The 60,948-nt window shown below is 40.3% G+C and overlaps 1 protein-coding gene across 3 annotated transcripts; it reads right to left on the bottom strand.

Moving 5' to 3' along the window:
• Positions 1-848: 848 nt before the first annotated feature.
• On the bottom strand, positions 849-27,922 carry Ccdc112 (coiled-coil domain containing 112). 3 transcript variants are annotated; one of them, XM_027400856.2, is made up of 10 exons: positions 27,823-27,922; positions 18,135-18,256; positions 16,243-16,364; positions 12,403-12,492; positions 10,470-10,545; positions 7,904-8,294; positions 5,324-5,737; positions 3,029-3,124; positions 1,966-2,084; positions 849-1,520 (listed from the first exon to the last, which is right to left on the bottom strand). In XM_027400856.2, the coding sequence occupies exons 2-10, from the start codon at positions 18,179-18,181 to the stop codon at positions 1,490-1,492; spliced, it is 1,386 nt and encodes a 461-aa protein (XP_027256657.1). In that variant the 5' UTR covers positions 18,182-18,256; positions 27,823-27,922; the 3' UTR covers positions 849-1,489. The 3 variants fall into 3 exon arrangements, with proteins under 3 accessions (XP_027256657.1, XP_027256659.1, XP_027256658.1); XM_027400858.2 differs by lacking the exon at positions 3,029-3,124; XM_027400857.2 differs by lacking the exon at positions 12,403-12,492.
• Between the last annotated feature and the right edge of the window lie 33,026 nt (positions 27,923-60,948).

Below are 60,948 nucleotides of genomic sequence, written 5' to 3'. Positions count from 1 at the left end.
AGCCTGTCACAACTATTCAGGCCTTCAGTTGCAATTTCACTATAACTTATAATTAGCCACAGACAATGTATAACCAATGGGCAAGGCTGTTTAAATAAAATCTTAGTCATATAAAAATAGAATTAAGGGGCTGGAGGGATGGCTCAGAGGTTAAGAGCACTGACTGCTCTTCCAGAGGTCCCGAGTTCAATTCCCAGCAACGACATGGGTGGCTCACAGCCATCTGTAAAGAGATCTGGTGCCCTCTTCTGGTGTGCAGACATACATGGAAGCAGAATGTTGAATACATAATAAATAAAATCTAAAAAAAAGAAAAAGAAAAGAAAAAAAAAAGAATTTAAGTTGCCTTGGCCATGTATTCATGAAGAGGTCCACAAAAGATGAGGCCTAAACGAGGTTCTTTACAAATCAAGCAAGTTAGTAGAAATATGGGTGTACTTTTAATTGCAGAAAATTAATTTCCTACAAAATGTACTAATGTTATACATACTTGCTTAACGCTCAACTCCCAAGCACCCTGGGTAATATCTGCTTCTCAGCAGTTGCACAAGCTTGGAAACCTGAACTCAATCCTAGGGATCAACATAAAGAGAGAAGGAGAGAACCAGTTCCACCAAGTTGTCCTCTGATGTCCCCAGCATATCGTGGCACATATGTACCTGCACCCAAACACATGATTCACTCGTGAGCTCATGCACACACTCTCTCTCTCTCTCTCTCTCTCTCTCTCTCTCTCTCTCTCTCTCTCTCTCTCTCAATTAAAAACAAGGCTGGAAGTAAAACTAGCTTATTTCAGAAGAAATAATGTTCCTACTTTGGGGCAATCGGAAGAAAACTGTGCCACACAGTAAGATACAAAAACACAAAGATTTTATAAATCTGTGGGTCCAGAAAGCCTGAAAGGAAATTTGATACAGTTGCAGGAAACCTGAAGGATGACATCATAATAAATAATAAATGAGGTACATGTAGCAAGGGAGGTTATTTAAAATAGTCTCCATATAAAACAAAGCATGCTTTAATCAAATACAAAATATTCATTACACAAAAATGAAACAACCAACAAACTACCATTTTGTTAAACTTAGAAAAAGTACTAAGTTATTGAACAATTCTTTTTAAAAAGACACTTTACGTTTTGTTACTCAAGCTTAGTTACTTCCAAGTTATAAAAGTTACAAAATTTTGGCTTAAAAAGACTGATTCTCCCAAATTATTTCACTAAGATATGATAAAAACAAAATATCTTTGAAATATTTTGAGTATTTAAATGGAATAATGTTTGTATAGGCCAACATACACCATCTCTGTAGAAACAAAATACTGACAATGCCATGTGACACTTAAAACCTCTCAATTCATATACAGCACAATAACCAACCTCACTAAGCTAGTAACATTTAAATAGCAAAGTTAATCACCTACTCCTGAAATAGCAATACTAACATTCTCACCAAGTGACTAGCAATTACATTATCTCATAGTCCCTCTAAATTCCTTGTCGCCAACTTGGAATGGCCCTAAAGAGAAAAAGAGAAAAGTGATTTTAAATATGCAGGAATATCAAAACAACAACAAAAAGCAACTGATTAAATGGCAACTTAAAATATATACAGGGTGGGTGAGATGTCTCTACAGTAAAGGGGGAAAAGGCACTTCCAACCAAGTCTGACAACCCAAGTTGGATTCCTGAGAGCCCCATGATGGAAGAAGGGGCACAAAACCAAGTTGTCCTCTGACAGTCACATGTACATCACAGCACCCATAGCACTCACATGACCATACACACACACGACACATAACACATATAAATAAAAAGTTAAAATATAGATATGCTTTATCAATCTGTTAATGAGAAATTATATTCACAAACTGCATAAAATACAAACATGCATACAAAAATACAAACATAAGATAAAAACATTATAAATCTTTATAAATGAACACCTTCTACTACCTTCTCACCTGTGTGGAATATGGAGAAGTGGCCCAGAGCCTGATGGGCCTATCTTTTTTGTTCGCTCTTCCCAGCCTTTGGTAGGTTTATAAAGCCTAGAAGGATCTCTACTGACATTATTTTCAACCTGTGATCAGAAGTAAAATAGTATCAATTAACTTATATGAACTAAATTTGTACTAAGTAAAATCCTTAGTAACACAAAGCAGTTTTAAAAATTATGCTTGGGTATTATTCAAGCATGAACTAACTCATGTATCCAAAATAAGCTTACAATCCAAAAATTGTGCTTATACCACTAACATCAATTAATAAACCACTCATTTATCCTTTCCTAGTTCTAGTATTTCATTTCTATTTTAATTATGAGAAATAGACTACAGCTTAGTATAACAGCAATATAACCAGACAATAAATGTAGGATAAATAACACCAATAAAGTCTTCTACTTGATCCATGGTCCTGAGCTGTTACTAGTGAGACTAAGCAATGTCCACAACTAAACAGATGCAGAATGGAGGTTCAGAAAGGATGATGATCAAGACAACACAGAAAATTCAGGGTGAAAGAAAAGAGTGCTTCACAAGTAAATGGCAGAGCTCAAACAATAATTGCTAAAAATGTATTAAGTTGTGTTCTGTGGTATCTAAGAACAATGAGATCTAAAGGGAGAAGATCTGCCAGTCTCCTTACAGTCAAGGAATCAGGACTGTAAGGAGGAGGGAGCCAGGAAAAGGTAAAATGCTCTGGTGTGCTACTGTAGATTTCAGAGAGCTATTATTATAATATTATTATTATTTATTTTGACTTGGTTTGCCATAAAGAAATGATAAATATCTGAAAAGATGACTATGCTTAGTCTGATTTAAATATCACATAAATAAATATCACACGTTATATAAGTGAGGAAATATATACTTCATTAGTGTGAAAAATTATGGTTACATACTGGTTAAGAAATTGAGTTTAAAAAGTAAACTTAATTAAACCAGGGCATGATGGCACACACCTGTGCATTCAAACATAGCCTGGGCTACATAGCAAGATCTATCTCAAAACAAAACAGAATACCTTTTCTTTTAATTTGGCCAGTCGTCTTTGTTTTTCTGCCTTTTCCTCTTCTTTTGACTGTCTATCTAGAATTTTTAATTCGAGTTTATGTAAATCCTAAAAAATACCAACACAAAGATGTCATTAAAAACAAAATTAATTAAAATTTGCTTTCTTAAGCATTTTCAAATTAAATTATCTCAGCTGCCAACACTCCTTCAAAGGTTATGTTTTCAAATGAAGACAAAGAATTGTATTTCTCTGACTGCCACCATGCAGACCTTTTCTGTATTACTTTTATTTTAGATTTCACTCATTCTACTTAAAGGTTCCGTCTAAACCTTTTAATAAGCAAACTAAATCCATTTTTGTTCATCAATAAAGGTATGCCTAGTCTGGGCTCTCATACAATTTCATATTTTCAATTTTCCTTTATCCTGCTTACTTTGTGGGGGGAATGAATAAGCATTAAATGTTTTGTTACTCTGTAGTGATATTGTGTTTGTAATCTAACAAATGAAGCTTGCCTGAAAATCATAGCACAGAGCTAAGCCACTAGTTAGTCACACACACACTAAACCACTAGTTAGCCATAGAGGACAGGCAGTGGTGGCCAAACCTTTAATCCCAGAACTTGGGAGACAGAGGCAAATGGATCTGTGAGTTCAAGCCCACCCTGGGCTACATGAGAGTAAATCAGTCTAAAAGAGAAACAGAGCTCACACCTTTGATCTGGCGCTTGGGATGACACGCCTTTAATCCCAGCACTAGAGAGGAATATAAGGCAGGAGCTCAGTGCAGTCTCAGGACAGTGTAAGATCTGGGAGAACTTTGCAGACTGCAGTCACTCTGAGGACAGGATAGCTACCCTTTGGTCTGAGCCTTGGTAAATGTAAGAACTCTCTAGTGGCTTGGCTGCTTTGCTTTTCTGATCTTCAGCTTGAACCCCAATATCTGTCTCCTGGTTTTTATTATTAATACTAATTAGAATTCGTGCTACATTACTCAGTTAACATTTTTAAATATAAACTAAAGAAATTAACTAAAGTTCACACCACTCATGTATTTTCATCTTTTCCTTTGTATATCCCTTTATGAATGTCGATGCTAGGCATTACGATGCACATTAGCAATTCATAACATTTTTACTCACTAACAGCTTTGTTTATGCTTTGTGTATCTTAGAATAACCTTCCCTGTCCTGCTTAGACAACACATTCAGCCTCGCTCATAGCTTCCTCGCCTGTTGGTTCTCATCTGTTCCTTGATATTCCAAAGATAATGAATTATAACTTTCTCTCCCTCTCCCCTCTCTCTCTGACTCTGACTCTGACTCTGACTCTGACTCTCTCTCTCTCTCTCTCTCTCTCTCTCTCTCTCTCTCTCTCTCTCTCTCTCTCTCTTCTCTCTCTCTTCTCCCTCCCCCTCCCCCTCCCCCCCCCTCTGTGTGTGTGTGTGTGTCTAGGAATTGAGCACAGTGCCTCCTCCAAGATGCTAGGCAAGTGATGTTCCAATGAACTACATCCCTGGCAGTATACTGCAGTGTTTACAGCTTCCCACAAGCAACACTGTTGATGCTCCTCCAAGCCCCTAGTCATGCTCTCCTTTCTGTTAGCGAAGAACTCTTCTTCCCTTCTCCTTCAGGACTCAGTTCAAGCATCACCTTCTGTCGCAGTTCCAGTAAGCACCTCTGTATTATCTATCTCCTGAAGTACTCTGTCTATACCTTAATTATCTCACCATTTTGTCCTAATTAGGTTTCTAGTGGTGTGATAAATTTGAGGCAGGAAAATGTTTATTTCAGCTTACAGCTGTAGTTCATCACTGGCTGAGGTAAATTAGGGCAGGAACCTGGAGGCAGGAACTGAAGCAGAGGCCATATAAGAGTTTTGCTTTACTGGGTGGTTCCCCATGGCTTGCTAAGCCAGCTTTCTTATACAACCCAGGACCATCTGTGCAGTGGTGGCACAGCTTACCATGGGCTCCACCCTCCCGTATCAGTCAGGAATAAAGAAGATGCCCACAGATACGCCTATAGGCCAATCTAATGGAGGTACTTTCTCTTCCCAGACAGCCCTTGCTTGTGTCAGTTTGACAAAAAATCTAACCAGGACACTATCACTTTGCTTCCACATATTTTTTCCACTAAATTACAACTTACTAGAAGCTAGGAAGTGACGTGTACTAAGCTATAGGGATGCCAGCGCAGGTGTGCTGTATCAAATGATGGGAAGAACTCAATGTCTGTGTAACCTAACCTGGAAATAGGCTTTCATGACTCAAACCCCATAAATTACTTAGGAAGATGTTACTCACTCTTTCTTGAAACCTGGAAATCTCATCAGCAGCAGTTTTCCTTTTTTCTGCCTTTTCTGTCTTTTCCTTTATCTCCTTCTCAAGCCTCAGGAACTCCTCCTGCTCTTTCTTCTGCTGGGTGTAGCTTTCTAAGAGCAGCTTTAACTTACACTGCCGCTGACGCTCTTTCTGCTGCTTCCTCTCTCTCTCTTCTTCTTCTTTGAGCTGGGAAGCATGCTTCATTGACATCTCTATACTTTTCTGTTTTTTCCAAGCTTCAACTGCCAGTTTCTGCTTCTTTCTCTGTTCCTCTTTCTGCTTTTGATTGTCTTCTGGTTTGCTATGAGAAGGCATAGGTGCAGTGTCTGCCTTTTCTTTTAACTTCAGTATTTCCTCCTTCTTTTGCTGCTTTTTCGTTTTCCAATTTTGAATAGACTAAAATGATCAAAGTGAAACAAACACGCTTTTGATCAGTCTGTGGCACTTAATAAAACCCCAGTTCTAGCTTCCTGTGGGGGAAAAAAAGGTGGTTTGCGGATGCTGGATGTTTACAAGTTTCGTTTTAAACCAATGCAATTTTTCTACTCATATTTTTAAGTTACCATACTCTGTAAATCTCTGGACCTTGGGTTATTCTTTGGCCTCCCCCTGCATTCAGGAACCCTCCCCCATCTCTTCCATCACTCTTGGGTACTGCCACTTTCCTCTAATCACCCTACTTTTGTTTTCAAATTCTCTTTCTAGGCACAGAATGTTTTTTAAGAGACCTTTCTTTTACCAAGTATCAGACGAGGAATTAAAACTGGGATAGTGAAGGCCATGAGCCTTGAAGCCATATTATTTGGGAAGATTCTGGCTTTGTCATTTATTAGGTGTGAGTCTGGATGAGTTACTAGTCTATGTTCTGCTTATCTACAGTGGTGGTTTAAATGATAATGGCCCCCTTAGGCTCATATGTTTGAATGCTTAGTTCCCAGTTGATGAAACTGTTTGGGAAGGATTGGAAGGTGTAGTCTTGTTGGATGACATGTGTTACTGGTCATGGGCTGAGGTTTCAAATGGACACACCATTCCTAGTTACCTCTCTCTGTGTGTCTCATGCTTGTGAATCAAGATGTAAGCTCTCAGCTACTGTTTCCGCATGGTGACCATCTGTCTCCTGCCATGCTCCCTGCCATGATGGACATGAACTTTAACCCCCTGGAACCATAAGCCCCAAATCAAATGCTTTCTTTTATAAGTTGCCTTGGTCATGGTATTTTGTTGTGGCAATAGAAAAGTAACTAAGACACCCATAAAATGGTAGGAAGTAATTCTTACACAGGGTCATTGCAACAATTAAATGAGTTGGTGCCTGATACATGATGCTTCATAACTGTAGGGGAAAAATTTAAGTTTCATCTATTATATGAATATGTAAATATAACGAGATGGAAGTCGAGCTGTAGTCCGTAAGGTTAAGATACCATTATTCAGATAAACACCAGCCAAACGCAAGCCAGAGTGTGCCCAGAGGCAGCAGGCTAGGGAGGCCATAGAGAGAGGCTCCCCCGTGTCTGTCACCCCCTTAAGAACTCCCCACATGTCATCCTGAACCTCCCCTGACTATGCCCTGGCAGGCGTAGTCATGCTCCTAGGAGGTGGGGCTACAGTGTCTCCCTACATGTAAAGATGACTTAAAATTCTAGCAACCTTTATGCCATATAGTATGCTACCTACTGTATTTCTCAGCCCCCTTCCTAGTCAGGAAACTGTTTCCTCATCTTTCCTTACAGTTTATTATTCATTCATTCATTCATTCATTCATTCATTCAATAAATCCTACATAGTGAAATAATATGAAAAGCAAAGCTATAGGATTAAGAGATGATTAGCAATACCAAATACTCTCTATCCAGTCCCACTCAATATGCCAGTCCTCAAACATATGAGTAATTTGTGACAGGATATATCTCTTCCTTACTGGGGAACCTGCTGTCACACAACCATCTTATCAGGGTCTATGGACTGGAGTGGCACAGTTCTGGGTAAGGCTCAGCATAGGCAATCCATAGGGCATGGTAGAAAAAGTTGTTAGTGAATGCTCCAAGAGACCACTTATTTGGGGACTGACAAGAAGACAGTCGCCGTTACGGATCTAGGAATATTCTGTCAGTCAGGGAATGGATGGGGAAAGGAGATGAATATAAAAAGAGAAGGTATTCAAGGGTACTCCAGAGCCATGTCTGAAAATGGTAAGTATCATGGGATAAATTAAAGGTGTTTTCCCCCTAGAAACTAATGTAGTCTCTGCTAAGATGACCTCTTCCAGCCATCTGTATGACTTTGAATCAACCCCTTCCTAGGAAAGAAGAGACAGGGTTTTACAGCACATTGTGTATTTCCTTGTGGTAGAAATGTTTGGTCTTCAGAAGCTCAGCTGAAGTTGTACCATTGAGTAAACATTCCCTAACTATTCAATGTCTTGGTTTCATGTGCTCTAAGAGATCATGGGCTGACTTTATGCTGTCTGCAGAATGTTTATGATGCAGGTAAGAGTGTTGCACAATGCCTGGCACACAGACACATACAATGCACAATGGCTGTTTTAAGTACTATTACCTCTTTTTTTCTTTCTTCTAGAGCCAGGAACTTTTGATACCACTTCTCATGTTGCTGAACCTCATCCAGTGTTCTTCCAGGAAGGTGCTCAACAACCTCCTTCAGAAATGCTGGCTTGCCCTTATGTTTGTTCCTCAGTTTCATAAAGTTCTGGTGGTCAAAGTCATCCCAGCCCCCCTGTCGCCCTCCTGTTTGCTGAAGAAACCTTTCAAATTCTATCACTTCTTCTGGAAGAGTACTTGGTATCACTCTGGCTACAGGAACTTTGCTTGAGATGGCTCTGAAAGCTTTCTCTGTTTCTGAATTACCCAAAGCCCAAGAGTCAATTTTCCTGGAGATGGCACTCAACTCATTATTAGTTGCTTTCTCTTCTTGAATAAGCTCTTCATATCTAAAATTAAGAAAAATGAAGTTTGAATAACATACCAACCAATCCATATTAACCCTTCACTTTCCTGCAAGTTTAATTACCCCTAACTATTCCATCTCCCCTTGTTGACATTTCTAATATTAATAATGTTCATATCTGGGCCTTAAAAGAAGTTAGTTTCCTCAAACATTAACAATCTTTCAAACTTTTATATGTGATCTTCTGGTGTCCAAAAAATATGAAAATTGACTTTAAGCATGAAAGGTTGTCTAAACTCTAGGACAGAAGATAGATTAAAAGACTTATAGTACATTCACAGAGGACAACCTAAAAGTGAGTTATTGGAAAATCAAGGTCAAAACTTTCGGTTAAGTGAGTTTAAAACATACATCATTGAGGTCTGCAATTAATAAATGGGACCTCCTGAAATTGAGAAGCTTCTGCAAGGCAAAAGAAACAATCAGTAGGACAAAACGACCACCCACAGAATGGGAAAAGATCTTCACCGATCCCACATCTGACAGAGGACTGATTTCCAAAATATATGAGCTCAAGAAGCTAGCCACCAAAACACCAAACAATGAAATTAAAAAGTGGGGTGCAGAACTAAATAGAGAATTCTCAACAGAGGAATCTGAAATAGCTGAAAGACACTTAAGAAAGTGCTCAAAATCACTGGCCATCAGAGAAATGCAACTCAAAACAACTCTGAGATACCACCTCACACCTGTCAGAATGGCTAAAATCAAAAATACCAATGACAATCTATGCTGGAGAGGATGTGGAGAAAAAGGAACACTCCTCCATTGCTGGTGGGAGTGTGAACTTGTAAGACCACTCTGGAAATCAGTATGGCAGTTGCTCAGAAAAATGGGAATCACTCTACCTCAAGATCCAATCATTCCTCTCTTGGGTATATACCCAAATAGTGCATGTTCATACAACAAGGACATATGTTCAACCATGTTCATAGCAGCATTGTTTGTAATAGCCAGAACCTGGAAGCAACCTAGATGCCCCTCAACTGAAGAATGGATTGAGAAAATGTGGTACATTTATACAATGGAGTACTACTCAGCAGAAAAAAGCAATGGAATCTTGAAATTCGCAGGCAAATGGATGGAACTAGAAGAAACCATCCTGAGTGAGGTAACCCAGTCACAAAAAGACAAACATGGTATTACTCACTCATATATGAATTTCAGACATAGACAAAAGGATTACCAGCCTATAATCCTCTTCACCTAAGAAACTAGGAAACATGAAGGACTCTAAGGGATAAATGGTCCCCAGGAATGGAAGTGGCATGAACTCCTGAACTAATTGGAAGCATGAGGGTAGGGGGGAGGGAGCTGCTACAATAAGAGCAAGAGAAGAGGAGTAGAGGAGAGGAAATGGAGGGGCAGAAATATTGAGTTGGGGGAAGAATAGAGGAGAGAGCGCAGGATGAGAGATACCATATCAGAGGGAGCCACTATAGGTTGGAGAAGAGATCTGGAACCAGGGAGATCTCCAGAGACCTACAAAGATGACACGATCTGACAATCCAGGCAATGGTGGAGAGGATAACCTAAAAGCCCTTCCCCTAAAATGAGATTGATGACTTCTCTTTATGCCATCCTAGAGCCCTCATCCAGTGGCTGATGGAAGCAGAGACAGACATCCACAGATATACACTGAGCTGAAATCGGGAATTTACTTGAAGAGAGGGAGGAATGAAGAGCAAAGGGGTCTGTACCAGATTGGAAAAACCCACAGGAACAGTTGGCCTGAACAAGGGAGAGCACATCAACCCCAGATGCTGTCAGGGAGACCAGTACAAGACTGATCCAGACCCCTGAACATGGATGTCAATAAGGAGGCCTCTGCACTCCAGGGAGCCTCTGATGGTGGATTAGTGTTTTTCCCTAGTGCAAGAAGGGACTTTGAGAGCCCATCCCACCTGAATGGTTACACTCTGGCCCTGGACACATGGGGAAGGGCCCAGGACCAGCACAGGAAGATTTGGTGGACTTTGCAGAGTCCCCATTGAGGGCCCTACCCTGCCTGGGGAGTGGTGGGTGGATGGGGTGGGGGTAGGCTGGGGGTGGGGGAGGAGGGATGGGGGTGAGGGGAGGGAGAGGGAGAAGGGACTTACATGTGAAACAAGCTTGTTCCCTAACTAGAACTAATAAATAAATTTAAAAAAAAACATACATCAGTCTCTGTTCTTCTTTAAAAGTATTGATTGCATTTTCAATTTCTTCCATCATTTCTCTGAGCTTTTCAACAACTGTAAAAAAAAAACCACACCATGTCATATTTCAATATAGCTGAGTAATTAGGAGAAAATATGGACTGTCCTTAATTTAAACACATTTCTTAGCTTAAGAAATTAAAGAAACTGCTCACAAGTAAATTTTTGTGATTACAATCTCTTTCTTACTAAAGGTATTTTCCCGCACACCCATATTATTAAATCCTATAATCAGTATTTCTTTTATAAAATGTATTTCATACCACACATACTATAGTTTGACTTGCAAATTTTTATTTAAGAAAATGTTTTGGCTAGAAAGTGTGGCCAGGCACAGTGGTGCACACCTTTAATCCCAGCACTTGTGAAATAGAAGTAGCTGAATCTGTGAGTTGAAGGGTAGCCAGAGCTACATGTTGAGAACTCAAAAAACCAAAACAAAAAACAACAGTTATGCTTAATTTTGCATATAAGTATATAAACAACTGCCTATCTTTTTTCTATGACTACATAATGTATTCCATTGTATAAAACCATCTGACTCATTTAATTCTTCTGTGGATGAACCTTTAAATATACTCAATGACACAGTGAAAATCCTTGATAGATTTATCATGTCCAAGAAAGTATTTTTTAAATGACTAGTAAAACTTGAAATGCAGGGTAAGGAAAGCCCATCTACACATTAGACTTACCCCTCCATAATGTAGAGGTTCTACTGAATCATTCTCACTGCCTTCCTCCTGAGTACTTTAAATCACTTCCAAAATAAGACAAGAACCTGGCATCAATCTAGCTGACAGTTTTGGGATTATTAATAAGCATGGGCATTTGTTTCACCTGAGCTTTATATTTTTTGATACACTGTGTGCCTTATAATCTCTGTCCATTTTCCTATCACTTTATCTTGGTTGCCCTAATTTGTGGACATTCTATATATCTTATGAATATTCAATTATTAATTACATAAGTAAATATACTTTTCTAATTTGTCTTTCAACAATATTTATGGGCTTAAATGTTTCTTAAACTAATCAACTATGATCATTTTTTTCTTTAGATTTCTGTTCTTTTCTTACATAACAGAGTGTTATCAAAAAAGTTGTTGCTACCTTCCCTCTAGCACATTATGGCCTCAGTTAATTTAATGAATACTACCCATTCTTTTCCCATTTGCCAGTTTTAGTGCTTGCCATACTCCAAGCACTGCACCTGTCCTCTAGACCATTGTTCCATCCCATCCTGCCCCAAACCCTATGAGAAGGTCTATGATCTCCACTGCACAGCTTAAGAAATGAAATCTCAGAGAGAGGCTGTCATTTGCCTGAAATGTTCTAACTAATAAGTGACAGACCAAGGCTCTGGTCCAGTGTATTCTGAGTCCACACATCTTGAGTACCATGCTTTGAGCCTTCAGGAATGAATTTTGAAACAGGTGGGGGTGTGAATTTTTTTTCTTTCCTATAAACTAGCGTTTGTCCCAGTAGAACCAAACCATTCTTTACATACGTGAAATACTTCTGAAAGGTAATTTTTTTCAAAATCCAATTACAGGATGAGCAGGATAAGGGCTAGGAGTTGGGAAACCTGTCTTTTTCCACTTGGTTGGCTAAATCTGAACCTTCCTGTGCCAGTGTTTCCACCTTACAGTGTCTCTTCTGCCTGTTTTACAATGTTAAGGACTAAATGGCAGTTCAAAGGCTGAAAATCCTACATAAACTCTGATAGTATGCTTCTCCACTCTACCCTTATTAATTCCTAACTAATAAAATAGGGCTGGCTCCACTAATGCCAAATGGAAAAGAAGAGACACTTCTAGAAAAGTATACATTTTCTAATGCACCAACAGGAAAGGGCAATATATAAGACAATCTTATATTGAACTCTTCTTACAGTCAGGTGTAGGCTTCACATCTTTCAGCTGGTGCTGAAGTTTCTTTACATTGTTATGTATTTTGGCCAACTGTTGCTGGATTTTTGCTCCTGTAAGGAAAAGTCCATACTATAATTCTGTGACAAGTGTGGCTACAATTAGGCTTCTGCACATAAACTCCTTGCAGTCCTTTAGTGAAAGATGGCCCAGAACAACCAAACAGCAGCCATTATTGTCAGAACCATCTGAACATCAGGGATCATTGCTCTAAGTAAAACATCTATCTCAGTTTCCCCCAATATCTGAAAGGACCACTGGTTCCATTTACTACAGACCTGTGACATGGGAATGTATTTCCTACTGTGGAGACCAACTTACAGACTATTATTCTAAAAGTATGCCAAGTAACTTAAGCTTTAATGTTTTGTTCTCTTTTTGTTGTTGTTTTGTTTTGCTTTTTTGTTTTTTGTTTGGTGGTTGGTTTTTTGTTTTCTTTTGTTTTTTTTTGTTTTTTTTTTTTTTTGTTTTTTTTTTTTTTTGAGACAGGGTTTCTTTGTATAACTCTGGCTGTCCTGGCACTAGCTCTGTAGACCAGGCTGGTCTCAAACTCACAGAGATCCTCCTGCTTCTGCCTCCCAAGCACTAGGATTTCAGGCGTGTGCCACCACTGCCTGGCTCATGTGTTGTTCTTTAAAAAGTATCTTTCCTTTTAACTATTTAGAATTTCTAGAAAGAGAATTCGATTTTAACTTTATTTTCAAAATATTAAAACTGTCTAACCAACATTAATGTGTGTGTGTGTGTGTGTGTGTGTGTGTGTGTGTGTGTGTGTGTTGTACCTAATTTTACCTGTGCATACGTGCATGCACGTGAGTGAGCATGTATGCGGAGGCCAGGGGTCAATGTCAGCTGTCCTACTCTATTGTTCTCTAACTTACTTTTTAGTAATGAGTGTAGACCTACATCCTCATTTCAAAAATGTATTAGATTTATTTATATGTGTATTACATGTTACAGTGCATGTGGAAGTCACAGGACAACTTCTGGGAGTTGGTTCTCTCCTTCCACCATCTGGGTCCCAGATAGCAAACTTCTGTCATAAGGCAATCACTTCTACCTGCCAAGCCGTCTTGCTGGGCCCTTCACCGTTCATTTTTGAGACAAGGTTTCTCACTGACCCTGGAGCTCATCAATCCAGCCAGGTTGGCTGAGCAGCAAATTCTGGGTATCTGCCTGATTGCACTCCCACAGCAGGAAGAGGAGGAGCTACACCATTATACTTTTTACACAGCAATTAAGGAACTTAACTTGGGGCCTTAGGCTTTCTCTTCAACCCATGACTAATATTAATTCTATGAGACTAACAAATTTCTCATTGTGTTTTAATTTCTCCTACACACATGCTCTTAAAAGGTATGTGTTGTACCTACTGATTTCTATGCCACAAATTGCCAAGAATAACCAAAGAACCACCCAGATGTAAATGGCAGGTGAATAATAAAAAGCAGAAGAATAAAATAATGACCTGGACATTTTCAGATGCTCAGCACCAGAAAGGCTGTCTGACCCCTTCCTCGTTTTCTAAAGTAATCATGCTGATAAGTGTATTTAGATTAGTAGCCCCATGATAATGAACACTTGCACTCATTCATATCTATGCAAATGACAAGATCATTTTGTCATAATCAAGTAATCTGTGCAGCCTCCTTTTTTGTTTGCTTTTTTGTTTTGTTTTTGCAACTTGTCACAAGCATAAAACACCAACGGCTTCATTACAAAATTCCTTAAAAGCAACTTTTTCAGGGCTGGGAATCAAACCCAGGTTTTCTTGTACACACAGATAGCAGTTTTTGTCTTTTATTTATCAATAAGTTTGGAGCCAGGGCCAATATCCAGATTAAGCCTCCAAATATGAGGATTTGACTTTGGCATGGTTCCACTTTAAAACATACAAAATCTTAAGCAAACTCTTTATATAAAGCTCGTTTTATCTTGATTCACATGTATCTCTCTCTCTCTCTCTCTCTCTCTCTCTCTCTCTCTCTCTCTCTCTCTCTGTGTGTGTGTGTGTGTGTGTGTGTGTGTGTGGTGTGTGATGCTCACATGTGTATAGATCCCAGTGGAGGTCAGACAAGGGCACTGAATTCCTTGGAGCTATCTTACAGGTGGTTGGGAGCCTCCTAGTATGGGTTCTGGGAACTAACACCAGTCTTCTTTACAAGCAGCGAGTGCCCAGCCATCTCTCCAGCCCCTGAGTTCCACTTTTAAAGTTCCACTCTATAAAATTACAAAGATCAACAAGACACAGAAACATCATGCCTTTATTAGAAAGCTTGGTCCTCTATTGGGAAGTCAAGAAACCCCTGAGGCAGAATGTGGTGGTGCTGGCAGGTAAACTGTAGCACTCAGGGGGCTACAAAGACAGGGGATGATGGACAGGTGGAAACAGATGAAGGAAGGAAAGGAAGGAACTTTGTGAGCAAAAGTTAAATAATTAGCAAGTGACTTATTTTTGCCATAGCTCATCATTTATGCAATTGTCTTATGCAATCTTATTGTATTTGTCATTTAGAAATGAAACACTGTACAGCCATGCACAAGCAATAAAAATGCAGGCATTTACCAAAAACCAAGGTCTTATTCCTGAGGTAAGGAATGGTTATTTACTTCTTCAGAGCTATGATCCATAAGGAAAGGTGTGTCTCTTCGCATAGAGACCAGTTGTTCCCTCCTTTCTTAGACAGGCACACAATAATGAATGGCAAAACTGAAGAACAGAAAACAGTAAAGAAAACTAAAGCTGCATTAAAAAAGGAGAAAAATGAGCTGGACATGGTGGCATGCATCCATAAAACCAGCATTTGGGAAGTGGGCAGGAGACTCAAGAGTTCAAGGTCAGCACTGGTTACATAGGGAGCTCAAAGTCAGTCTGGACCACAGGAGACTTTATTTCCAAGGAACAAAAGAAAGTACAAAACAAGTCACCTAAAAATATACAAGTTTAGATACTCTTTAAGGACATAAGCAAGAAATGAAGATCAGCCTGCCAGTGTGCAGAAATGACAGTAGCAGTCATTAAGACATCACCATCTAGATTTCTTTATGAATTCAAGGATGAAGACTTGATAGGTGGTATTTCTATTCTATTCCTATTCTTATTCCAGTAGAAGAGGGAGAGTCAGTCTTGCTACTACATGACAAAAGATGACTTTAAAAATGTTATGATCTTATATTTAGAAAGGAAAATCACTAGAAAAATTTTTAATTGTGGTAAGACAGTATGAGGAGCAATTTAACCTCTATCTAGCAAATTAATGTTACAACATAACATACAGTGTAACAAACAGAAACATATTCATTGTATAATCTGTAAGGTATTCTCTTGTATTTCATGTTGGTATCATATGCTGTGCTGAGGTAGAAACCGTTGTCTTTAGACCATAGACAAGGAAATTCGGGCTTGGGCAAGAACCTGTGTTATCACTTTGTTCAACTAGTGGTGTGGGCTCTGAGTCTGCTGACACTTACTGGGTCTAGTGCTCAGTCAACAATGCCAGGATGATGAGCTAGGACAAGATAGCACAGGAAACAAAGTGTTTTTATTTTTTAAATATTAATGGGCATTTCCTGAGTTATCAACTCAAGTCTTTCCTATTAATATGGAAGAAACAGACTTAGAAAGCAAGTCAATTGGAATGACTAAACAGTGACTTAAAAAACAAAATAAATACATGTCCTTAACAGACAGACATCACCAGCTATATATCTCCATGGAGCCACAATAGTCTATGCACAAGAACAGGACAACACTATACTTTAGATCACCCAACAGTCTATAATTCATCATGAACCCAACTTACTTTCTGTCTTCCTGCTGTTTATCAGTTTATTTTCCAACTCTTCCAGCATGCAATGCTCAGTTCTGAAGTCACCTCTTTGGTTGTAGAAATGACTGTGTTTATCTTTTTCTATGACAATAACTCTTTAGGAAAAGAAACAAATGGTACAAACACAATTTAAATATATTTTAGTTGTTTAATATATAAAGACACTCAAAATAATTAGTACTTTACATTCAATTCATTAAAAAAGAAGAGGGTGATTACTTAGACTACTAAGATTAAGGGGTCAAAATATCAGCTAATATTTGCTAAAATTGGACTTACTAGTTAAGTTCAATTTTAACCAACTATAATTTGAACTGTTACATACTTCCTTTGAAAATACAGAAGCCTTTGGCTATGAGGTTCTAGTTGTCAGTTACTGTCCTCAAGTAAAACAAACAAAATGAAATATACTACACCAAGGAGGCTTTATTTTTTTAAGTTGTCAAAGAAATAAATTTTCTAATGTTTGCTTCCTTCTCCCACAAGGTAAATAAGAATATTTACCCTCTAATCTTGAATCTAATATGCAGCAGGATTTCTCTAGCCAGTGGGGTCATTGCACATAATCTGAGAGGCAATGCTTTTTTTTTTCTTTTGCAGTAGGCAGAGATTTATAGAGACCCACAAGTGAACAACATGAAGAGATTAAGAAACTGTAGAGTGCGCAGATGCAAATGGAACATCAGATTAACAACACATTTCCCAAGGCTCAAGGATCACTGAGGAAGATGTAGAGGGGCAAGATTATAAGCACTATCCCCTAAAATGAGATTGATGACTTCTCTTTATGTCATCCTAGAGCCCTCACCCAGTGGCTGAAGGAAGCAGAGGCAGACATCCACAGATATACACTGAGCCGAAATCGGGAATTTAGCTGAAGAGAGGGAGGAATGAAGAACGAAGGGGTCTGTACCAGGTTGGAGAAACCCACAGGAGAGCACATGGACCCCAGATGCTGTCGGGGAAACCAGTACAAGACTGATCCAGACCCCTGAACATGGATGTCAATAAGGAGGCCTCTGCACTCCAGGGAGCCTCTGATGGTGGATTAGTATTTTTCCCTGGTGCAAAAAGGGACTTTGAGAGCCCATCCCACCTGAATGGTTACACTCTGGCCCTGGACACATGGGGAAGGGCCCAGGACCAGCACAGGAAGATTTGGTGGACTTTGCAGAGAAAAAAAAAAAAAAAAAAAAAAAAAAAAAAAAAAAAAAGATTATAAGCACTAGACATAGAAGACATCTGCTGTGAAACACTGTTTGCTGGGCATGACATGGACATTGCACACATGAACTCCCAGCAGCTCTAACTGCTTATACAATACCTGTCTAAGATCAAGCCAGTCATAATCCCAGTTTGTCAATGTCCCACCTCTAGCTGAAAAGCCATTGTCAACTAGTGGCTTCTGGAGGAGGGAGATGAAGTTCTCTCCCAGGATGTAGGTCCTGAAAAGTTACCCATGCTTCAATACATGATCCTATACCCATGCATATAGAGGCAGCACTACATGAACTCAGTGGGATGAAAAAGAGAGTTAAAAAGTCACAGGTTGTAAGGAGGGGAAAATGGTGCGAAGGCAGGAGTTAAAGAGAAGGGACTGGGCCTACATCAGTCATTTACCAACTTCATAACCTATGAGAACTTAGATACATATTCTCTCTAATCCTCATTCAAAAACGAGACAATTTCACTTATAATTAATTTATACTAAATTGACTATTTGTGTATTTCATACATCCCTCCTTCCTCTTGTTATGTTTGTCAGGCTAGTGATTATAAGTTTCCTAACAATATTATATTGATTTTATATTGTTCACTATAAAATACCTAGTGATCTTATTTGAAGACAATACTCTTATACTCACTGATTCTTTAATTTTTCTGCTGTGCGTATGAATTCTGCTTTCTTCATCCGACTAACTTTCTGCTTCCAATTCTGCAGCTGAGAAGGACGAGTTCCAGCAGAAGTACCACAGGCACCCTCATTCTGCATAAAGAACAAGAGTATCACCAGTATAAAAGTGGTAAGAGATGTCAGAGAAATAAGTGCAATACTTTTCTGGGGATGATCGGATGGCCAATCTAGATTTTTAAAAAACATATTTTGGGGGCTGGAAAGATGGATCAGTGGTTAAGAGCACTTTAGTCCCAGAATTCCCCCTGAGGAATGTTTTCAACATGTCTCCAAAACAAAGGAGAAATTCAGCTTTTGACGGCCTCATTAGTATGAAAATTTGCTTTCATCATTAATAAATGGTAAAATTATATATATACCAAATAATGGTTTTAAAGCAAATTTCTTAATGATTTATTATCAGTAAATGATTTGGGGACCCATTTTATATACCTTCACACCCAGGGTGACATAAAAATTTCTCACTCATCAACCCACACACTTATGAACACCTAGTTTTTGACAAAGAAGATAAAAATATAAAATGGAAAAAAGAAAATATATTCAACAAATGGTGCTGTTATAACTGGCTGTCCACATGTAGAAGAACGCAAATAGATCCATATCTATCACCATGCACAAAACTCAAGTCAAAATGGATCAAAGACCTCAATATAAATCAATCCACACTGAAACTCATAGAAGAGAAAGTGGGAAATACAGTTGAACACATAGATGCAAGAGACCACTTCCTAAATAGAACATCAGAAGCACAGACACTGAGAGCAGCAATTAATAAATGGGACCTTCTGAAACTGAGAAGCTTCTGTAAAGCAAAGAACACGGTCAACAAGACAAAATGGCTCCCTACAGAATGAGAAAAGATTTTCACCAACCCCACATCTGACAGAGGGCTGATCTCCAAAATATACAAAGAATTCAAGAAACTAGACATCAAACTACCAAATCGTCCAATTAGAAAATGGGGTACAAATCTAAACAGAGAATTCTCAACACAACAATCTCAAATGATGGAAAGGCACTTAAGGAAACACTCAACATCCTTAGTCACCAGTGAAATGCAAATCAAAACCGCTCTGAGATTCCATCTTACACTGATCAGAATGGCTAAGATCAAAAACACCAATGACAGCTTATGCTGGAGAGGATGTGGAGAAAGGGGAACACTCCTCCACTGCTGGTGGGAATGCAAACTTGTACAACTGCTGTGGAAATCAGAACGGTGATTTCTCAGAAAAGTAGGGATCAACCTACCTCAAGACCCTGCAATTCCACTTAGGGGCATATACCCAAAAAAGACACATTCAACCACAAGGACATGTGCTCAGCTATATTCATAGCAACATCATTCGTAATAGTCAGATCTTGGAAACAACCTAGATGCCCCTCAACTGAAGAATGGGTAAAGAAAATGTGGTGTATTTACACAATGGAGTACTATTCAATGGTAAGAAACAATGGCATCCTAAAATTTGCAGGCAAATGGACAGAACTAGAAAAAAAAAAAAAAAACCATCCTGAGTGAGGTAATCCAAAATCTGAAAGACAAATATAGTATGTACACACTCATAAGTGGATATCAGACATAAAGCAAAAGATACCCAGCCTACAATCCACAACCCCAGAGAAGCTTGAACCCTCTCTTCCAGAAACAGATGGAAGCTAAGCACATTCTTAAGCACTGAGCTATCCCTCAGCTCCTTCACTTTCTTGACAATGTGGAACAACAGTTAACTCTGACAGAATCCACCTGATCTTCCTTGAGCTCCAGCTGCTTGTGCTTTGTGTGTCACACAGAAGCAACATTCACCCACTGAAGGTCATAAAGACCTGTGCCTAGTCTAACTTCTAACACCAAGGTCTCTGATCTAGTCTTTGTTAATTAGTGTACAACGCATGTGTGATTATCCAACTGGCCCAACATCAACTGTTGAAAGACCTCTTTCCTTATTGTCTTAGTGCACTTACTGAACCTCACAAATGGAGATCTGGTTTTCAACTCTACCCTTAAGCCAGTATCACATTTGGTTATGGCTATGGTTACAGAAGATTTGAAGCAATTTGAAAGTAAAAATTATGAATGTTTCAATAGCATTCTCTAAATTTTTTTTAGGTACCTTGCATTCTCCACATGTATTTGCAGTGTTGTTGACTTTTAAGTAATTAGTTTTGTTTGGGGTGTGTGTATAGTGTGATGTGTGCCCCAGCGTGTATACAGAGACCAGATTAGATCAGATGTCCTGCTCTACCATTCACCACCTTATTTCTTTGATGCAGTATCTCTAACCGAGTCTGGATCTAGACTGGTGGCTAGCAAACTCCAACAATTTTGTCTCTGCCCTCCAGAGTGCTGGGGTTAAAAGTACAAAAAGCTACACCCAGCTTTTTATATGAGTGCTGGAGATTTGAACTCAGATCCTCCTGCTTGTGCAGCAAAATTCTTCCCTACTGAGCCATCTCCCCAGCCATTGTAGAGCTTTTCAGCTGTAACTGTTGCACTTATCATTCATTATTATATATTTATCAAACATGTGACTGGGTGCTCTCCTTCTCCCACATATGCTACCATTAATCAAGCTGTTATAACGCTGTGGGCCTTCAATGAAATGTTCAACAGATAGAGCCATCTCTTCTCAGCCTCAAGGACCTTGTTACAGTGGTAACAACAAAAAGACTGAAACAGTGTTCAGGGGTTCTCAAGTATTTATGGTGGAACAATGTCAAGTTAGAAAGGGAAGTAGAGACCATGGGGGAAAGCTGCCTATTGGCTTACTTCAGACCAAGGTTCAGCTACCTTTCTTATGTGACTAGGGATGGCACTGCTCACAGTGGTCTGGACTGTCCTTTATCGATTAGCTATCAAGAAAATGCCCCCACAGACATGCCCACATGCCAATCTGGTGAAAGCAATTCTTCGACTGAGGTTCCCTCTTCCTGGGTATGTCTAGGTTTGTGTCAAGCTGACAAAAACTACGACACCATTGTGGTCACTGGCAAATGGGATCTGGCAAACGCTTGAACTAGTGGAAGTACTTGATATCATCCACATGATGCTGTCTGCAGGCATAGAGTTCTAGGGTCAACAGGATTCCAGAGAAAAGCCTAGGAGGACAGGCAATATGTAGCAGTCAGATTCCCTTCCCAGAATCCATGGAGAGTAATGTGTGAAGCTTTGAGTTTGAAGCCTAAGCTATAAGAGAGACTCAAGGATGTCACAGACAATAGGAATGTAGAATATCTACTAAAGAAAGCTAAATGCCAAGACGGAGACCAGAGTGGAAAAGTGGTCCTACCCAAACCCATTGGAGCTCAAATCTTGAAACCCTGTGCCCAGATATTGGCCATGGAGTCAAAGGATTTAACATTTGGCCCCCTAGCTTTCAGTCTAGCTTTTGTCCTATCTCTCACTTCATTCACCCATTTTTCCCGTTAGGAATGGTAATGGCTACTCTGTGCCACTATGTGTTTAAAGTAACTTTATTATTATTATTTTTTTTACTTAGTATGCTCACAGCTAACAGACTGTAGAGTCTCAATAGACTATGGAGTTCAACTTTTGAACAATATTGGAACTCTTGAAGTTGGACTTCAATGTATTTTGCATTTTGATATGGACATGAGTTTTGAGGGCCGGGAGTGTAATGCTGCAGTTTGAATATGAAACAGCTCCAACAGGCTCATGCTTTGAATGCTTGTTCACTAGCTGGTGATACTATTTTGAGAAGCTGTGGAGACTTTGGGAGGTGGGAAATAACTGGTGGAAGTGGGTCACTAGGGCAGATATTTGAAGATCATAGCCTGGCCTCTAGTTGCTACTTCACACAGTGCTTCTTGGTCTTCCACAGTGGGAATGGTTTCTGTCACGTTTTCATCATCAAGAACTGAGCCACTCAACAGTGTTGTATTTATTGTCATCATTATTATCTTCTGTTTTCCAGACAGCGTAATCTGCGTTGACCTATATTCATGTTTGCTGACTTTTTTCCTTCCAGCTAAACCTGAGGTGGGGTGTGTCTGTCTGGTGAAATTTTGAGTTCTTGTACTTTTTAACCTCCCAAATTTGATTTGATTTTTTAACCTAACTCTCTGTCACCCCATCTCTGTCTCCTCTGTGTGTGTGTGTGTGTGTGTGTGTGTGTGTGTGTGTGTGTGTGTGTGTTCTATTTAGTGAGGTATCATTCTCACAATTTTTTTTTACTTCTTTAGGTATGATTTCCTTTTGTTCTTTGAATATAGATGATTAAGGCTGTGCATAGCAATACATCTGTAGTCCCAGCTGCTCTAGAGGCCAGAGCAGGAGGATACTTGAACTCACAAGCTTTAAATCAGCTTGGGCAACATAATATGTATCCATATGTCAAAGTAAATAAAGAAACAACAACAAAAAAAACAGCATAATTAAACACCCAATAGCTGGACTTCTCTTTACTGCTTTATTCCTTCCTAGATGTGAATTGTACAATATCTTTACATTTTATGTTTTCTTTCCCTTAAGACTGAACACTGTGGCAAAGCCAAAAGCAAGGCTTCTGGAGTTTGTTTTGTTGCTGTATGTTTAGTCAATTTATAAACTAATTTTGTGAAGTCTTTGTCTCATGTGGCACTACAACCACTACTTGGCTAGCTTAGCTGTCAGCCAACAGGTGGCCAGAGACTGTCCTGGATACTTTGAGCCAAGAAGTTCTTTTGTCCTACTGGGGAAAGAAAGATAGCAGTATCCTGCAGCAGCACACATTTAACATGCAGGCCAGCGGCTTACACTCCATCTCAGCTTTTTCCTCTGCCAGCATGAAAGTCCAGTCAGACACTGAAGACTCAAGACCTTCTCAGGGCTTTTTTTCCTGCTTCTTGGTACTACTATAACAAACTAACCAGATATTACACACACTAGTGACTGAAACACAACCAATTTAATCTCTTACAGTTATGCAAATCAGGTCTAAGACAAGGTGTGAACCTAGAGAACATCATCCCAAGTATAACACACCAAACACAGAGTGACAAATACCACATGGTCTTATTACAAAGCTTATTTCTTAGAGAAAGACAGTAGAACAATGGTGACCAGAGACTGGAGGGACAAGAGGAAGGGAATGAGTAGTTTCTGGTCAATTGTACTACTCTGAATGTAGGTAGCAGCATCATTCCATGGGCTGGTGTCTGGGAGTGAAGAAAACGGCAAGGAGCCAAGTCCCAGCATCCCTTTTTGTCTGCTTCCTGGCCATGGACACAATGTGACCAGCTGTCTCACACCCCGGTTGCCATGGTTTCCCCTCCCCAGTAGACTGTCTCTCCCCAATCATGAACCCCAAATAAACATCTCCTCAACTGTTGTTGGTTGTTCTTTCACAACAAGGAGAGGTACCTAGTACATGGAGCAAGTTTTCAGTTTTGTATAGTAAATTGACTCAAACTGAAATATAAATTTCCAAATGTCTGACTACAAAAAAAAATGATGCAGTGGGTACATTAATTAGCTTGATTTAATAATTCTATACTATATACATTTATCAATTGAGGTACATTAGTATATAATTTGTTCACTAAAATACTAAAGTATTTGCTGTGTGTGTGTGTGTGTGTGTGTGTGTGTGTGTGTGTGTGTGTGTGTGTGTGTGTGATTTGTATGCAGGTGCCCTCAAAAGTCAGAAGAGGGCATCAGATTTCCTGGAGCTGGAGTTCAGACAGTTATGCACCATCAACAAAGGTGCTAGGAGCCAACCTCTGGTCCCCTAGAAAAGTAGCTCTGCACCACTGAGCCATCTCTTAGATTCTATGAAACGTAGTTATTATTGAGGGGTTATTCCAGTCAGCCAGGAGACAAAAAATTCAGGTCATTAGAGGGAAGTCCACAAGAAACAAAACAAAAGACACAGATCCCTGTCTCTGGTGTTAACACCTGGTTCAAAACCACTAGTGTGATACTGTTAATTCTTCAAAAAGGGGGGCTGCCAGGTGGCTCAGCAGGTCAAGTACTTGCTATGCCACATGCTCTCCTTGTGATACACACACACACACACACACACACACACAATAATAAAGTTTTATAATGTTTTAAAGTCATAATTCAACAACTAAAATGGCCAAAAGAATAGCTGCTAGGAACAAGTAGAAAATCTGAGAAGAGTAGTCAGCCTTGAAAGGTGCTGAGTGACACTATTCCTGAAGAAGTGTGAGCAAAAGTCTGTTTAGTCCAATAGACCAAAGTAAGGACAACCGCCAAAGTCCAACTTGGTGAACCAATGAGCTTTATTGGGGTAACTTACAGGAGCATGGGTGAGGGTGACATACAGAAGAAATGGTTCAAAGACAGCTGTATTGCCGGGCGTTGGTGGCACATGTCTTTAATCACAGCACTAGGGAGGCAGAGGCAAGCGGATCTCTGTGAGTTCGAGGCCAGCCTGGTCTCCAGAGCGAGTGCCAGGATAGGCTCCAAAGCTACACAGAGAAACCCTGTCTCAAAAAACCAAAAAAAAAAAAAAAAAAAAAAAAAGGACAGCTGCATCACCAAAGCCCACCCCAGCATAGGTGACAGTCCATGAAAGCTGGAAACCAGGAGCTCACTGCACAGCCTGCAGGCAGCTCAACTGGACAATCGGACAATACAGGCAGCACAGCTGGTCTCTGCTTCTTTCAGGATATTTCTCTTATCTACCTCTTCTAGGAACCTGGGCTAGTCTGAGAGCATCCCTCAGCAGATCTTCCTGCTTATATAAGCTTAGGGGTGGAGGGCCTTGGTGCCTTTGGTCAATTTCAGGAACTTCTTAAAGCTTCTAGGTTGTCTACTTCTTGCTTCTTAAAGAGCCTTTCTTTAGAACATCTGGAGTCTTTTTTTAAGATTTATTTTTATTTTATATATATGGGTATTTTGATTGTATGTATGTCTGTGCACCATGTATAAAGCTGGTGTCTGCAGATGCCAGAAGATGACTTTGCATCTTCTGGAACTGGAAGTCCAGATGGTTGTGAGTCACCATATGGGTGCTGGAAATCAAACCCAGGTCCACTTGAAGAACAAGTGCTCTTAACCTTCAAGCCATCTTTCCAGCCCATATCTGGAATCTTAAAAATCTTCCATGCAGGATGCAATGTTTTACCTTTCTTTAGAACATTCTGGGGCTTCATGAGTTTCCCTCCAGGTGGGAGTGTTTTATTTTAGAGCCTTTACAACTAAGGGCTCTAAGGGAATAGGAACATATAATACAGAAGTACTAGAATGCACAGCTAATTCTACTTTTCATAACAGCTGAGAAATGGACAACATTTCATACCCTAAGAACTGTACAGAAAGTATTCTATGAGACACCAGAGATCTTTGTCCCCTGAATGAACACACAGCAAAGACTACACAAAGCAGCAAGAAGACAGTAAGAGAAACTTCACAGGAAACTAACCTCACAGCACCTGGAAGAGTGAGGAAATTCATTTCTGTCATTTAAGTCACCCCATCTGTGGTATTTTGTTAAGGGAACTCTGCTGACAGGAACTTTAGATCTTTTGGTAGAGACTTCTAATATCATGAGACTACTATGATAAAAAAATTATCTCTTCTCAAGAAAACATGTATGGTTTTAGAGTTAGTACAGATATTCATTAATCCTCTGACACATACTGAAATTCAGTGTGAGGGGGCAGGTGTTGTATGTGTCAGTGTGTGTGTGGTGGAGATATTTGGAGGAGTATGAAAGGCAGACAACACATAAACTTGTCCAAAATATCACAACATAGAACATCAATGATTCTAACTTTTTCACATTTGTATGCTGTATGTGTTGGTACACATACATGAGGAGGTCAGTGGTTGACATCAGGTGTCTTCCTTAATTGCTCTCCACCTTATTTATTTATTTGTTTGGTTGTTTGTTTGGACAGATTCTCTCACTGAATAGAGCTAGGTTGACTGGCCAGCAAGTGCCAGGATCTGCCTCCAACTGGACAGCATTGGGATTTTAAGTGCATGCTGTAGCACCCAGCCACAAAATTAGGTCTTCATAGTTATATAGCAAGCACTTCACCAATGCAGCCATCTTCCTGGCCCCTATTTTAATTTAGGGGGAAAAAACCCTTAATATCCTCTAGAAACTCTATTTCATCACTATTGTAATTTTCAGCTATAAGGTATATACTTTATAGCTTTTGAATCTCAGTATAGTGACATTATCGAACAGATAATTTGTAATTTTTCAGTGGGAAACTGTCTTCTGGTCTCTACTAGGTGTTAGCAGCATCTTCTAGTAGTATTAGTAGTTAGCAGTTAGTAGCACATCCTGCCCATTGTGACAACCAAAGATGTCTCCAGGGATTGTTAAATGTCAGACAGTGAAATAAAACCACATGACATTCTGATCCAAGCCCTGTAAAGGCAAATACAGCTTTAGCGAATCACCAAAACAGACTCATGATAGTGCATGCCAAGAAGAGCATTAGAACGCAGGTAGGAAGGGTACATGAGCATGTAAAACATGGCTATGTAGATCTAGGTGGGGAAATCATATTAAACTACAATATGGAATAAAGTGTTCATAGAAAAGACATTCAACATGATTAAACTGCTGGAATCAGCCCACTTTTTCATTTGGGGTATTTTGTTTGTTTTGAAGAAAAGTTCTCATTGAGCAGCTGGTACAGGCCTCTAACTCTTGACATTCCCACCTCTGCCTCCTGAAAATTGGGATTACAGGCATGTACCACAACCAAATAGTCATGCATTTTTAAAGTATATACTTAAAAACACTTCACATAATCTATTTAAAATTTTTATTTTATATTTTCTCTTAAAATGTAAGTTATTTGGGGAGTTGTATAGATATAGAGAGAATGAGGAGAAAAACAAAGAACGTGTAAGAAAATCTTCCCTAAATGGAATTTTCTTAACTTCATACTAGAAAGAACACAGAATTCCTTTAGAAAAGGAAGATGGAGCCTGTCCTTGGCTCATGGTAGCTTCCTTCACGTCTGGACAGAACCACAAATATTTAGTAAGTGCCTACTATCTTGAAGGCACCGTCTTGGGCACACAACAAGCACAGTCCTTGGTGCTAGGAATACAACAGTGACTAAAGCTTCCGAAAATGTCTACCCTCCTGGTATTCACATTTTCATGGAGGCAGAAATGTAATTTAAAAACAGGAATAAAATATGGAACATAGCGCTGTGGAGAAAAACTGAAACAGAAAAGGGGATCTGATCATCTAAGGGGAAGATTCCCATTCCACCCTGCAGAGATGGATGGGATTCTTAGGACCCCCATCTTGACAAACACCTATCCGGTCCCTCCTTGCACCGATGCAATCAACAGAGCCAATTTCTTGGTACTCAGACTCTCTCCAAGCCGGCTTGAAGCTCTGGGTCACTGCCCAGAGCTCCCATCACCAGCTCCCATATTTGAAGAAAGGGATTCTATCACACCGCTCGAGGAAGCGGCGGCCCGAGCTTCCAAGGAGGCCATACTGTTCTCCAGTTCCACTTATGTTGGTGCAAATAATAGGATTTCATTCTTTTATCAGGGCCGCCATGTTTGCTCGCCGAGGCGCCCGCGTGTGCGCGGGAGCCGCTCCAGTGGGCGCTCACCCACGCTCCGCCGACGGCTCCGAACCGCGGGACCACTAGGGCGGAGTGCAAAACCCACCCTGCCTAACCTGGGGGCGTGGCTTAGCGGGGCGTGGCTGTGCAAGGACGAGCAGCTAGAGGGCGGAGCTATCCTGGAGCGTGGCTGCTGAGGACCCCGGTGGAAGCTCAGGGCAGGACCGAGTTAAAGGCGGAGCTCGGGAGGGGCGGGGCCAACGCCAGCTTGTGGGTTGGAGATGAGGGTACTGGACCCGGCTGGGGGACAAGGTGGACTTGGGGTGGGGTGGAGCAGCGCGGCTCTATTCAATTTTGTATTTGTATGAGCTTTGTTAGTTCCCGGCGTCTGTTCTGTTCGCCCACGCTCATAATTGCTGAGAAACGCATTGTCTTCCTTTAAATTGTATTCGTCTTGTACGAACATATGTGTTTTTCATCCGATAGAACTGTTTTCTATTTCTGTATGTGCCAGTGAAACTTAGTAAACGATAAAGCATGTGGTCGAATTCTAGGGATACAGATTATTCTATATTTTCAATGAAAAATTCTTTCCAACAGACGCAGGTATCAGAGCCAGGAACGCCATTGTTGCTTCCTAGGACATACTGGTAAGATGAAAGATTCCTAAGACTCTGTGAGAAGTTGAGAAAACTGAATCTTCCTCCCAGAAGCAACCAGTAGCAATGGAGCTAGCTTCTATACATACTTTCACTCCTCTTTTAAGTGAATGCATTCGCCATTCAGGCTCCTGCTGTGTGCCAGGAGCGGTTCTAGATCTGGGGAATTCTTGAATTCTATATGCAAGATTCTTCTCATGACTTCTAGGAGGGAATCTATCTAATCAAGTAAACAAGCCCTGCATTTAAGAGCAAGTACTTTGGCAGCCCCGTTGTGTGTACATTGCCTATTCATTTCTATTTCATCCCCACAAATAGGTAGGTTTAGCTATGCAGTATAAGTTTCATCTCCATTTCAGGAATAAAGTTAAGGAAGGCTAGTCTGCATAGGAAGATACTAGGATACAAACCCAGGCCCCTGACTCCGGAGAATATAGGAGGAACCATTAAACAAACTGTGGGTGAGACGCCAGTGCATCTCCAAAGGTGTGGATTTAACCTTCATCTACATTACACTGAAATTTATTACATGCAAAGAAGGTTATTTTGAGTAAGATTTGATAAAATTTCTGGGAAGGATATAAAATGAAGTCTGATGGCAAGGTCTAGAACCTTCTAAGTCAGCTGCTGCAGACAGAAAACTGAGCCTAGGGACAGAGGAAACTGGATTGTGGAGTATACAGAAGAAGATGTGTATCAGCACTGAGAGCTGCTGCCTGGCAGTCTAGTGACAAGACAGAGAAATGACAGATGGATTTGTCAAAAAGGAAGCTGTGGGCCATCATGACAAAAGCAGAGCCAGTGGGTGGTGGAGAACAAAGCCTGCTTGAGTGAGTTGAAGGTTAGGAGTACAGGTGATCCAGGTGTTGAGGTGGTAGCTGTGGGAGAGACTTTGCTGGGGTTTTTGTAAGGACTAGCAGAGAGAATTTGTATACTGCTGTGAATGACTCAATAAAGAGCAGAAGTTTGATGCTGCAGAAAAGAACAGCAACCAATACCATTGGAAAGCAAAAGGGATGGAGCCCAGGGCACAGGAAGGTTTGCTCACAGACCCATGGTTGGTTAGTTTCAAGTATAACTCAGGAGATAGTGCTGTCCCCAGTGAAATGGGGTCTCGTACATTAGTTAAAAGTCAACAATCCCCCTCAGACATGCCCACAGACCAATCTGATCTTGACACTTTCTCAGATGGCCCTAGACTGTGTCAACTTGACAGTCAAAGCTAACTAAGATACATCTTTGGTGTGGATTGTAATTTTGTGATCACACCACTTAGTAATTCCATCCTAGATTATAAATTTAAATCCATATCTCCAAAAGGAGTATCAGATGGTAATATGAGATTTCTTGCTTTTACAGTTGGGTAGAACAATAAGCCCAAATGCCATCTACATATTCTATTAGACATAAAGAAAATTGCTCTGAAACATTAGCTCCTAGGTAAAACAAAACCTCTTTCCACTAAAATATTCTTGTCCAAGAACTCTAAATCAAAGCCACATCCTTTATGTAAATTCACAAGTTAAGAACTTGTACATTGAGGAAATGATATCCATGTTTGATGGTGCAAGCCAGTAACCACTCTAGTTGACATACTGAGGCAGAAGCATTATGAATTCCAAGACAATTTGGGCTAATATACCAAGACTTGTTTAAAGAGAAAACAGAAACAGAAGGAGAATGGTGTCTGGGGAGACCAGAAATGTTGGAAATTTTTCAGCTGTTATATATTAATATGAAAAATTGGACTGGTTACCCTCTGAGAAGCTATTGCTTGTCTCTTTTTCCTCTTCTTTCTCCTTCTCTTCCTCTTTCTGAAAGTCATCTCCACTTCTTTCTCTGTTCCCTTTCTCTTCCCTTTTCCTTGTGTCTTGTGTCTGCTGTTCTACCTCCTACTTCTACAAGACTGACTTATAACTTTCTATCACACAAGTGAGAACATATGCCATTTGTCTTCCTGTGTCTGATATGTTTCACTCAACATACTGTTCTCCAGTTCCACTTATGTTGGTGCAAATAATAGGATTTCATTCTTTTATACAATAAGGTATTCTTCCATTCCATAAATATACCCATCCATTGAAGGACATCCAGATTGGTTCTGGCTATTGTGAATGTTGCTGTATCTTTTGGTATAAAGACTTTGTTTTCTTTGGATATGAATTTAGTAGCATCCACTATGTCAATGAGTGGTTGGTAGAGACAGCTCCTCACTCGGTGCCTATTTTAATCTTTCTTAGTGTGCCACCCATTATCACAGAGGTAGAATGTTTAGAATCTTTAGGTCTAAGGAGCTTTTGCAGCTAGGGTTCTCAAAGTAGATTGTTTGTGAACCAGATAAATGCACTTATGCAAGTTGTGATTTCAGAACCACTAAATAAGGTAGGAGGTGATACTGACACATGCATTCTAGGGTAGGTAGTAGCATGCATAGTGAGACTCTGAAACCAACTCTGCTGTTCCTCTTCCTGATCCAGAGGTAACAGATAAGAAGTTGTGTCCCTTTTGAGGGTTGTGGTGGCCAGTTCTCATTTTTGTTCTTTTTAATTGTAGATAGATTTTTTTCACTCAATATATCCTGATTACAATTTCCCTTCCCTCCTCAGCTCTCAGCTCCTCCCCACCTTCCCATATCCACTCTCATTAGAAAACAAACAGACTTCTAAAGGATAGTGATATAATAAAACATAAAACAAAAACTAACACACTGGAATTGGATAAAACAAACAGAAGGAAGAGAGCCCAAGAGAAGGCAAAAGAAACAAAGACCCACTCATTTGTACACTTAGGAATTCCAATAAAAACATATAATATATATGCAAAGGACCTGGTGCAGATCTGTCTGCAGATCTGTGCACCTCAGTCTCTGTGAGTTTGTATGTGCTATGAGAAGGTTGACTTAGAGGGCCTTGTTTTATTGGTGTCCGCTATCCCCTCTGGCTCTTATACTCTTTCTGCCTCCTCTTCCACATGGTTCCCTGAGCTCTGAGGGGAGCCATTTGATGGAGACATCCCCTTTAGGAATGTGTGTTCCAAAGTCTCTCATTCTCTGCATAATGTCTTAGATTCTTAGCTCCGTATCACAGAGTGGGCCTTAAGTCAAATCTGATATTGCTGTTACTACCACAAGATTTGTGCCACTATTGCACTAGCATATCTTGGAGGCAGGACACCATTATAAATCAAAGAGTTTGTGGCTGGATTAGTATTTTCATAGCCTGCAGAGTACTTTCCTGTACCGAAAAATGATAGAATGTAGGGGTGATGCTCTATGTAGGCACCATCTTGCCTTCTCCATGTTCAGTAAGTTGTGTAGGTGTTGTCTGCAGCAATGAGGCTGTGCTGGCTAGTCTCATGTCAACTTGACATACAAACAGGAGCTATCTGATCTGTTTGAGTTCATGTCCCGACTTCCTTTGATGATGAACAGCAATGTGGAAGTGTAAGTCAAATAAACCTTTTCCTCCCCAACTTGATTTTGGTCATGGTGTTTCATCATAGCAAGAGTAACCCTAACTAAGGCAATCAGAAAGAAAGTAAATAAGGAAAGGGAAGTCAATAAAAAAGAACAGAAAAATCAAATAAGAATGAGACATGGAGGATACATAATAAATGACAGATACAAGTCCAGGTATATTAATAACTATGCAGAAAGACCAAAATTGTCAGGTAAGGCAAAAATGCAAGACCTAAATGTGTACTGTCTGTAAAACACAAACATTTTCTTAAAAGATGCAAAATGGCTTGAAAGTAAGGGAATGGAAAAGGATTAGCATACAAATAGCAACCATAACAAGACTGGAATGAATATGTTAACTTCAGAAAAATAGTCTTTATATTTTATGACACAAAAATGTTACTAGAGACAACAAAAAATATTTTCTAGAAATAGTGGGTCAATACATCAAGAAGTAAAACATTTACAAATGACTACCCAACAACAGAGTATTGAAGTACATGATTTTTCCATCTCACCATTCTCCAACAGGTATATTTTACCAAAATTATGTTACAATAATTGAATGGCTGTTTTTATCTGATAAAATTGTCAAAAAAATAGTCTCTTTACTGATAAAATTTTCTTGATAGGTATTACAAGGTAGGCTACAATGCCATTCTCTGCTAGGAAAAGAGCCTGCTCAAATAGCCGTCCTTTTGACTAATAAAGAACAGGATATCTGAAACCCTGTAGGTTCTGCTCACACCAACCAGAAATTCAAAGACCACACCATCTATAGCAATGGGTCTAATGGTGTGTGGTGGGGTCATATGGAGGGAGGAGCTACTTAAGAACATTTTTTGGGAATTGTCTTCATTGGGTAACATTTGGGTCTGGAAAGGGAATATATGGAAAAATACTTCTAATAATGAGACTATGTTCTCTTTTACAAAAAAACCAAACCCATATCTCATAATATTATGTCATATGTTCATCTTCCCTATTTGTTTATGATTGGAGAAACTACTTAGAATCTATCTGGAGGATATACATCTTGTCCCAATTGTTCTCCATATCCATGTTTAAATATTAGTACTCCTGTTGATTTGAGCCCCTAGAGCATCTATGTACTTTGAGCTCAGATTGGTGCTTGGATACCTATTCAGATGAATCAAGCTAGGAAATAATCTCCTTCCACACCTATGCTTTATCATACATTGAATCAAGTGAAGAAAATGACTAAAAGAATAGTTGAACTAATTATTGCCATTGTATTGGGAATTGTTGCCATTTCCACCACTGCTGCTACTGCTGGAGCAGCATTCAAAATGTACATTGTACTCAAAAATGACATTTTGATTCAGGAAAACCATGGAATGTGCAAGGACATATAAATAGGATGCTGCATGCTGAAATCGCCAATTTAGAATTGTCTGTGGCTATGTTAGATAATCAAGTTGTTAACTTACAAAGGCAATTATCATTAAGATGTGATTTGAATGTGATTCAATTCTGTGTTACTCTGGTATATTAGAATTAAACCTTGTTTCCTTGGGATAAAGTTAGAAAGCATTTATTAAATCATGGTAATATGACTCAGGAAATTACAGTCTGATATTAATCACACATTTGCAGAACAGTTGCATAGACTATCTGGGGATAGATTATTAAAAAGGTATTGATGATGGCTTGGGGAAGTTAGTCTGGAAACACTTTCCCAACATTAAAAATTACTCAGTATCGAGTGGCTGTATTCAACATTACTTTACAAAATATGGCTAAACAAAAAGTGGGAAATGGGAGACATTTGCTGAACTGATGTGAGGCCAGGACACTGCCAGATGTCCCTTGAAAACAAGAGGATTATTGCAGAGTTTTAACAGAATATTGCCTTCATATTCCAACAAGTATTTCCTTGGTAAGGCATCATGTTCTTTGAATGTATCCTCTGGGGAAAAGTGCAGTTAGTAACATATAAGGAGCTGCTCTTTGTCCAGAAAAAAAATACAGATTGGTATCGTATGGCACTATGTATTTTGCAATCAGCTCTAACTGTATAATATGACTAAGAATAAAGAAAGACTCTGCTGTCTGCTTCCCATATAAGCTGAGTTCTTTGTTGTTGCTCATTTCAGTGTCTTGGACAATTTGATCCCAGGCTTTCACACTATAATCTTAACCAAATTTAATAATTTCATTTAGATTGCCTTCATATATGTTTTATATATTTTAGGAGATTTCTACTTAATAGATGGCTCCATGCCATCCCTCAAATTGCCCTTTGTTTTAGCTGTCTCTCTTCATAGTCCTTCTATCATTACCCCTTTCTCCCTTCCACACTTGATCATCCTGTTCCAGACCCCCCCCATTCATCCATAACTATTTAATTTCCCTTTCCTAACCTAATAACCTCTGTGGTTCTATGTGTTGCAGCTTAGTTATCATTGATTTAACAGCTAATATCTACATATAAGCAAATACATGCCCACATTGGTCTTTCTGACTCTTTATAACCTGACTCAGGATGATTTTTTTCTTGTTCCATCCATTTACCTACAAATTTCATGATTTCATTTCTTTTAACAGGCAAATAATACTGTGTTGTGTAAATATACAGCATTTTCTTAATCCACTCTTCTGTTGAGGGACATCTGGGTTGTTTCCAATTTCTGCCTATTATGAATAGAGCAGCAATGACCATGACTGACCAAGTCTCTGTAGCAGGATGAAGCATCCCTTGAGCATATGCCCAAGAGTGATATACTTGGATCTTGAGGTAGATCAATTCCCATCTTTATGAGGAACCACCACACTGATTTCCATAGTAGCTGTACAAATCCACCCTCCAACCAGCAAGGGACGAGTATTCTCCTTGTTCCTCATCCTTCCCAGCATGAGCTGTCACTTGTTTCCTTGATCTTAGCCATTCTAATGGGTGTAGGAAGAAATCTCAAAGTAGTTTTGATTTGTGTGTTCCATTCCTCATGAATAAGAATGTTAAATACAATTCTTTAAGTGTTGCTCAACCATTTCAGTTTCATCTTTTGATAATTTTCTGTTTATATCTATATTCCATATTTTAGTTGGGTTGTTTTCTTGATATCTAGTTTTGAATTCTTTATGTATTTTGGTTATTAGCCCTCTATCAGATGTGTAGTTGGTAAACATCTTTTTCCATTCTGTAGGCTGCCGCTTTGTCAATGGTGTCCGTTGCTGTACAGAAGCTTCTCGGTTTCACAAGTTCATATTTATTAATTGTTGGTTTTAGTGCCTTTGCTAATGGCACTAAGTTCTGTTCTGTTCAGAAAGTCTTCTCCTGTGCCATTAAGTTTAAGACTATTCCCCACTTTCTTTTGTATCAAGTTCAGTGCATCCAGTTTTATGTTGAGGTTTTTGATCCATTTGGAGTTGAGTTTTGTACAGGGTGATAGATGTGGATCTATTTTGATTCTTCTACATGTATTCATCCAGTTTGACAAGCACCACTTGTTGAAGATGCTTGTCTTTTTCCAGTGTCTGTTTCTGGCTTCTCCAGATGTGTGGATTTATGTCTGGGTCTTCAATTCCATAGATCAACGTGTCTGTGTTTGTGCCAATGCCATGCTGTTTTTACTACTATAGCTCTGTAATATAACTTGAAATCAGGGTTGATGATACTTCTTACATTTTTTATCATCCAGGATGGTTTATTGTATCCTGGATTTTTGTGTTTCCTTATGAAGCTGAGAACTGTCCTTCCAAGATCTATGAGGAATTGTGTTGGAATTTTGATTGGGATGGCATTGAATCTGTAGATTGTTTTTTGGTGGGGTGCTTGTTTTTACTATATTAACCCTACTGATCTACGAACACAGGAGATCTTTCCATCTTCTGATATCTTCTTTCTTTCTTTGATATCTTCAAGTTTTTATATACAAGTTTTTCATTTGCTTGGTTAGAGTTGCCTAAGTCTTTTTGTCATTTGTACATAGGAGGGCTACTGATTTGATGAGTTAATTTTGTATCCAGCTACTTTGCTGAAGGTGTTTATCAGTTGCAGAGTTTCCAGTTGAATTTTTGATCACTTATATATACTATCATATAATCAGCAAATAAAGATACTTTGACTTCTTCTTTTCCAATTTGTATCCTCTTGATTTCCTTCTGTTGTCTTATTTCTGTAGCTAAGGCTTCAAGTATTATATTGAATAGGTATGGAAAAAGTGTCTAGTTCCTGATTTTAGTGGAATTGCTTTGAGTTTCTCTCTATTTAAGTTGATTTTGGCTATGGGCTTGCTGTAACCTGCCTTTATTATGTTGATATATGTCCCTTGTATCTCTAATCTCTCCAGGACTTTGAAGTATCATGAAGGGGTATTGAATCTTGTCAAAGGCCATTTCTGCATTAAATTTGATCATGTGGATTTTGTCTTCCAGTTTGTATATGGTGGATTGCATTTGTCGATTTTCAGATGTTGGACCATCCCCACATCTCTGAGATGAAGCCTACTTGCTCATGGAGGATAATATTTTTATGTGTTCTTGCATTCAGTTTGCAAGTATTTTTATTGAGAATTTTTGCATTTATGTTCATAAGAGAAATTGGTCTGTAACTTTGTTGGGCCTTTAGATGACTTGAGTATCAGGGTCATTGTGGCCTCATAAAATGCAGTGGGAAATGTTGCTTTGGTTTATATTTTGTGAAATAAGTTGAGCAGTTGGCATTAACTTCTTTGAAAGTCTGATAGAATTCTGTGATAAATCCTTATGGCTGGACTTTTTTGGTAGTGAGACCTTTTAATGATTGCTTCTGTTTCACTAATGGTAATAAGTCTGTTTAAATTGCCTATCTGATCTTGATTTAAGTTTGATAAGTGATATGGATCAAGAAAATTACTGTTTCTTTTAGATTTTTCCAATTTGGTGAAGTGAAGGTTTTAAAAGTATGTCATTATGATTCTCTGGATTTCCTCGGTGTCTGTTGTGATGTCCCCCACTCCCGCCCCCACTTCATGTTTAATTTTGTTAATTTGGATAGTCTGTCTCTACCTTTTAGTTAGCTTGGATAAGGATTTGTCAATCTTATTTTCTCAAAGAACCAACTCTTTGTTTCATTGATTCTTCATATTATTTTTGTTGTTGCTTTTTCTATTTTATTGATTTCAGCCCTGCATTTGATTATTTCTTGCCATTTATTCTTTTTGGCTGTGATCTATCCTTTATGTTAAGGTTGTTTCTTAGGTGCAGCAGAAGAGTGGATCCTATTATTGCATCCATTCTGTTAGGCTATGTCTTTTTACTGGGGAATTGAGACCAATAATATTGAGAGACCCAAATTGACAAATCTAAAAAGAAGATACCTAAGAATAAATTGAAGTAAAAATCTCCATTATACAAATGACATTGTCTACTTGTACTCCATTATATTTTCTGAATATGCATGTAAAAGAATACAATGGAGCTATAAAACCAGAACATGTTTATTTATGTTTATTTATAGTTTTCAGTTTTGGAGATCAAACCCAGGGCTTCACACATACTATGCAAATTCTGTGCCATGAAACTATGGTCCCAGCCCCCAAAAGAAATGGAAAAAGAAAAAGTATCTACAGCTTATAAGGAAACATATTCAAACAAAATATTCAGTAATTTCCAGCAAAACAATGCACTATCTAAAAAGAGGGGTTTTTTTTGGAGACAGGTTCTCTCTACTTAGCTTTGACTGTCCAAATACTTACAGAGATCCTCCTGCCTCTGCTTCTAGAGGCAGGGTTAGGGTTAGGGTTAAAGGTGTGAGTTACTACACTGGGCTACTATGCAGTAATTGTGAGTGGCCATAGCAAGAATTTGTTGGAACATATACACACTAAGAAAGGTGGTAGATTGGAGTTCAATAAAGAGGACATTTTAAACTAGTTGTGCTTTAGAGAAGAACCGTGCAAGTCTCAAAACATGTTTCTTTTACTCAGACCAGAAGCAAAGTTTGCTCAGTGAAAACTCAGAACACTGAACATATTGTTAGTATATATCAGTTATATGAAATAGTGGGTTTCTCTAAGTATTTCCATACCTACACATAATGCACTTTATATTTGCCCTTCCATAACCCTTTCTTCTTCTTCTTCTTCTTCTTCTTCTTCTTCTTCTTCTTCTTCTTCTTCTTCTTCTTCTTCTTCTTCTTCTTTTGTTTTTGTTTTTGTTTTTCGAGACAGGGTTTCCTTGTGTAAGGCATACGTCACCAATGCCCAACTCATTACCCTTTCTTATCATGCTCCTCACAACTCCATTCATCTTCCCAGGTAACCGCCTGATTTAGTTAGTTTTTTTTTAATTGCCTTGATAAACATCAAGACCAGAAGTAACCTCAGGAGAAAGGGTTTATATTGTCTTAGAACTCACAGTCTGTCATGAAGGAAAGCCAAGACAGGAACTCAAGGTCATTACCTGGAGGTGGAAACTGAAACAGAGACCATAGATGAACACTATTTAATGGTTCCTCCCAGCTCTTCTGGGTTCCTCCTGGCTTCCTTAGTTTGGGTTTGCTCTCTTCTACACCCCGGGACCACCAGGCCAGTGATGGCACTGCCCACAATGAGCTGGGCCCTCCCATATTAATCACTAATCAAGAAAATGCCCTCAAGGACTTTCCTTACCGGCCAATCCAATGAAGGCATTTTCTCAATTGAAATTCCCTTAACCCAGGCGATCCAGGTTTGTGTCAAGCTGACAAAAAGCCTAACCCGGACGTCTTTTTCCATGTTCATGCTTCCCACCCTTAAGATTTTACATAAGAAAGTATAGAGGTGTTGTTTCTTTTGTCTGTATTGCAATGCCATGCAGAAGTCCAATAGAAATTCATTTTTACCCTTCTATAGTTAATGTGTCTCTTCACTTTGGAAGCTATATAAATTAAATTTAACTATGTCATCTAATCATGGCCACAAGTTTGAGCAGGATCTACAGCCTGCCAGATGTTATACAGTGCTGGAGAGTTTTTACATCCAACCTCACACCATCATGTCTATTTAGAAATAACTCAATGCCAGAAATATAAGCAAAATTGGCCTTCAGTCAGTTTGGCTGTGGTTTTCTATCCATGGCACCTGAGAACCCATCTTTGCTTTATAAAGCTGCATTTTAGGTTTTAACCACCAGGTGTCAGCTGAGAGACAGTTAAAAAAAAAGTCTGCTTTTGATTCTTTGCAAATGAGAAAACATTTTTCATCTTTCATGCGTGGAAATTGGAATGTTCTTGTTGTGATGTGTCAGTGGCAAGAGGAGGAAGTATTCTAGTTAGAACTCTGGCAGGCAAATAAACATACTCATATTCAGAATCTCTAAGACAAACCCAGTTTCCAAAATTTTATGTTAAATATATGAATTCATTTTTTTGTGAAAAACATTATAATACTTTCCTTGAATCAGTGTCTTTCTATATAGTACTGGATGTCCTAGAGCTTTTCTGTCACCCACCCTCAGCCCTGGTGAAGCACTTGAATAGAGATTCCAAGTATTGCCTCAACATTGCCCAGGGACCAAGAAAAGAATGGTTCAGTCAGTTATTCCACTAATATTCCTGTAACTACATTGCATATCATATTTATATGAGCTACACTGGCCTCCAGATGTTGGGTCTATTGGCCTTCATCCCCCAGTATGACAGGAGGTTTTCTCAACAGTCCTTGGCTTGGCATTAAGTGCTGAATGTAATGACCATATAATAAAAGCCAATGAATGAATGTGACTCAGACTTTCCAGGGCATCTAGTGATACCATTTAGTCATACCATTTCCTTGTAGTCATTGTTTTTTTAGACACGTGTGGTTTGAATGAGAAATGTCCCCCATAGGCTCACATGTGCAAACCCTTGGTCCCCAACTGGCAATGTGCTGAAGGGGAAGTTGTAGAATCTTTGGGGTTGGTGTAGCCTTGCTGGAGGAAATACAACAAGGCCGACAGACTTGGAGGTTTTTGTAGCTTCACCACACTCCTAATTCACTCTGTTTTCTGCATGTGGTTGAAGATGTGATCTCTCAGCTTTCTGACCCAGCTGACTGCTACCATGCCAACACCCCATCCCTTGACATTATGGACTCCACCTCTGGAGCCATAAGCCTAAATAAAACCTTTTTGTTTCGGGATGGGGAGTGGGGGTTAGGAGGTGGGGTCACGAGACAGGGGTTCTCTGTGTAGCTTTGGAGGCTGTCCTGGAACTAGCTCTTGTAGACCAGGCTGGTCTCAAACTCACAGAGATCTACCTGCCTCTGCCTCCCAAGTGCTGAGATTAAAAGCCTGTGCCACCACTGCCTGGTGTAAATAAAACCTTTTATAAGATATGTTTTGGTCATGGTGTTTTTTCATAGCAACAGAAAATAATTAATACCATCTCTCCTTACCTTTGAGCCCATTTCATATTTGGAGAATATGTTCTAATTTCTCAGAGTTTGTGCTCCAAAGCAGAAGAAAAAAAAAAAACTCTCTTGGCAATTTAGACTTCAGGATCTAGGGGTCAACCCTGCCACTCATTGTCATCTGATTGAAACCTCAGAAGGTACATGAGGTAACTGTCAGCATCCATCAGAGAAGGCAGATGGAAAGTCAGCATTCTGTACACCACGGTCAGAATTCCAGCAGGAGTCCCTGGTGCACACAGCTGGCAGCTGGGAGGCTCATGCCCAGGGACAGCAGCTCCCAGATTTCCCTACTGTGTGACACTTGTGTGGCATCCTTTGTTGTTCTCTGGCCCCTTGCTGGGGCACTGAGACTTGTTCAAAATCTTTCCTGTGGTTGTGTTCCTAAAGTAGCTAGAGAAGGCTTATTTTCTGAAATTAAAATTCAAAACAACCTGATGCATTGACATAAAAATAAATTTTGAGTTATCATCAAATTATAATGTAAGCCTAAGGTTGTTTATGTGAGACAAAGCTTATGAATTCCTATATTATATTCTAGAATCTCAGAGCCCCTTTTATCATTCACTTTTGCCTTTGAGCAAATTTTCATGTAACAACAATTAAGAATGTTTCTACTGAACACAGAAAAAAAAAAGAAAAAGAAATGTAAATGGGTCGAAATGACTTTCTGTCAATTATTCATTTGGAGAGTAGGGCTGAAAGGGCACTCTTGGGAAATTTTATTTATGTGAAAGACAGGTGAAGGACCTGCAGGCTATGATCTACTTTAATCAGAGGCTTCTGATTCAAAACAACAGTGACCTATAAACCTGTACTTTCTTCCGTTTCCAGGGAAACCAGGTCACTATTTCTAGCCCTGTTTTGTTCCCTGGTCTCTTAGCCCCAAACTATATCACAAATTTCCTTTTGATAAAGCTGATTGGTGAATCTGTAGAAAAAAAATAGAAGCTTAGTCATAAATCGGAGGCATATTTGGAAGGCGTCACCCCAAAAGGGCCCAGAATGTCAAAGCTGTATTATGCTAAGATCACAATTTACTACACTATAATGGTAATCTTTCTTCCCTTAACATTCTTAAAAAAAAATCAAATGAAGCTTGTCTTTGAATTGGAACAATTTCCCTGCCCAGTGGATGGATGGTCACAGTGGCCACTGCCCAGCCACCAGCTTGATCTTTGACTTTTTAAGGACAGCCTGTGCTGTGTCAGTGTGGATGGTGAGTGAGGTTTGTGATCATCAAGGACAATGTTACTGCATCCCTTTCTCAGATTCGCAAATGCTGTTACCCAGGTGAGGGTGGCAGAAAAAAAGCTCTGTGTTTTATAAAGTGTTATTATTGTGAATGATCCACAATAATAGCACCATGGAATTTTCATACATGTATACAATGTATTTCAATCATATTCCCATTTCCATGCTGTCTTGTACTCCTCTCCAAAATGGCCCCTATTTTTCTTCTTTTCTTTTCTTTCTTTTTTTTTCAGATTTTTTAATTTGAATTAGAAACAAGATTGTTTCACATGACAATCCCAGTTCTGTCTCCCTCCTCTCCTCCCCTACCACCCCCCCAACTAAAACCCTACCTATCACATATCCTTTCTGCTCCCCCTGGATGGTGAGGCCTTCCATAGGGTGTCATCAGAGTCTATCATATCCTTTGGGATAGGGTCTAGGCCCAACCCCATGTGTCTTGGCTCAGGGAGTATTCCTCTAGGTGGAATGGGCTCCCAAAGTCCACACCTATGCTAGGATAAGTACTGAACTACAGGAGATTTCTGAGGTTTCCTCACTGAAACCCATGTTCCTGGGGTCTGGATCAGTCCCATGCTGGTATCCCAGCTATCAGTCTGGGGAGCAAGAGTTCCCCGATGTTCAGGTCAGCTGTTTCTGTGGGTTTCACTAGCCTGGTCTGGACCCCTTTGCTCTTCACGCCCTAATCTGCATCTGGATTCCAGTTCAGTTCAGTTCAGTGATTAGTTGTGGGTGTCTGCTTCTACTTCCACCAGCTGCTGGATAACGGCTATGGGGTGGCATATAAGTCAGTCATCAATCTCATTATCGGGGAGGGCATTTAAGGTAGCCTTTCCTTTGTTGCTTAGATTGTTAGCTGGTGTCATCTTTGTAGATCTCCAGACATTTCCCTAGTGCCTGATTTCTCTGTAAACCTAAAATGTCTCCCTCTATTATGGTATCTCCATTCTTGTTATCTTCTATTCTTCCCCTGACTCAACCTTTCTGCTCCCTCATGTCCTCTGCATCCCTCCTCTTCTCCCCTTCTCATTCTCCTAGCTCCCTCTTCCCTCTTCCCTCTTCCCGTGCTCCCAATTTGCTCAGGGGATCTTGACCCTTTCCCCTTCTCCAGAGGGCCATGTATGTCTCTCTTAGGGTCCTCCTTGTTTACTAGCTTCTCTGGCAGTGTGTACTATAGGCTGATAATCCTTTACTCTATATCTAAAATCCACATATGAGTGAGTACATACCATGTGTGTCTTTTTGTGATTGGGTTACCTCACTCAGAATGGTTTCTTCTAGTTCCATCTATTTTCCTGCAAATTTCAAAATTCCATTTTCTCCCCCCCCCCCGCACTGGATAGTGCTCCATTGTGTAAATGTACCACAAATTTGTCTATCCATTCTTCAGTTGAGGGGCATCTAGGTTGCTTCCAGGTTCTGGCTATTACAAATAGTGCTGCTATGAACATAGTTGAACAGATGTCCTTGTTGTATGAATGTGCTTCTTTCGGGTATATGCCTAAGAGTGGAATTGCTGGATCTTGTGGTGAACTGATTCCCATTTTCTTGAGGAGTCACCATACTGATTTACAAAGTGGCTGTACAAGTTGTCACTCCCACCAGCAGTGGAGGAGTGTTCCCCTTCTCCACATCCTCTCCAGCATAAACTGTCATTGGTGTTTTTGATTTTAGCCATTCTGACAGGAGTAAGATGGTATCTCAGAGTTGTTTTGATTTGCATTTCCCTGATGGCTAAGGATGTTGAACACTTTCTTATGTGTCTTTCAGCCATTGTATATTCCTTTATTGAGAATTGTCTATTTAGTTCTGTACCCCACTTTTTAATTGGATTATTTGGTGTTTTGGAGACTAGCTTCTTGAGTTCTGTGTATATTTTGGAGATCAGCCCTATTTGGTGTTCTGTAGGCTTCTTGTATTTTCATTGGCATGTCTTTCTTTACGTTGGGAAAGTTTTCTTCTATGACTTTGTTGAATATGTTTTCTGTGCCTTTGAGTTGGATTTCTTCACCTTCTTCTATACCTATTATTCTTAGGTTTGGTCTTTTCATGGTATGCCATATTTCCTGGATATTTTGTGTTAGGGATTTGTTGGACCTAAGATTTTCTTTGGTTAATGAGTCCTAGTGTATCTTCAACTCCTGAGATTCTCTCTTCCATCTCTTGTATTCTGTTGGTTATGCTCGTGTCTGTAGTTCCTGATCATTTACCCAGCTTTTCTATTTCCAGCCTTCTCTTAGATTGTGCTTTCTTTATTGTCTCTATTTCAGTTTTCAGGTCTTGAACTGTTTCCTTGAGAGATTTGTTGACATCTTGTATTTTTTGGTTTGTTTTTCTTCCATTTCTTTAAGGGATTTTTCATGTCCTCTTTGAGGTCCTCTATCATATACATATTCAATTTTACATTTAACAAGTATCTCAGAGATTACCAAACACACATGGATGTAGTGGCTTGTGTTTTGCTCTTTTGGCTATTTTGAGGGGCCCACCACCCAGCTCCCAAATAAATCACACACAGAGTCTTATTATTGGTTATGAATGCCCTACCTTAGCTTGGCTGTTGCCAGCCACCTTTTTTTTTTTTTTTTTTTTTTTTTTAAATCTTACACTAACCTGTCTACCTTTTTCCTCTGGGCTTTTAACTTTCTTTTACTTCTCTAAATCTTACTTTTACCCCGTGGATTGCTGTATAGTTGGATGGCTAGGTGAGAGCCCCTGATGTCCTCCTCTCCTTGTTCTCTTGTTGCTCCTCCTTAATTCTATTTATACGCTCTGCCTGCCAGCCCTGCCTGTCCTTGCCTCTGCCTCTCTATTGGCTGTTAAGATCTTTATTGGGCCATCAGGTGTTTTAGACAAGTAAAGAATCACAGCTTCACAGAGTTAAACAAATGCAGCATTAAAAAAAAGTCATACACCTTAAAATAATATTCTACCACACATGGATAGTCTTCTTGGTGAGTGTGTAGTATATAACCATAATAGGAAAGCTGATAATATCACAACTGTCCTTACTATACCTTTCATTGATCTCATATAATTGTCAACTGCCAAGTGAGTATAGAGATATAAAAATATCATAGTGGTCCATGATATTATCTAAACATTATTAACTTTCTATAGAAAGTTCCACTGGTGTGACTGATAGGTACTTTGCTGAAAGTGAAGTATTTTAGCTTTATTGGCACTTCCCCCTCATTTTAAAGCCTGCAATTTTAGTTTTGGTTTTGAGTATTATTATTATTATTATTATTATTATTATTATTATTATTATTATTTGGTTTTTCGAGACAGGGTTTCTCTGTGTAGCTTTGGAGCCTATCCTGGCACTCGCTCTGGAGACCATGCTGGCCTCGAACTCACAGAGATCTGCCTGCCTCTGCCTCCCAAGTGCCAAGATTAAAGATGTGCACTATACCACCTGTGCTCTTAAAGCCTACTTTTAAAAGGCAGATCAAAAACTCTTTCCCCAGCCCTTTTCCTCTCCTTGATACTAATGCTTATTTGAAACCAATTTGTACCTGGTTTGTTTTCATCTTTTCTCATTTTCAGTCAGGGTTAAGCAACTAGGTGACATGAGTGTCTGAAGTTTCTAGAAGGGGAAAGCAGCTGCCTATTTACATCTGGGAGATGGTGGCCTCCTAAAACCTGCCCTTGGCATTTCTGTTGGCATGACATATGGCTGAACAAGCCTGTTCTGATCCATTTTTTTGAAGTTGGCACTAACAAGGTTATTTGGTAATGTAATTGAGGTCGCTCAGGTCTTTCTCAGTGTCTGGAAAAGGATGGTGAAAGGAGGCCTGTGTTGCCCCCTGGCTCAAGCCCATCAACCAGCAATGAGCAGCCCACAGCAGTTCTTCCACTGAGCCCAGATAGGATGACAAGAAGACGCTAAGAGTGAGTCTAGTATTTCTGCTGCTACCAAGCCCCTCCCACCTGTGTCACCATCCAAAGCACACAGAGGAGTCCCGAGAACAAAAAGCTCTTCTTTGAGAGAACCGGCAATGCCAGTTCCAGGGGCGTGGCAGAGATAGTCAGTTGCCTATCAAAAATCATGTACCCCTTCCACAGGTAGAGTAGTCTGTAGATGAGGCCAGTGTGCATCAATGTTCTTTCTGGGCTTGCATTTTGGCGTCCTGGGCTTTATCAGTGTAGACAAGTAGAAATAACTTCTGACCTAGAGATAATAAAAGGCTGGTTTTCTGGCTGGATTTTGGCACATAGGCTGATCTAATAGGCAGGTCCTTCTTAGGCCTGGCTGTCTGCTGGCTCTACGGGACAGAAGTGTCTTTTCCTGCTCTTCACCTACCTGGACTTTACATAGCTAAGTAATGGGTTTCATTAAACTACTGAAATTCCAGGGGATACCTGCTATATCAGCTAGCATCAGTTAATTCACAGAAACCTACCACAGAAAAACCTAACATAAGGGAACATACACATGATAATCAATTACCACATTGTTTATTCTAAGGAAAAAAATGGAATGTACTAATCATATAATGAAATACTACACAGCAGTTAAAAACTGTATATATTAATGTGACATATCCTAAGAACATAGTAGAACAGGTGGTCATAAAAGGATGTGTATAGGATTTGAAAACATTCAAATACTTGAGATGAAATATTTGTGTAGACAAATTGATATAAGGATGAGATTGGTGGAAACTTTAACTATAAAATAACATTACTCAAGTTTTGATTGTTTTAGCTATATTTTAATTCATTAGCAAATTAAATTAATTCATAATGATGGTTTTCACTCTGATGAAGAAAGCATCCTTCAGCGTCCATACTTCATTTCCCCTGAGACTCATGGTAAAAGTAACATCACTAAGGCTGATTATCTTTGCTGTGTATGGTCAAAATGAACACTTCCCATGCCCTGGAGTGTGTCCAAAGCAAGCTACTTTCCTCTAGGGAAAGAGCCAAATGGACCATAATACTCTCTTGAGTCACATTCAAGTTTAAGTGACATTTCTCAACTGGAAGAGGCCTTAGTGAAGTGGGTGAGTGTCTGCCCTGAGCCAAGTCAACCCCCTTGGTCTGCTAACTGGACGAGCCTTTGGTAAGTCTCTTAACTTGCTGTTCCCATTGATTTTCTCACCTTTCTTCTCAAGTCATTTGTAAGATTTAAATGAGAAAGCTGCACAGGGCAGAGCCCATTGCATATCATGCAGTTTTCCTCAAACTCAATCAATTTGCCTCTGTTTTTAAAGCCAATCTAATACCTTTCACAAGCATGAAGTGTACGTGTGTTTTGTCTAAATATAACCACATTTCATGTATAATGGGTATATGTGATTACCCAATAGATAGATGACATGTTATATCCTAGGCAAGCATCTTGAAGACTCCTACATCTTCTGTCACTGTTGCTCTCACTTACCTATGTAGTTAACTTGGGGCCTGTTAAGATTTGTGATTCTGTTGTGGGATGTTTATTTTATTCTCAGTGCAGAGGAAATTTTTAATTTTTTTTTTCGAGACAGGGTTTCTCTGTGTAGCTTTGGAGCCTATCCCGGCACTCGCTCTGGAGACCAGGCTGGCCTTGAACTCACAGAGATCCGCCTGCCTCTGCCTCCTGAGTGCTGGGATTAAAGGCATGTGTCACCAACGCCCGGCGGAAATTTTAATTTAACTTGGTTTGTTTGTTTGTTTTCTGAATTGTAGTGTAGGGAATTAAACACAAGACTTCAACCATACTAATCAGGCGCCTTCTCCCTGGGCCACATCTCCAGCCCACAGAACTTCTGGTCTAGGTTATCCTGAGGGCAACTAGCAACTGTATTTTGATGTTTGTGAGGCTATTGGAGAAGTATAGGGCTATTTTCCTTATTGGGTTTTTGTATGTTAATAACTTTTCATATGTTTCAAAGAGTGAGTCAAAAGCTCACAGTAGTTTACAATGTTTTCTAAAAGAGGAGGTTGACTTCCTTGTGTTTTGCTTGGTTTGTTGAGACAGGGTCACACTACATAGACCAGCTGGCCTTGGACTACCAATTGATCCATTGGCCTCTTGAGTGTGGAATTGCTGGTATATGCCACTACTTCTGGCTTGACTATGACTTTTGAGATGCTGAGGACAATAATTTTCCCCAGACTTTAGGTGGTCTCGGTGCTCAGGGGATTCCTCCTATCTGCTGTCCTTAGGGCTGTTTGTAAAGATTAGTGAGGAAGACTGTTGTGTCTAATTGACATGCACCTGTACAGACTTTCCAAGTAGACAGTCTAATTGGCACTGGATTAGATCCATGTACCATGGATTTAGAAAGCTCATCTTTAGCACTTCTGTTTCCACCTGCCACCTTATTGAGCCCCAGCTACACACTACACTCCTCCTTGACCTAAGTTGATGTTCCCCCAAAGATTTACTATTTTCTTCCTAGGACTTTCCAAGCAACAGTTTCTTCTAGTTGTAGGGTAAAATCTTGCTGGCTCATTCATTCATTGAGTAATTGTTCATTAACTACCTATTATATCTGGTTCGAAATTTCAGCCCCTCACAGAACTTATATACTGGTAATGGAAGAAACAGACAGTTACAAACCAAGCAAATTAATAAAGAAGTTTTTTTCCTTTGTTCTGAGCCCATAAATAAAAATAAAACAGGGGCTATGTGTGACCTTGAGCAAAGCCCGGCTGGGCCATGTCTTGTGGTCTGAGATCCAGCCTAGAGCAGGAAGCAGCCCTGTGAAGATGTGGGGACACACCAATCCAGGAAGAGAGGAAAGCAGTTGCAGAGTCCTAGGACAGGTGTACACTCAGGGCACAAAAGACGCCTTCTGTGGGTGGCCACTGAGGGAGGGAGAGATTTGGAGGATTTGATGTCAGTGGTGTAGATTGAGCAGGACCATGGAACTTGGGGTTTGTGCAATTTTATCGAAGAACACGATCTGATTAGTGTTTTCAAAGATCACTCTCTATGCCGTGTAGGGAACAGATCCATCTTACTCCAATGATTTGGGCTGCCATTGATTTATCTCCCTGGGTCAATGAGAGGACTATCACTTTCATTTTCACTTGCAAACCCAGATTAGCATATGGCATCTCCAGTTATTTTTCATGTTTTCAAGTCAGAGGCTTCAGAATTATGGCCCAAGGATAGAGTATTAAGTGTGAACTGTATTAATGGATAGGATTATCTGTTCTTCAAGATGTCAAGGTGAACCTCAAGATTAAGAGTAACAATAGCCATCAACCTTCCTAATTCTCAACCTTCCTAATTCTGACACCCTTTAATACAGTTCTTCATGTTGTGGTGACCCCAACCTTAAAATTATTTTTTGCTGCTACTTCATAACTGTAATTTTACTACTGTTATGAATCATAATGTAAATATCTGATATGCAGGATATCTGATATGTAACTCCCGTGAAAAGATTATATGACTCCCAAAGGGGTTGTTACCCAAAAGTTGAGATCCCCTGCTTTAGTCGGTAATACTAGGTCTGTCCAAGCACTCATGTAATCAGTTGTTGGCAGATGTTTCCTGCCAAAGACCAGAGAGTAAACATATTCGCTGTTGTGGGCCATACAGTCTCTGTCACAAGGACTCGGTTTTGCTACTGTGGAGAAAGCAGTCACAGGTAACACAGAGAGAACAAGTTGCAACAGAACTATTTCCCAGAATGGTGTGTGTGTGTGTGTGTGTGGCGGGGCAGGGGTGGTGTTGATTTGGCCTATAGCATATGGACTTGTGTTCTGCATAGCTGGTAGATGTTAACTGGTTCAGTCATCTGGACAGCCTGTTGGTTCCTACCCTGAAGTCACAGGTAAAGACCCAGTGGCAGAGAGGTCATGAAACTGGTTTCCAATTGCCTGCTACACAGGACAGAGTGGCTCCAAGAGCTGGGAAGGAGCCAGACCTTGTTTGCTGCTCTGTACGTTGCAGTGACAATTTTATGACATACCTGATCCATTTATCTATAAAAACGCCCACTCATGGTATTGATATTGGAGAAATGAGCCAACAACACAGTGCTTGCTTCAGCACCAACACCCTGGAGTAACTGTCACATCCATCATCCCACTGCTTTTCAGTTCTTTGGACGCTTGGAATCTCAGGGATACTGGGAAAACCTGTGAGCTGGCTTGTGACAGCTTTAGCCATTAAAGAAGCCATACTACTAGCCTAAGATTTTTTTTTTTTTTTTTGCTTCTGTTTTTCCTCCACATGTCCCTGCAGTTATGTCGAGGACCAAACAGAAGGGGAAGAAATATAGGGAACTGTGGAGAGTTAAGAAGTTGTGGGATAACAGAGATTCTGTAACAGAATATGCATATGTGAGAAATGTATGCTATTGTTTTCTTTCTCTAAAACCATGAATATTTTAATAGCCATGCCAGGAAACCATGTAAGCTTAGAAGCAACCCAATGATTAAAGACAGTGAGTGTGAGCCTTTCTTTCCACACTCTTCCCCCACTGAACATGCATTGTGTGGTCAAGCCTTACAGATGTGCATCCCTTTGTTTTTATAAGAGCAAAATGGTCTCCATTGCCCCCAAGGGGTATCCATAATGTGTTTCTCCTCCTTTCATAAATAAAAGCTGTAATCTGAAACCAACAGATTCCTCCAACATTTTATAGCTTAAGAGCAGAGGATGCGGGTTCTTACTGGAGTATTGAAAGCGGATCTGAAAAACCACAAAAGAGCTTGCTTTCTGTGCCCTCTTTTCCTTTACATTTGTATATAGAAAGATAAAAAGATCAGATGACAGAAACTTTTTTTCAAGTGCTTTTAAGTACAGAAAGCTTTCTCTACATAACAAGCAAATAGAAATGAGGACAAAGGGTGACACATTTCACACACAGGGAAAGAATCCATAGTGGCAATATTTATAACTTGAGAACTCACTGTGTGCTAGACACTGCCGTGGGTGCTGTGGGAGTTAGACAATTTAGGATGAGAAATGGAATTGCCTTCCCAACACTCACTGGCCATCTGGGAGACAAGTGGCTTGTGCATGAAGACAATGGAGCACTACAGCCCTGAAGGGTGCACGTGTAACCCTCCCGGCCAAAAGCTCAGGGGATGTGGGAAAAGGGAATGGGAAGAATGAATGCTAGAGCAGGAGGATGGGGAGGAGCACTGTGAAAGGCTGTGACATGGATGGTGCCTTTATGATGTCACAGCAGCTGTGGTTATCTGGGTCTTGTGGATTTTAAAAAATATTTTATTTTACATGTACATGGGCATAACTAAGTATATGTATGTGCACTGTGTGTGTGTGTGTGTGTGTGTGTGTGTGTGTGTGTGTGTGTGTGTGTGTGTGTGTGTGTGTGCAGGAGCCCTTGGAGGTCAGGAAGGAGGTCAGATTCCCTAGAACTGGAGTTGCAGGTGGTTGTGAACTGCCTACTGTGGGTGCTGGGAACCTAACTCAGGTCCTCTGCAGAGCAGCAAGTGCTAGAAACTGCTAAGTCATCTTTTGAGCTCCCAGCCTTTGGTTTTGTGAGAAAGGATCTCACAGTGTAGCCCAAGCTGGCCTTGAACTCAAAATCCTCTTGCCTCATCATCCTGAACTTTGGGGTTACAAAGGCTTAAAGTTCAAGCTGTTGTTGATAGTTCACCCTGGAGTTGAAACAAAGAATGTAAAGGAAAAAAATATGGGGAAAGAAGCAAATATTTCCCCAGTAGGGAAGAGAGCAAAGTACATACTTGAAAGATAATATTCTGGTATCATAATGTCACTGAGATACAACCTCTGGTGTGGGGTTTGTGGCAGAGACCTTGCTTCCTGACCAAAGCAGGCTAATTTTAGTCAGAGCAGAAGCCCAAATCAGATGGGGGAGAAAGCATTTGCCTGAACTAACACTCAGAACCTGAAATAGAAAACACTGAGTGTGTGCTCAACCTCTGAGAATCTGATAGGGAACACAAGGACATCCACCACTTTTTAAAGCAGACAAATTTTTAAAAATATATTTTATTGCTTCCAAAGTTGTTCTCTGTTCTTTGAAGGCTTTCATACTTTGGCACCATGTGGATTTTATTTTGGATTCTTAGGTTAAAAGAATATGATGAATATATTCAACATTAAAAATATAACCCCAAACCAAAAACCTAAAGCTCTATATTTCAAGGAAGGGAACTTTCACCCTTGTGTCTCTGATGTGAATCTTTGATATTCTGCAAAGATTTGATTTTGAGCCATCATTAATCCATTACAATGACATAAAAATATCTGTGTGCTCTGGTCCATGACCCACAGCCAGAAGCATTGGAGAGAAGAGACAGCATCATGGATGATGTTGCAAGGGCCCAGTGGTGGACATCAGGGTCAGAGATTCCTAAAGAGGACCATTTCCTAGAGCATCTCTATATAAAGATTCAGAGCAGGTTTCTCTCTTCAGAGTCTTCTGAGTTATTTACCCTCCCTTTTTATGGAGCTGAAACAGATCAGAACAAGATGTTAGACTGAACATACATGCTTCTTTTCAAATCTCTTCAATTTTCTGGATTTTTTCTCCTTTTTTTCTTCTTTTTTTCTTCCTTCCTTTCTTTCTCCCTCCCTCCTTTCCTTCCTTCTTTCCCTCCTTCCTTCCTTCTTCTTCTGACTTGTTAGTCTTGTGACAGGCTAGTCTCTAATTCCTGGAATAGTTCTGTCCAGGCTAGTCTCTTACTTCCTGTGCTCAAATTGCTGGGACTACTGGTGCATGCCACTATGACAGGCTTAAGAAACACACACACACACACACACACACACACACACACACACACACACACACACACACACACACAGAGAGAGAGAGAGAGAGAGAGAGAGAGAGAGAGAGAGAGAGAGAGAGTTACTTTTTAAATTCCTCTTTGAGCCATGGGTTATCTAGAAGCATGATGCTCTGCTTCCAAGATGGGTTGCCTGTTGCTTAGTTTCCAAATGTTTGGAGGCTTTTATTAGTGTTCTCTTCCATGTCAATTAATGAATTAATGCCAACATGGACAGAGAATTCATTCTGTATTGTTCCAATTGCTTTAAATTTCTTGAAGTCTGCTGTAGGACCCAGGATATATTTTAACTAAACCAAAATTTTGCTGCTGCTGTTTTTTTTCCGAGACAGGGTTTCTCTGTGGCTTTGGAGGCTGTCCTGGAACTAGCTCTTGTAGACCTGGCTGGTCTTGAACTCACAGAGATCTGCCTGCCTCTAACCCCTTAGTGCTGGGATTAAAGGCATTCGACACCACCGCCCGGCTTCCTGTCTGGTTTTCTATCTTATCTGTTTTATCAGATGTTCAAAGAGGATGACGAGGTTTCCACAGTAGTTCTGAGTTTTTCTTTGTCTCTCTTGTCTCTATTATTCTGCTTTTTATATTTTTCAACTCTGCATTTTTGGTGTACCCATTTAGGACTTATTCACTTTCTTAGTGTATTTTCTGTTTTTGATAATTTTCTTTGTTCTAAAGTCTATTTTATCTGACACTAAGATGGTAATTTTTTGTTTACCTTGTTTGGATAAATCTTAAAATGATAGTCCTTTTTCTTTAATGTTAAACTTGTGATAAGCTCCTTACAGATAATGAATAGTTGGGTCATGTTTTTAATTCTATTCTGCCAATTTATTCATTTATTTTCAAGAAAGGATCTTGCTATGTATTCCAGGCTCTCATTGGCCTCCTAAATTATGGGTCTTTGCCAATGTCTTTTAATTAATGTGTTTAGGCTGTTTACATTTAGTGTAACTGTTGATATGTTGAGGCAGAGCTACCATTTTATGTTTTGGTTTTTTTCTGTTTTCTGAATTTTTGTTTCCTATGATTTATGTCTTATTTATTTTTCTGCCCATAGGTTATTTGACCATTTTTCAATGTATAAACAACATTTTAATGTATGTATAACATTCTTGTGTGTATTCCTGTACAGCTTTTTAGTGGTTGTTTTCAGTATTAGCAGTTATTTATCGGTCTAAGTGTGTTACCATTTTAAGAGGTTCAGTGATGTATAGACATCCTATACTCTTCCTCTGTGAATGTAATGATTACAAATGTTTTCCCATATACTTTTAGGATGTTGCCATACATATTTTTTGCTTCAATCTTCAAGTATAGTTTAGAAAAATTAAGAGAAGATATTTTTTAAAATTTTTAAGTCTCTTTTCTTCTTTCAAATTTACTAATTTCCATTTTTTGTTTTGTTTTGTTTTGTTTCTGGTTGACAGATTCTTTCTTCTTTGCTCTCCATTCTGCTGTTGAAGCCAATTAGTGGGATTTAAAACTTAACTTTTACCTGTTGGTTCTAAAATCTCCATTTGTCATTTAAAATATAAATATTTCTTTCCAGAGGCTTTTTATTTAAGTTTTTATTTGTCTCAAGCAAATCTGTAATTGCCTTTTGAAGCAGTTTTTCTGGGGATAATTCAAACTGTTCTTAGCTCGCTCAAAAAAAAACTAACCCCATTATCCTGGATAATGGAGACTGGGGCATTTGAAATGTTTCCTTTAAGCCCTCCCTATGTTTTCTCTGGCATCCCTCAACTTTGATGGAAGGGGGAGGAGTGTGTGCAATGCTGTTATTGCTGGGTGTGTTATCACGCTCTCCATTGAGGCCTTGTTGGTATCTGCAGGTGTTCCTCGTTACTGCTGGGTAGAGAAGGAAGTTATGGGCTCCCACTAGACCCCCCCCCGCCCCCGCCATGGCTTCTCACCAAGGGGTGAACTTGGGAGTCCCCTTGTTAAGCCCGGCTCACCAAGGTGAAGCAATTGTCCTTATTATTCTTGGATGATGTCAAAAGGGCTGAATTTGCACCAAGCAGTGGATGACTGACATGACCTTGATGGAAGTGGGAGTGACATCACTGTCCACAAAGCTTAGAAATCGAAGCTTCCCACATACCTTAAATGAGACTGTGAATGGAAAGGCTCATTCCTGTCTGGTGAAGATGAAGCACTGGCTTCCTACTTGGTCCTTTTTGGCACTACCTTATTAAAGCAATTGAGGGGGGAAGCACAGCCTCTCTGCTCAGCATTTGCTGGAAGGAGGAACAGTTTTTTCTGTGGAGTTTGCCTGGAATGGCACAGTTGTATGCCGTCCTTGTCCTTTGATAGAGAGCACGTTTATGTTCAGCATTTTTGTGTCAGCACCCGTTGGTTCCTGAGGGTGTCTGACTTCTATAGTTCCAAGCCTGTGACAAATGTGTAAAGAAAATTCAGGAAATTCAGTACCAAATTGTTCTCTAGACAGCATGGCTCCCTTCTCTCTCCTCATCCAGTATTCTTATTTTTTGGTTTCTATGTGATGTCCAGGAGTTTTAGTTATAGTTCTTGAGTAGAATAGGAAGAAACGTATCCATCCCATCTTGCTGGAAATGGAAATTCCATTTTTGTTTCTCCTTTAAAAATGTTCCGCTTTTTAAAGCCCAATACATGTTTATCCTAGTAATTGAAGCAATACAGAAATCCACCGCAAGTGGCCTACAGAATGAGAGTGAATGTGGTGGTGTGAATGAAAATGGCCTCCATAGGCTCATATATTTAGATGTTAGCTCCCAGTAGGTGAACTGTTTAGGAAGGATTAGGAGGCGTGGCTTTGTTAGAGGAAGTGTATCACTTGAGGTGAGCTTTGAGGTTTCATAATTCCATGCCAAGCCCAGTCTCTCTCTCTCTCTCTCTCTCTCTCTCTCTCTCTCTCTCTCTCTCTCTTCAGCTTTTGGATCAGATGTGAGCTCCCAGGTGCTGCTCTAACACCCTGAGAGCCTGCCTGCCACCATGCTCCCCAACATGGTGATCATGAAGCAATGCTCTGAAACTCTAAGCAAGCCCACAGTTAAATGCTTTCTTTTATGAGTTGTCTTGGCCATGTTTTCTCTTCACAGCAATAGTAACTCTAATGACGATAGTGGGCATGACTAGGTGAGCATTCAAGAGCCATGTGCACAGCCCCTGGAGGAATGTCTGTTGTCAGTGTGTTGTGTGCCACTGCCTACCCTTGAGGATAGGAGGAGACTCTCCCCATCTCAACAACTCCTCATAATCCAGAAGGCACCCTACCCAATCAAAGGAGAGGCTCTGGCTCCTACCTCTGCATTTAGGTACCCAGAGCCAGGTAGAAGGTAATGAAGCCCTTCCCACTGAGCACAGGATGGGGGTAGGGGTCTCTATACCTACAAGCAAAACGAAACTGTTTTTGTTTTTTGTTGTTGTTTTTCTTTTTCTTTTTTTTTTTTCCTTAGGAGCATGTCCTCTTAGGACCGAATGAGGGTAATTTCTCAGAGCCTAGGTCAAATGGGACTCATGTGACACAGAGTCCAGCTTCTAAGGCCTCTCACATAGTAATGACCCGAAGGCTGGCCTGCCTGACAGCACCACAAACAGGGCTGCTTTCTTCCTCACTTTTCTTCATGGCACATGGTCCACATAGGGTCTTGTTAGGATGAAGGAGTCCAGTATAAGCTCTCAGTTAATCTGGATTAGGCAGTGACTAGAGGTGTAGACTTTGTACTCTAGGCTTGAATTCCAGTCCTGACTTGCAGCTGTGGCCTTCCTCTTCCACTTATTCCTCAGTAAAATGGGCATGGCAGATACAGGCCTGATGTGAAGGTTAAGGGGTTTAGAGTGAGGCCAAATGTTGTGATAAACACTCCTAAAACATCACCTGCTCCACACGTGGGTTTTCTGAAGCCAGCGCTTCTTACCAAGCTACAGAGGAATCATAGTGCATCTAGGAGTCAGCACCACAGCTGTCTGGATTGCTTTGGATAAAGGGGATGGACAGTTAGATGTGTAGATGACATTAGTGAAAAGGGTTTGGAGAATGACCTCTGAATAATGAAGGAGTCATGGACAGATGACCAGGCACGCATGTCTCCAAAAGACAAAGGAGAAAAGGTATGCATAGATACAGTTGTTTCTCAGGTTAAAACTGGTTAGTAAATTGTGCTTTCTTCATTTAAAAATATTGTGGATACTGTCAATCAGCATTTCACATAAACCGTCTTCAGTGGTGGGATTGCCACCTCAGAGGAGCCAGCAGAGTGTGGGACTGTCTACACAGCATCATCTAGAAGGGCATTGTCTCCCCTCTCTGATTGTAGATATGCTATCTTCCTGGTTCAAGAAGCCTTCCTTTCCTTATCCCTGTACCCATGCTCTCCTTCCAATTAGGATGCTCCGGAGACTTCAGGCTTTCAGATCACTTCTCTCAAAAGCAGACTTAGCTAGAACTACACTGTTTTTAGTCTTGTGTTCTGAACATTGCCTTCTTATCAGATTTGGTGATTTCCCCCACCTTTAAACAGAGCCAGGTTAATTGCACACGCTTGTTTGAAGCCGAGCTTAAAATAGGAGCAAATTACACTCATTAAACCTCTGAGAGACGCATGAGTTAAAGAAGGCTACTGTTCTCTTCTTCAATAAATGGTACAACAGCTTGGAACCTGATTCACAGCTACATTCCAACACTCTCAATATTATGAGATATATGAGCATTCAGCCTTCCAAAGCTATTTTCTGCCCCACCATCCTAAAGCATGGCAACGTCTGTTGCTGAGCTTATTCCAGGGATGTTCGTGGATTTGCATAATGAGCAGGGAGTTTCCCATAAGAACACAAAAGCTCTAGTGGAGAAGTACTTCATTTCTTAGCAATAGCTGGTGGGACTAGTACGCAGTAGCCCATTCATTGGGAAGCCCATGCCTGATGCAGAGTACGACTCCATGACAAACACCTCTAAGGTGTTAGCAAATGAGGGGCCGTCACTGAGCTCTCTCAAACTGACTGCTTTCCATGACACATGGTGATGGCACAGCTTTCTGAATTCTATCACTTTCAGCTTGATGGCTTTGGACAGAGGGACAGGAAATTAGATATGTGGGCAAGTTTAGCAGAAAAGACCGAGTGGTTTCTGAACATCCTTCACCAGGTACTTCCGTGTGCAATGTGAGCCTGTGAAGAGAGTGAAGAGTTATCAATTTTATCTGCCTAGGAGGTTTCTCTGCTCCAGTCCAAGAGGTACTGCTACTGTAGTTACCATAATTGGAACCCAAATGTCAATTTTCGTTCCTGAAAATAGATTAAGGACCTCTCTTGACAACTAAAATCTCATGGACAACATCATAGATCATTGTTGCTGTTTGTTTTGGGGCTTTTAGGGTTTTTTGTTGTATTTTTATTGTTTGATTTGGTGTAAAAGAATGCCTTAATCACTAGTTTTGGCAAGCTTGTGATTTTCTTTATTTCTGGGAACTTTGAGTCAGAAAACTCCTCTCCCTCTCCTTCTCTTCTCTCAAACCAAACTAGAATCTCTTAATCGCCAGGGAGCCTCCTTTATTGGCTATGTCTGTTCTGCACATAGCTGGTACCTAAGCAAGAATTCTGTCATAAGGAGAGTTGCTGCTCTCCTCACCTCACACACACACACACACACACACACACACACACACACACAGAGAGAGAGAGAGAGAGAGAGAGAGAGAGAGAGAGAGAGAGAGAGACGTGATCCTCTGGCCATTGTCCTCTATCTCATTTTTTACATGACAAAGGAAACAGAAATAGAAATAAGTGATATTAGATAATTGGTAGCAAAGCGTCTGGTTCATTAACGGCAGCATTTCTGAAAGTGTTGTCACTGTGTGCTCCCCATCAGGAAACTTCATGGAGAGTTACTTAAAATGCAGACTACCAGGCACAGCCCCGGGTTAAGTTACTTGGAGACTTTGTGGGGTGAGTGTGGGAACCCTTCATTTCCTTTAAAAACCTTTATTACAGTTTTGCTTATTTTTGCTTATATGTGCATGGCAAGGGAGGGGGATGGAGTGGCTGATGCACCATGGCAGGCATATGCAGGTCAGAAGACAACCTGTGGGCCCGATGGCAGGAGTCTTTACTTATTGGGTCATCTTGCTGACCTTGGGAATCCAAAGAACAAGCTTCCCGATGTAGAGGATAAACTTTGTTGAAATAGCCCCCTCCTCCCAAGTGACAACTTAACAATCACTTGGACCAAACCTGTGTTCTAAGTTAATACAAAAGGGATGGGAACGAGGCAGAGTTAATGGCTGTGTGACATGTGCTGGGTACAGAGCTAAGTGGAAAATTTATTTAAATATTGCATCTCTTTGTTGAGATGTTAATGAAATGAAGAGTTAAAGTTATATAAAGAACTAGGGTGAGTGTCTGATATCTCTAATCAGGTAGCATGTCCCACAGCTGGAAATGAGACATGCAACTGTGCAGAGTTCAGGGATAGACAGACACATTGTTCAGAGACACCTTGTGGTGGCGCTTAGTGGCTAGAACCCTCCAGCATTCTGGTGAGCAGTAAGCTTGCCACACGTAGGAGGCTAGTCACCAAGACTATCACAGCTCCCTAAACCAGTCTATCAGCTACTTCCTGTTGCAATCCACATCCGACATGCTGGACATGCTCTTTAGCATTTTCTCTTCACGTAGACCCTATGAGGTTATGTGTCAGCAACTATTTTAAGGAAGAATGTACCATGAAACTTCCACACGCCGCAGGGGTAGTGAGCAGCTGAGGAGGCATGTCTGCTTGACTTTAAAACCCCAAGGGCCACAGGCTAGGTTCGATGAAGCCATGAGTGATGATAATACCTGAGTATCACAGAAAGCCAGTGCTGTACCACAGCTACAAAAAACCTTCCAGAGCTGGCTGTCTTCTTAGATATGCTCTCTCTTCCTGCATGGCTACCCTGACCCACATTTCTCTTTAATCTTTCAAATGTACATTTACTCTAAGATGAGAAGGCAACATGTTGCAGCCGAGAAAGAGAGAGAGTATGTGCTTGTGTGAATTGCGCCTTGTCACTCCTCTGGTGTTCCAATCGGCGCTGCCCAGTTATTAGGAGTATTTCAGTGAGAGTGGAGTATGGGAAATGATTACTCATCATAACTACATATATAGGTGGGTCCAGGATATAACGTCATATCACACAGATGGTAAGTCACACAGCAACACAGGTATTAGTCAAATGCTCCAAGTGAGAAACATAAACCCACCTGCAATAGTAGTTTACTCTCTCTCTCTCTCTCTCTCTCTCTCTCTCTCTCTCTCTCTCTCTCTCTCTTTTTTTTTTTAAGCAGAATGTGTGGCTTACAAATAACAGAAGATGATTTTTCATAGCTCTTGGGTTTGGGAAGTCTAAAACTGAAGGCACTGGTGACGTTCTGTGTGGCAGGAGCTACTTCTTATACACATGCTGTTTCACAATACTTCACAGAAGCAGGGAAGGAACATTTGGGGTAGTTTTTAAAAATCTGTTTTGAGATTAACTTATTTTATGTGTGTGGATGTTTTGTCTGCACCAGCTGGATACAATACCCACATCGGCCAGAAGAGGGCAACAGGCCCCCCCAGGCCTGAGTTGCCAACTGTTATTATCCACCAGGTGTGCTAGTCATCAACCCCAGGTCATTTGGAAGAGCAGTCAGTTATCTTTACTGCTGAGCCATCTTTTCAGCCTCATGCTGAGGTGGGGTCTAATAAGGGACATTTGTCCAATAATAAGGATTTTGTCCTTATGACCTAGTCACCACAGAAGGTCCTGTCTCCTAACCGTAGTGGTCAAGACAGTTCCCAGTGGTGATTCTAGCTGACCAGAGCACTAGGAGGACGAGCTAGTGATCTGAGATCTGCAGTAGCAGCCATGAGCAAGAACCTTGGGTACAAAGGCCATCAGCTCTTCAAGCAGAAACCACAAAACACCCAGCTTCTGCAGCCAGGAACATGCTGCCGTTTGACAGCGCACAGCCACAACTGACTAGACAAGGAGTAACAGCAGCACTAACCACCTTCTGACAGCCTGGTGTCCTAGCATCAAGGGGAATGAAGCACACAAGAACTGCCAATGCAGCACACTGTTTGAAAGCTTATGGCAAAGATTGGACAGCTCCGGGGGGAAACTGGGGCTTTAGTCTGGGCAACTGGGAATGAAGTTCTTGATAGCCAGCAGCCAAAAGCAAGCTCAAAACCCTGGCTAGCATGGCAATGGCCAAAGCTTCAGGAGTCCTCACCTAGGCAGTGGGGGAAAGAGATAGAGCTGCAGACCTGATTGAGAACACCCTCAGTGTTTGGTGGCTTTCTCTTTTGATGATACTCTCCTGATTTGTGTAATTTCACACCGCAGTTGTATGCACATACATCCAATCAGAACCCCCAGGTTCTCCAGGCCTGGGCAGACAGGGGTGTCAAGTTGCTTGTTGGCAAAAGAGGAGAAGGAAAAGGTCAGCACCTAGTTTCTGATGGGATTCTGGCTCCCTGCAGGCAGGCTATGGCACTTGCCAGGGGCCAGCTCCTAGTTGTCCTCACTGTCTTGGGAGGAAGAAGCCTAAAGACTCAGGGTCAGATCCATCTCTGGCTGGGGACAGCTCTTAGACACTTGCTAGGAAAGGAAGACTTCCAGGGACAGACCTGGCCACTAGCAGGGGTGCCTGTGTAGGTTCCCACAGCTCCAACTCTGAAGGACCAGAGACACGGCTCCTGCTGTGAGACCCACCATTCCTGCCCAGGCCTTGTCAGTTATCTGCTCTCTGCAGAACTGTTCTGCAAGG

Source organism: Cricetulus griseus, chromosome 2, assembly GCF_003668045.3.
Source record: "Cricetulus griseus strain 17A/GY chromosome 2, alternate assembly CriGri-PICRH-1.0, whole genome shotgun sequence".
NCBI classification, from domain to species: Eukaryota; Metazoa; Chordata; class Mammalia; order Rodentia; family Cricetidae; genus Cricetulus; species Cricetulus griseus.
This window is presented reverse-complemented; position numbering and strand designations above follow the sequence as displayed.

What these genes read in the sequence shown, in the direction of transcription:
- Ccdc112 (XM_027400856.2), bottom strand. Translation starts at nt 18,181, where the DNA reads ATGAAGAAAGCAGAATTCATACGCACAGCAGAAAAATTAAAGAATCA. An exon ending in AAACAGCAGGAAGACAGAAA is followed by an intron (nt 12,493 to 16,242) that starts GTAAGTTGGGTT and finishes TTTTCCTTACAG; the next exon opens with GAGCAAAAATCCAGCAACAG. An exon ending in TGGCCAAATTAAAAGAAAAG is followed by an intron (nt 2,085 to 3,028) that starts GTATTCTGTTTT and finishes TTCTGATCACAG; the next exon opens with GTTGAAAATAATGTCAGTAG.